General features: G+C 38.9%; 1 protein-coding gene across 1 annotated transcript; it reads right to left on the bottom strand.

The window, feature by feature from the left end:
* Positions 1–14233: 14233 nt before the first annotated feature.
* On the bottom strand, positions 14234–65134 carry LOC111052583. The gene is made up of 5 exons (XM_039435715.1): positions 64977–65134; positions 64304–64351; positions 27702–27794; positions 16235–16378; positions 14234–14731 (listed from the first exon to the last, which is right to left on the bottom strand). Exons 1-5 carry the CDS (start codon positions 65007–65009, stop codon positions 14660–14662), a joined length of 390 nt encoding a protein of 129 aa, XP_039291649.1. The 5' UTR covers positions 65010–65134; the 3' UTR covers positions 14234–14659.
* Positions 65135–71368: the final 6234 nt, after the last annotated feature.

Below are 71368 nucleotides of genomic sequence, written 5' to 3'. Positions count from 1 at the left end.
AGATAATTCTTGGATTATATCAAATTTATGGTATTATTGCCAATTGTCCATTGTTGCCAGCTGTGTGAAGTAATTCAGATCTCTTTCTATAATCTTGTTCTTGATAGATATATCGATTTTTCTATATTTTCAGAATATGCCTACTTCCGGTCATTAATACTCAATAACTCAAAAACTACTCGTCGAATTTCAATTTAAAGGGTATTGTTGGAAGAGAAAAGCATTTCAAAACAGATTATTGTAATTTCATTCGTTGTTAGATATTTTGTAGTTTTTTTATTTGTGCTTGAACATAGAAAAATGCTATTCTTCAAATCCAAAGTCAAATTTCAAACCGTTCTTCTCGATTTCTCTCCTGGTGATTGGAGTAGTTTCAATATTTCAAAAAGTTCTCAATTTCATAAGCTTTCGAATGAGTATGAATTCGAGGAGGTCAGTTCCATGATAAAGTGTTCAAAACTGCTAATATCTGGGATGAACACCTTTAAAATGGGGAAATTCACAAACAGCATGATCCTAAGGGTGAGATCACCTGATTATAGCATTATTTTCTGTAGCATATAGTCTTAATCTCCCATACCTATGAAATTCCTATCTCACTGACTCACTGACTCACTCACGCACTCACTGATAACGATTTCTGGAAAACTATTGGATGGATTGCAACAAAACGTGCTCACTAAGAAATCTTTTGGCGATATTATTTCAACTCCAAGGATGGTTTTTAAGGGCTTAAGTTCGTCTTTTAGCATGTATATTCTTCTCCTCCCAATCTCTTAATCGTATTGAAATGTCCATATCATATGTTACTATAGAACCTTAATCTAGAGAGAGTACCTCTACGAAACAGTTGATAACTGGCGACCAATTAATAATTTTGTCAGGTTGGCATTAAGTTGAGATGATTTCATTAGGTTGGCACCAAGTTGAAGAATCTATCAAAATGCATTCATCGAGAACAAATTGATTGGGCACTGCTGCTTCAATCAGAGCTATTCCTGAGAGTATAGATAATTTTTATTTTTCATAAAACAAACTCTCATGACGGAAGTTGCTTCTTTCAATTGATCCTATTCTAACAACACTAATTTTGTTTGTATATCCGACTGATCGCGAAAACTGCTTGAAGGGGTATTTTAAAAACTTCAGAAGTTGTGGAATCTGTTTGTAAAGAATGAGGAAATTCGGCCAAAATTTGACTTGGGCGAAAGAAAGGGGTTATTTATTAAAACGGCCAAATAGCTGTTGTTGCTTTTTCTGATGTGAAAATATCTAGCATAGAAGTAAGGCGCTTCTCCCATGAATCAATTATTCCCAAACATTGATTGTTTTACCAAAGAAAATATAAGGTGGCTTTCGATAGAAATATTGGAGAATATGCATAACAGTTCGTTGACTGTCAGTATTCCCCATTAATAGCATCAATGCTCCCCTTTCAAACAATGCTGACACATTGACGTGAATCTTACTATAATCTGGTTACTTTAGATCAGATGAAGAAAATAATGTTGATGATCGCTACTGTTTCAATTTCAATCATGTTTGACATTTTTGCTTTTGATGCCAGCTGTTATTATTATGTGAAATAATAAGCTCTCATTGAATGAAATCATAATCATTGAAGTCAATAAAATTATACTAAGAGAGCAATTTGTTCGAATATGTGTGTTTGTGGATATATATGTATCTATGTCGGACAGATCTCGGAAACGGCTCTAACAATTTTGATTAAATCAGGAATATAGTGTGCTTGCAACAAAAAAAATTATTTTGGAACAGGTCTCAACTCTGGACAATTCGTTGAGCTTCCTTGAGAAAGCATTATTGGTTCCTCAAGTAGCAGCTGATCAGAAAAAGTTTTCCATAGTCTGTTGAAAACGTAAGAGAGTGTGAGCAAATGGAAAAGATCATAATAGCTGTAGTTGAGTTACCAAATTTGGCGACCTTACTTTAAAACATTGCAGTATTCATGGAACATCTGGAGAATAGATTCAGAAAGTGACCGGATGATAGCAAAAGAATTTGAAATCGATCTCTCCAAACAATATGGTAGTTGGATTTAATGTTCATTGTGATGTGGTTCCCCTGTTGTTCTATGTTTGTACGCAGCCATTGCCTTGAGAGAGACAGTTGCACTGTCTGTTAATTCAAAATCCGGACTAAATACCACGAGAACTGATCAGAGAAGCCTTCTATTGGAAAAACCCCTGCTCTGATTAATTCTCATGAAATTTAATCCTGATTGAAATTGAACATGCTTCAGTGCTACTGGCCTGATATTTTCATGATTCAAAATTAGCTAAAAACTTAAACGAAAAAAACATGATATTCAATCAGCTGCTCCTATTTCCTTTCATGATGTTATTACAAAACAAGACAAACCCATTGATATTCATAGATCACAAGTGAATTCTAAAGTTGTCGATTTAGATAGAAATGAATGAGTTACATGTTAGTTTACATCCAAATTTTCATCCCTAAGCTTTGGTTACAAGCTAAGATCAAAGAAAGGAATCATATAATGATAGTCAATGATCGAAGCGATTGGATAAACTCTATTCGGATTTATGCAAATTCACATTAAAATGATCCCACTTTGATATTCATGATTGTGGAGTTTAGGACATGTGAAATTAGCCACAATAAATTTCATACTATTATGACTGGACTCTTTTGTATGGATGGACTTCCATGGAAGAAAGAATCAGTAGATTGGCTGCTTTCACACTTTTGGATAAGTGGAACGGAAAGTAAGTGACAGGCCATCCCAAAAATTCCAGAATAAGCAAGAGATCCATGGATACCAGAGTCATCAAATTCCGAATCAGCTTAATTTGGAATTTAATCTTCAATTGCCAATGCAAAAATAACATGATCGTTGCTTATTTGACAACTGTCAACGGGAAATATCAATTGCCAATGGGCCCGTTCTGTGTACATGGAATGTGGTAAATTGTCCGATTCACAATTTACCAAGTAAAAAGTTCCGCGTTCCATGGGATGAATTTTGACCGATTCTGTTCCAGAAACCTGTTCCAGTTCCAAAATCCTGCCCCACAGTCGAAGTGTGGTAAATTGTCCGACCTGGTACAGTTCCAACTATCTGAGCTCTCATTGGTCTATTATTGTAGTGTGCTTGCTTCTCTGCGCATGCGCTGATAGTTTGTTCACCATAGCATAGAATTCATAACCAACAATATGATGTTTGATAACCATTCATTAAATGAATTTTTTTCGATAGGAAATTTGAGAGTAATGTAATAGAGAGATTTACACTTTTCTAGACAGTAGTTTGTGAAACAGCCTTTCTTTATTCACGCAGCTAGTAAACAACACATTTTAGTGTAAATCAACTTTATATGTGCGCGCCAAAAGCTTGTACCAACGATTCTGAAATGGCGTTCCATGGGAACATTTTGCACTAGTCACGTGATGGAACAATTAACGATTGGAACTGGAACAATTTACTGTACACAGAACGTACACAATGAATAAAGTCGAGGGTGACTCTTAAGCCCCGCCCCATATCCTACAAAATTCGCTGCAATTAGACTACTCTTCTACAGAGCACTTCCAACACATCAATCAATTATTTGAATGATTTGACTTATAATTTTCATGCCAAGTTGTGGCCCAATATCAATAACAATTATAACAATTTTGGTAGGATTTAGATTATAAATTTTCCACAAATATAATTTGGTTTGGCCAGAGCATTCGAACTGTAGCGCCAAAATGCCAGACTGGTTCTGTGAATAGCAAGCTTGTGTTTGCGCACGCGCAAACCATCCTGCCCGCTTGGCATTCTGGATGTTTTTAGTGAGTCGTCCTAGTTCAGTCGTTCAGTCGTTCTTGTTTGTTTGTCTTGTCTCGTTGTCTTGTGGTGAAGACCGAGTTTGTATTTTGTAATGTAATTTCAATCGGAAATTTCTTGTAGATAATTGTTTGAGTATAGTGTGTGTGAATTGAATATAACAGCGTAAATAGTGTTAAATTGAATTAAATTGAATCGGATTTGAATTTATAAAGAGTCCAGTTTGAGCTTTGTTCAAATACAATACAGAGCCTGCAAGTTGAACACGGAAAAACAGCCTGGAAGCGAAAACCTATCTTTTTCCCAGATTTCTTCCCACCTCGAATCTGACCAAAACACCTAATAAAGGCTTCGAAGGGCAAGTAGACAAAATTGGATTAATCTGGTGAGTTTTTGCTCTTTTTATTGTTCATTAATGCAGGTTCAACTGTACCAATAACCTGGCTCGAATTGAAGATTAATTTTGCTCCTTGTTTGTATTTGATAATTTGAATAGTAAATTACAGTCCACTAGTAGCTCTAGCCTGAGCTTTGTACAGAACATTTTTGATCCTCCAAACCGTGATGAATTTAAATTAGTAATTTATTGATTAATTCACACACATTGGATTTAAGCAGTTTCGTATTTGTCCAATGTTGGCATGTTCAGAATGGTCTGATCTATGCTCAACTTTAGTTTGTGGAAGCCTTGTTCTAAGAGCAAGGTTTCTTGTCAATTTGTATTTGTCTGAAATTGAATTTATTCCAGTTAAAATTGTAATTTTCCTGAAACTAGGCTCATTGTGCTCTTTTTCGGGAATTTATTTGTTTGTTGGAATTTGTATTGTCCATTTTGTTATACATGTTAGTGAAGGTTAATCACAGCATGATTTGTTTGTTCAATTCAACAAGTTATTGTTTGTTTGTGAGTTGTTGGAAGAACATTATCTAATCATATAGTTTTTTCTTCAGCAGTAACTTGTCTGTGAATTGATAATCAAAGTTTAACTTTGATAACTTACTAGTCGTGATTCTTCCTTCCATTTAGTTTTGAACTCATTCTTGTTTTATTGTCTGTTGTTTTGTATTGTCGGGGCTGAATCGTTTTGTGTATGAGTTCAAGATGGAGGAAAAATTACAGAAACAAATCAGGGTGCATTGCGCTAAACTGGAACAATTGTTTGCCAGATTGCAAAAAATTTATGACCTGTCTGAAAATGTCTCTGATCCAAAGTTGCTGAGATTTTTAGTGTTGTATCCTCGGGTGTCTCAGATCATCTCGGATTATGGAAAGACAGAATTAGTGGTTAATGAGTTGAAACTTCCGGAATTTGATGGGAACCAGACTCAATGGTCGGTGTTTTATGAACTATTAAAGGCATTGGTACATGACAACAAGAGTTTGAACGATCAGCAGAAGGTCCAATATCTTGTAAGTAGACTACTGGACAAGCAGCAAATATTTGTCGTCATTTGCCACCATTGGCTAATAATTATCAAAAAATTTGGCAGGCATTATTGACCTGCTATAACGATCCAAGGGGCGCAAGTCGATGCCTATTTCAAAAAATTTTTGAATTTTGTCTAATAAAATCAGAAACAAAGGCAGGTTGTATTGCGATTTTGGATGGGTTTTGCGGTTAAATCAATGCAGTGAAGAGATTGCGACTCACTGTTTTGTCAGACTCAATATTCCTCTATCATGGCTTGAGATTGCTGGATCCAAGTTCTCGTAGAAATTTTGAATCAGCCGTCCGTGACAAGGCTATGCCAACTCATACCGATTATGTCAAATTCATTGAAAAGCAAATTAAGACTCTTCCTTCTGATGAGAAACAGACTGAATCGTTTAATATGAGGCACAAAAAGGATAATAAATCAAAGGTGTTGTGGTTCAATCCATGATTCATCTAACGATGCATCTAGTAGAAATCCCATTGTCTGAAGTGCTCAAAACCGGGTTATCGGTTAGTAGATTGTGCTAGTTTCTTGAAAATGACTCCTTGGATCGTTATTGTTTGATTAAAGGAAAGTTTTGTTTTTTTCGTTGTCTTGATGTGGATCATTTGAGTGAAAATTGTTGTAGTAAAACTCAGTGTGCTCAATGTCCAGAACCTCATCATTCTTTATTGCACTTTTCCAGATCAAGTTCCAATGAAGGTGTTGCGTCCTCGTCGAACTCCAAGGCAGGTGGCACATCACCTCTTAGTTGTTGTTCTACATCCAACGATGTAGAAAATTCGACCGTTGTGTTGTCGACCATCACTGCACATATTCGAGATTGTAATGATCAGCTTTGTGATGTTCGTTTCTTGATTGACACCGGAAGTCAGTGTCATTTTTTCAGCCAAATTGTGTCGGCGTTTGAGACTACCATTCCAGCCCATGAAAACCGTTGTTCGTGGATTCGGTGGTGGTACTAGTGAAGTTCGAGGTCGTACTTGTGTGTCGATTCAGGCGAAGTTGGATCCTACCGTCAAGTTTTCGATGGATGCCACAGTGGTAGATAAAGTCATCGACAAGTTGCCTTCTTGTGAAATCGACAGATCCAAACTTCATCATCTTGAAAATCTCACACTGGCTGACGACAAATTCTACCTTCCTAGTAGAGTAGATGGCATCACTGGTGCGGAGTTAGTTCCTCACTCGCTACGTGGGAGTCCTAGTACAGGTGAATTGCACGAATTGATGACTGTTAATAGTGTCTTTGGTCACATTCTGATGGGGAGAGCGCCGATTCTCACTTCAACAACGAATGTGTCGAATTGTTTTACAGCCATCTGTAGTCCATTCGTTAGTAGTCCATCGTTGGATAGTTTTGTGGAACGTTTTTGGGAGTTCGAATCGTGCCCTGCACCAAGCTGTCAACTGAAACCAGAAGAGTTGGAGTGTGATGTAAATTTTCGGAAGTCTGTACATCGTGTGATTCTGGTCGTTTTGTTGTTGCCTTGTCATTTGCGGAGCCGCCCAGCAGCTTGGGAGATTCGTATGCTGTCGCCGAACGCAGACTGCTGACTTTGGAGAGACGACTAGAGCATGACATCAATACTCGTATTTCATATGATGAAATATTGATCGATTACCTACGTCAGGGTCACATGTCGTTTGTAGCAGATCAGACAGACCAAGGTGGTTACTACATACCGCATCACGCCATCGTGGAAGCAAGCAGCACTACCACGCCCATCCAAATTGTATTTGATGCTGGTTCCAGAACATCATTGGGTTTGTCATTGAACCAGGTTCTTCATGCTGGTCGCAAATTGCAGACTGACATTTTTGTTTTGTTAGTTAATTTTCGTTTGTTGCCAATTGCACTAACTGCCGACATTAAACAAATGTATCGACAGATATTAGTGGAGGATTCCTGCCGTCGTTATCAGCGTGTATTGTGGAGATTTCAGCCGGAGGATCCGATCAAAATTATCAGCTCAATTGTGTTGTTTTTGGTGTTTCAAGCTCTCCATATTTGGCACTTCGCACCGTCCACCAGCTTGTAGAGGAGGATGGAAATCGTTTTCCAGCAGCCAAGGCGAGAATACCAAGAGACATGTTCATGGACGACTTAGTCACATCTGTCGCCACAGAGTCAGAGGCCGCGGAGCTCTATCGTCAGTCCAAGCAGCTGTTTGAGGGATGAGGTTTCTCCCTCACAAAGTGGACTTCAAATTCACCATCAATGTTGGAGAAATTCTCGGAGGAAGAGAAATCGTTTTTGTACAAGGATTTCAAAGCAGACAACTCCTTGGCTATCTTGGGATTGAATTGGCAACCTAGTACTGATCTGTTTCAGTTTTCAGTCAAGAGTGGTGAGGTCGTTGCTACTAAGCGTTCTATTCTGTCAGTGATGGCTCGTATCTATGATCCACTTGGTCTCTTGTCACCATTTACATTATTTCTCAAGTGTCTTTTCCAGAAACTGTGGAGATTAGGAGTGGATTGGGACGAGAAGCCGCCTGAGTCTATCTGCACTCTTTGGGAGAATTGTCAAAAAGAGTTGCCTCTACTGTTGAAATTTGCTGTTCCACGTCACGTTGGTTTGTTTCAGGACTCTCGCATCAGTTTGATTGGTTTTTGTGACGCATCATTGTCTGGTTATGGTGCAGTTATCTATGTGAAGTTGCAGAAGGAGAGCGAGGAACCAAGAGTTGTATTATTGTATTCAAAGTCCAAGGTAGCACCCTCTAAAGTTGTTTCAATACCTCGTTTGGAGTTGTGTGCGGCACTCTGGTTGGCAGAACTCATGAATTCGTAGTCACTATTATTAGTGAACGTTGTCATGTGTCTCGTATTGTCGCACTCTCTGATTCGACAGTCGCCTTGTGTTGGATTAATGCTCCATCCGCGAAATGGCAAACTTTTGTTGGTAATCGCGTCGCAAAAATACAGGATTCTTGTATACAGGAGTGGATGCATGTTGCCGGAATTGAAAATCCCGCTGATTGCTTGTCTAGAGGTTTATCACCAGTTGAGCTTGTGAACTTTCCGTTGTTGCTCTCAGGTCCATCATGGATAGCAAGGACGAATGCGATTGGCCCGTCCGAACTCAAATGGAAGAGATAGTGGATCCACCGGAGGCGAAAAAACCGTCAGTGTTGACAGTCACAAAATGTCCTGATTGTAACAGCAATGCAGTATATTCATTGATTGGTCGTTGTTCGGATTATGGTCGTCTTTTGAGAATTGTAATTCTTGTTCTCAATTCTTACGAATCTTACCCCAATCAGAAGAATCAGAATTTCGATGTTGCTGAGAGATATCTATATAAAGTGGTACAGAAGATACATTTTTCATCTGAATTCGTGCGATTGGAGAAGGGAGAAGATTGTTCTATGCGCCTATGTCGCCTGTCTCCATTCATTGATAAAGGTGTGATTCGCGTCGGCGGTCGTTTGTCTCATGCTGGACTGGAATTTGAGACTTGTCATCAGATGATCTTACCAAAATCCGACGCTTTCATATCGATGTTGATTGATTATCATCACAAGAAGAACTGTCATGCTGGACCTTCGTTATTGTTGTCCTTGATCAGACAGAAATTCTGGATACTGTCTGCTTGCTCTATTATTCGTATTTGTGTTTTTAAGTGTAATTGTTGTTTCCGTGTTCGACCTAGTAATAATGAAATTATATCCACTCCCAACTCAATAGTTGTGGTGATTGTTGCATTTTTTCTTTTGTGTTGTTTTTTGGTGTTGGTGTTTTGTTCTTTTTGTCATGTCTGGATTCTTCCCTTCCTTGTTTTCAGTTTTTGTAACTTGGCTGAAAAATAGTTTTTCAGAGGGCGGGGTATGGTTTGGCCAGAGCATTCGAACTGTAGCGCCAAAATGCCAGACTGGTTCTGTGAATAGCAGGCTTGTGTTTGCGCACGCGCAAACCGTCCTGCCTGCTTGGCATTCTGGATGTTTTTAGTGGGTCGTCCTAGTTCAGTCGTTCAGTCGTTCTTGTTTGTTTGTCTTGTCTCGTTGTCTTGTGGTGAAGACCGATTTGTATTTTGTAATGTAATTTCAATCGGAAATTTCTTGTAGATAATTGTTTGAGTATAGTGTGTGTGAATTGAATATAACAGCGTAAATAGTGTTAATTGAATTGATTGAATCCGATTTGAATTCATAAAGAATCCAGTTTGAGCTTTGTTCAAATACAATACAGAGCCTGCAAGTTGAACACGGAAAAACAGCCTGGAAGCGAAAACCTATCTTTTTCCCAGATCTCTTCCCACCTCGAATCTGGCCAAAACACCTAATAAAGGCTTCGAAGGGCAAGTAGACAAAATTGGATTAAATCTGGTGAGTTTTTGCTCTTTTATTGTTCATTAATGCAGAGTTTAACTGTACAATAACCTGGCTCAAATGAAGATTAAATTTTGCTCCTTGTTTGTATTTGATAATTGAATAGTAAATTACAGTCCTCTTGTAGCTCTAGCCTGAGCTTTGTTCAGAACATAATTTTATCTTTTATTCCCGTACCGAATCACGAGTGCCCTGCTAGTCCTATATAAAAAATTAATCATACACTTTTACAAGAACCAACAAAATTTATTCATAGAATAGTAATTCAAAGTAGATGAATGACAGGATTGAAAAAACAAATAGCAATCATTCAGATGGTAATCAAGTACATATCATCCTCACCGCTTACAGGAATTCAAAATAGCCTCTATTTCTGTTTATGAAACTTCTGCTGCCGTTCATTAAGCATCGAGTTGCCAGTCTCACTTCTTTGGGCCGTGTCTTCAGTCTTCATTACTTTAAACGTCAATCGAATTCTGAGAATCAGTTCCTCCCTTATCTTTACAGGATCTCTGTAAAGTTTACTTTCCACAACCCCCTAGAAGTAGAAGTCTATTGGAGTAAGATCAGGTGAGCTTGGTGGTCAACTTACGGGTCCAACTCGGCCAATCCACCGCCCAGCATACTTGTTATCAAGCCACCCACTGACGTTTCTAACATAATGAGGGAGGCAGCCATCCAACTGGAGCCATATATTCTGCATCAAATTGAGAGGCACGTTTTTTATCAATTCGTGAAGCTCATTGACCAGAAAGTCCATAAAAACTTCACCATTTAAATGAAAGGTTCATGTATGTATATTGGAAATTTACAGCATCAGTTCTTGTGAACGTACTTTTATCTGTGATCGTTCCATAGAATATCTAAAACACAGTCTTGTGCTAAGACCCAACTGCAAAACTGCATCCTTGAAACAGTATCAGATTCATTCAACTCTTGAACTGGGGTTTCATGGAATAGTCAAAATTTATTCTTCTTCAATATTCTTTGAACCATCATTCTTGAAACATCCAACATTCCAGCTGTCCGCCGATGCTGGATCGAGGATTCTTCTAGAATACTTTAGAATAATATTCTCAAAAGTTTCAGAAATTGAGACGGGCCTCTCGTACCTTGGAACTGGTCCTAGACCTTTACTATTTTGACATCTGTCAATCTTGAAAACGTTTTATGAGATGAGTGTTTTCGGTCAGGAGAACGTCTCCTGTATACTCTCTCTGCCGCTGTTGGATTGCATCCACACTCTCCATACACCAATAACATGTACTCAATCAAGGTAAATTTCATGATAATGAACGAGAACACTTCTCTACTAGCAAACGTTGATACATATCATGCCAATAAACTGGAAAGCACACTGAAAACTATACTGAAAATAGGCTGAAACATACACTTCTTGCTATTTTACTCAGGAATTATGGTACAGGAAATAACGCAAATTATTGAAAAAGTCATATCATTGTAGAATGATAAATGTTGATCACCACTTGATGCATGCTTTTTGTGAATTCCCTCATTTTGAAGGTGTTCATTCCAGATATTAGCAGTTTTGAACACTTTATCATGGAACTCACCTTTTCGAATTTATAGGTCTACTCATTCAAAAGCTTATGAAATTGAGAACCTTTCGGAATATTGATACCACTATAATTATTACCCGGAGAAAAATCGAGAAAAACGGTTTGAAATTTGAAGAATAGCATTTTTCTAAGTTCAAGCACAAATAAAAAACTACAGAATATGTACAACAAATGAAATTACAATAATCTTGTTTGAAATGTTTTTCTCCTTTCCAACAATACCCTTGAAATTGAAATTCGACTGGTAATTTTCGAATTATTGAGTATTTAATGACCGGAAGTAGGCATATTCTGAAAATATAGAAAAATCGATATATCTCGAAAACTAAGGTCGATAGGAAAACGTTCACTGAACATTTTTTGTCAGAAATGTCGAGTAGAATCCATGGTCAAAGGCTGTTACAACCTTGGTGGGATACTCTGTATATTAGAGAAAGGAAGAATATTTTTGTGGAATGTCATAAATAGAACTCATATAAGGATTGTACTGCTTGCTAGCTATGAAATATATTATTTTCAACAATTTTTAAATGCATACGATAGATATGCTAGTAGCAGCAAGTTGCCACGCTTGTATTAAAATTATATAATATAACAAGGAATAATATTATTCCCTAATCTCAGGGCAGTGAGCTTCGACTTGCAGTGGAAATAATGATTGAGCTTAATAAAATAAATATTTCCTTACATCTAAAATAGGCCTCTTAATAATATTAATCAAATGTTATAAAAAATTCAATGTTTTTAACGTGAATTTCCCCTCACTTAATTCGAATGTAGAAAATTTGATTATATCGAGCTTGATTTTCAAGTTGGAAAGTTGGAAGAGCTAGCTTGAATATTAATCGCAAATTTGTAGTATGGGGGCCCTCCTTATGTCTAAAACTCACTTGCGAAGATAATTTTTATTTTCCTTGCCTTATTACCATAGGTAGGGAAAGTATTGCTTTTCGTAAAAAATTAAGTTACCCCAATTTCCAAATTTCTATACGTTTCAAGGTCCCCTGAGTCCAAGAAAGTGGTTTTTGGGTATTGGTCTGTATATGTGTGTGTGTGTATGTATGAGTGTATGTGCGTCTGTGTACACGATATCTCATCTCCCAATTAACGGAATGAATTGAAATTTGGAACTTAAGGTCCTTACAATAAAAGGATCTGACACGAACAATTTCGATCTAATGCAATTCAATATCGCGGATAAAATGATAAAAAGGTTGTCAAAAACAGGGCTTTTCGCGATCCTCTCAAAAACGACTCCAACGATTTTGATCAAATTCATACCAAGAATAGTCATAGATAAACTCTATCAATTGCTTTAAGTCCCATATTTGTAAAAATTCCAGGATCTCCGCCCCATCTAAGCAAAGTTTGATTCTAGATTCCCAATTTCGTTTTTATTGTTCTACCTTGTTATCTCATGGGTATGGAAAAACGCACCAGAAATCATGCAGGGTTTTCCTTGGAGGGCGCTGGAGAACTCATTTCTTGACGTACAGCGCATGAAGATATATCATTCCAAAGTTAAAAACACGCTCTAAATGTCATAGATTTTGAATCTCTCTGTATCTCTAGCACAAAAAAAAGTTATAATAGAATGAATTTTGAACAAATAAGGAAAAAAGATTTTTTTGGGCTTTTGAAGGTTACAACTGGAAAATATGCGTTTTAAAGGAAAATTTTATGAAACATAAATTGTAGATGAAGATTTTTAAAATATTTTCGTCTAAAAACGGTTGAATATCTTGAACGGTTATTGAAATACAAGCGATATAGCAAATCCCTGAAAATTTTGGCGGCCATCTTGTTTCTGAGGTGTTTGCCTGTGATTTCGACTTATCATCATCACGATCCTCATTATGCTAGACCTATCGAAGAAATTTAAACATCTTCCACGTTTGTTACTCAAAAATGACCACGGAGTGCCCTATTCACGACATTTGCGCCCGGACTAAAAGAGTTTGAGACCATTTGCAAATCTTCCACGTCCCGTTTCGGAAAGCCAATTTTCTGACTCCAGCTGTTTGAAGTCTAGAACTCAGCTTAATCCCGAGCTCGATAACCGGCCCTAAATACTGCAGATTGATAGATTTTGAGAGTAATTGCCAGAACTGTACGGCCAACTATGGAAATTCTGAAGAGAGCTGTAGCAGGAAAGCAGTATCCAGCTATACTGGATATAAGAGCACAAAGGGCTGAACTTCCAGATAGGGTACAACATTGATGAATATTTTTTTCTGGGTTTATTGAAATGATCCTGACCAAACCCAAATGACGGTCTACAATATAATCAATCCTAGCCTGTTCGATTTAAATTCTTCATTTAGTTTCAATTGATTTACAATTGTGGTACCTATTGATTTAAAATGAATGATCTATTGATTCACAGAAAATTATAATAAGAGAATCAAACATAAATTAATAGTCTTATCATCATTGAAAAACATTCATTATAATATGTGTCTTGAAATGCTGTTCTCAGATTGTTTATATTGTTAATTGTTTTTGAAGGGACGGATTCAAAGATCCAAAGGATCAAAGAACCCCACACGTCAACCGAAGCTTATTGTGTTCCCAAGTAGTATGTTAGGGAAACCTGTACCTGTGTTCTTTACAAGAATCAGGAGTTTTTCCCTATACTAACATCCCATTCATCACCTGGTTGCTTGTTGCAATCCAGTGTGATATGCTTGGCAGCCTCTTCAGACTGTTTAGTCCTTGTGACGTACGTGAGTTCCACTCCTGGCCTTCTTTGAGAGTCCTACCGCTGAGGAAGGGGTGGCCAATTTGCCTCTAGGGTGCCCGGCCACCCTTGACTCAGCCTCTTGACCCACATTTGTGCCTGGAGTTCCACCCATCTCTGGTCTCTTGGGTTTTTCTTTTCGCCCCTCCAAAACTGCCCTGATGGAACTTGTGGGTTTGAAGGCAGGGCAACTCTAGCAAGGCAACTTCTAGAGTTGCCTTGGAGTCCCTTTTGATCGCCTCCTACAACAAGCAGGATACTGTGGGTGAATTCTGTTTTTCAACACATCCTTGAGTATGGTGTTCGACTCGAAGCTCCCCTAACCCACAGGGGGCTGTTCTCAGAAATATATTTGAAAAGTATGAAATTCTCTTAATTAGCCGAGGATAGTTCTAGGCATACTACAAACGCTTCAAGATTCCACTCGGTCAAGTTTTCATTTTGTCAAGTTTTAAAACCCCGCAGAGCACGGGTTACCCGCTAGTATTATGATATGATAGAAACCATTATAGCACGATAGAAACCAGCAGTTTCTGTAGCTCCAGCAATAGAATATAAAAGCTATTATTGCAATAAATGAAAATAATTTATAGATGATTAACACAATAGGTGAAAGATAGCTCTACTCTATATTCATGGAAGAAAGATTCCAGAAGAAATATAGAGCATCACAAACAAACAAACAATTTCCACATTGGATATTTGAATAATAATATTTTGTTTCCAATGAAACATTGTAGCCCGTTTCACACGTTTACAAGGATTTGAATGCCGCATCAACGTCTACCATAGATATGCCCGTAGACGAGTGTGCAATGACTTTTACCTGTGAAAGATAAATGCAGAACAGTTGCTTTATCAATACTCTGCAATAAGCAATGGTTACAAGAAAAATGCAAATCACAAAAGAAGTGATGAGGAATATTGACAATTTATTATTTTCGTCAAGACGTCGTATTTCCACTTGTACTTGCCCAGCCAGCTTCAGTCGATTCATAGCAATTGAAATTCGGGGAATTAATTTTTCCTACAGTTACGTGGAAAAGTGGCCATTGCTGCACTGATTACAGAACGCAAAGAATCACTTTTCCGCTCTAGTGTGGGAAAAATTTTTCTGCACTCCAGATTTGCAACATGGCAACGCAAAATACTTAGTAGGTTATATGGAGCAACAGTGCAGCAAAATCAAAATGAAGTTGGTAACAGTGACTGCTGTGGCTGCTATAGTGAGCAGAGGTGCAACGAAGCACAACGCGCTAATTATTACTATTATATATTATAACCAGGACAGCAACAGCACAGTGCCACCCACACACACAGCACACAGCCGCCTCGCCATTCAAACACTACTACATTATTCAGGCAATTTTACCCATAATTACCCACTTTTCATATTCAATGGTAACTGTAGGAAAAACATAATGTGAAATACGTGCGCAAAGTTCCTCTGCTGCACTCAAGAAACCATTCCGCCCTCGCCGTAACGTTTCTTTCGGTGCAGCAAACTGTCACTTTGCGCACTAGTTGCACAAATAACTATATTCGCCCCCGATGAAATAATAATAGCACAATATTCGTACCCGCTCACTATGGAGCCTACACAAATTCCTCTCCAATATGCTGCAACCTGCTGCGGCAGTGTCAGTTCATAAACCTTACCTTGGAACTGACCACTCCAATGGTTATAGATGCTGGAGAGATAGGAAAATAATAAGGGTTTACAATATGATATGAGACCAATACCAGTTCCAAACTGACTCGTTATCATCTGACAAAATGGGTCAGTATTGCAAGATCATATCCAGCGGGGTCGTAACAGATTTTTGAAACTCCTTATAATTTCTATGAATCTAGGCGGCTGCTTCCAATATAATACTATGACCCTGTATTCATTTCCTCTTTGATAGCTGTTGCAAATTGAAATATCCTGAAGGATTTTGGGAAATAACAATTTCCCAAGATATTTTAATCAATATTATATATTGCTGATTCAAAGACATTATTCGGTTGAGAATATGATTGAATAAATAATTTACTACAAACAAGGTCAATAATAAAATATTTTGCCAGCACAAGATTGGTCATACATGGAAATAGGTTTATGGATGAAATACAAGATGACTCAACAAGAAAGCATGTAATATAATGAGCAATCAATAAGATAAAAAAATTAAAATATTATACAGAGTGTCCCACCAAGGTTGTAACAGCCTTTGACCATGGACTTTACTCGACATTTCTGACAAAAAAAGCGACGATTACAAGCGTCGGTGGCTGAATTTTCACATACCATAATGAATTCATGGCGACTATTCAATAGGCTACTCACCTGTTGACCATTTTTGAAGAAAAAAAAGGCAGGTGTTGCCGGGTTCTTGAAATGATTATCGAAAGAAGTATGTGGCTGATTGCTTTTGCTCGCACCTTGAATTCCATAGTAGCATTTGACAGATGGGTAGTTTTCGCAAACTGGCTATATATGGGAAAAAGCAGAGTTTAGGAAATTGTCTTGCAAGTCAAGTTTTAGAATATAAATTGCCAGGAATAAATTATATAAATTATATAAATTATAGTAATAAATTGCCTGCATAAATTGTCAGGAGCCACTCAACACTCAACAAACCTTATTTCATACACCACATCGCTGCAACCCTAAGTCACCCTATGAGTGTATGTGTGTCTGTGTACACGATGATTGTGTTCATGGGAGGTTGCGGTGCATGTACGTCTTCGGCGAAGTGAGCAGTAACCAGAAATCACGTGACTGCTGCACCACTACTTGCTCCCACCGAACGAGAATCGTTCACCGTTTTTGGCGCGTACTTTTGAAATTAATCGTTTACAGATCGGTGTTGACTAAATAATAAAGGTGTTATCAATGTGAACATTTCAGCTATAATTTATTATTATTGAATCAATAATAATTATTAATTTATAATTTGAATATATATATATATATATAATATATATATATATATATATATATATATGTATATGTATATATATATATATATATATATATATATATGTTGTAATCATGTTTTTTTAATAATTAATGATGGTTGTGCTATCATCAATGAAAATTTGACTACTTTTCTATGCAATTAGTGTTAATGAATAAAACGTTTTATGGAATATTAGCAAAATGTTAATAATTAAAGTTTCTTGATTTATGTCTACTATCCAGACATTTATCTAGATAGATCCTGGCTTAGGAATGAATAAACAAAATATAGAATTCCAACTAAAAGATAACATAAACAAATCTTAGTTTAGTAGAATAGTCAATAAAGCTCAAAAATAATAAACTTTCCAGCCAATAATGAATGAATTTCTTGTTTTTCGACTATTCTGTAATTAATTCCATCAATGGAATAAAATACTTCATACGCCTCATCCTTTTTTTAGTATATAGACTCTGAATGTGGAGACATAACCTAACAAAACAGCGGACAACCAACACTTTAACTCTCGACCAATAAGAAGCATTGATCCTGGTACTGGTTTTGTGGAACATACTTTTCGAGCGGTGCAAGTGAGCATGTACATGGTGCAAGTGAGCATGCACCACTCCACTCTGTTCCAAGATGGCGACCGGTACCTGAACTGTCAAAAGCTCCCACCGAACACATATCATTGATTGTGTTCATGGGAGGTTGCGGTACATGTACGATTTCGACCAAGGACACGAAAATGCGTTCGGTGGGAGCTTTTGACAGTTCAGGTACCGGTCGCCATCTTGGAACAGAGTGGAGTGGTGCATGCTCACTTGCACCGCGTACATGCTCACTTGCACCGCTTGAAAAGTATGTTCCACAAAACCGGTACCGGGATCAACGCTTCTTATTGGTCGAGAGTTAAAGCGTTGGTTGTCTGCTGTTTTGTTAGGTTATGTCTTCACATTCAGAGTCTATAAACAAAAATAGGATGAGGCGTACGAAGTATTTTATTCCATTGATGGAATTAATTACAGAATAGTCGAAAAGCAAGAAATTCATTCATTATTGGCTGGAAAGTTTATTATTTTTCAGCTTTATTGACTATTCTACTAAACTAAAATGTGTTTATGTTATGTATCAGTAGGAATACTATATTTTGTTTATTCATTCCTAGGCCAGGATCTATCCAGATAAATGTCTGGATAGTAGACATAAATCAGAAACTTCAATTATTAACATTTTGTTAATATTCCATGAAACGTTTTATTCATTAAAACTGATTGCATAGAAAAAGTAGTCAAATTTTCATTGATGACAACACAAACCATCATTAATTATTAAAAAAAAAAAAAACTTTATAAGGGAAAACATGATTACAATATATTATATTTTTTTCAAATAATAATCGAATATTATTATTGAATCAATAATAATAAATAATAGCTGAAATGTTCATATATTGATAACACCTTTATTATTTTGTCAACACCGATCTGTAAACGATAAATTTCAAAAGTACGCGCCAAAAACGGCGAACCAGAATTCGATTTTCGTTCGGTGGGAGCAAGTAGTGGTGCACCAGTCACGTGGTTTCTGGTTACTGCTCACTTCGCCGAAGCCGTATATGCACCGCAACCTCCCATGAACACAATCAATATCTCATCTCTCAATCAACGAAATGACTTTTAATTGGGAACTTAAGGTCCTTACAATATTATGATCAAACACAAACAATTTCGATCATATGCAATTGAAGATGGTGGCTAAAATAGCGGAAATGTTGTCAAAAACAGGGTTTTTCACGATTTTCTCGAAAAGGCTCCAATGATTTGATACCTGAAATTGTCATTGATTCTATCAACTGCCAAAAGTCCGATATCTGTAAAATTTTCAGGAGCTCCGCCCCATCTATGTAAAGTTCGATTCTAGATTCCCAATTATCAGGCTTCAGATACATTTTGAACAAAAAATTCCAAGTGGAAAAGATCGAGCATGGAAATCTCTAGAATTAATGTTCAGTAACATTTTCACTTAAGATTGAAAATAAGCTTGAAATTCGAGAAAATGTGATTATTCAATTGCAAACTCTAGTCAACACTTGATTCTATTAAATCATTCACTATGAAGAGATAGCAGACCTCGTGTGTCTTCAGCATTATTGTCCTGTCACTAGCTGGCTTATATCTTTGAATAGTAGACTTGAGAAGCGCGTGAACATCAGCGTCAGATGATCAATTTTCATAATGACAGGAAAAGTTGTGTGAGTTCGTCACACCAGATTTTTTTATAGTTAGTATGGTGATTTGAGTTCTATCCCATGCATTTATCTAGGTGTTGAGTATTCCTGAATCTGGTTAGGTAATAATTATTGTGTTGTTCCTATATTAACAAGCAGACTTATTTTGTTTTCTTATATACAGGCATTTCAACAGACAAGCATGTCGTCTGAATGTTCCTTTTGTCAGGGTAGAAAAACTGCAAGGTATTATAGAATATTGTCAATAAAGGCATTCAATAAGCTGCCTGTTAGTGTGAGAAATATGAATCAAACCTGTTTTAAACATAAGTTAAAAAGCTGCTACGAGAGAACCCATTATGTGGAAGAATATTTTTCAATTTTCCTGTGGATATGATAAATAATTATTTCGAGTGATGATTATGTGACGTGTATGAATTGGTTCATCAAATTTTCAGTTCTTTTTATAGCTAGGACTAGCAGGGCACCCGTGAATTGAAACATAGATCATTTTGCAAGATAATTATAATCCAAATTCAATCAAATCGTCATAATCGTGTCTGATATTCACCATACCATCAAAAATTGCTAGCTGAATAGAACTGGATTGATAAATTAATAATACTTCTAATACATACAAAATAACTTTTGACTTGGGAGGGACATGCGAAGCAGAGAAAGCATACAGCAGGAGGGATACAGAGGCGCAATGTTGCCGTCCTGAACCGGCCAGTGTTCTCCAACTTCAAGTGCTCATGCTACACATGCGAAGTTTCCTGTCTGAAAGCAGTCAGACGACTGACTCCAATTGACAAATTGGCAACTGCCCTTCTACCTATGACTCTATTCATCACTGTAATTGGCTGATCTCCCTCCAGTTCTCTGCGCCACATATTCCTCAAAGTCAGAAGTAATTTTGTATGGACTATAATCAAACTGTAGTTTCAGACACTCATACCTGATCAGCTCATTAGAACCCATTTCAATCATGTGGGCTACCAAAACTTGAATTTAGTTATTTGGTGGAAATAATTTAGAATAATTAAGCCTTATTCCTCGAAGAAAAAGAGAACAATCTATTGATTGAAAGCTTTCAATATTCTGAAAAGCTGTTAGGTTTTTTAGAACATTGTACCTTATCTTTTGTTATAGAACAGGCTCCTTTCATTTTAGTTTGATATTCTCTAGAATAATGTCTTAGGGCCGTTTGCACACTCAAAGCTTAAACTGGATTTAATCAGCTGGTAGCTTAAACTCAAAATGTAACACATAATAACAAACGAGACTTGATACAGATTTAATCCAGTTTAAAATTAAATTTAGTTCAAACTGTCACTGTGCAGACGGCCCTTAATAGTTCAATACGCTTGTTTTGACAATTCAATAAAGTTAATGGGATATTCCTGATTTCCACACTGAGACTATGGTTGAGGAGGGTCGTTCACAATAAAGTAGATATAAAAGGACGACTCTGGCACACTTGTGTGCCAGAGTCGTCCTTTTATATCTACTCAACAACATTCATACTGCCCACAGTAATTGATGAACATTGGATAAATAAAATGGATAATACTGAGGGTGATGCCCACATAAGCTCTCAGTCTTGTGCGTGGGTCATGAGTGAGAGGGATGATGATGATAGATGACGACTACTTTTTATGTAGTTGGGACCATCGGCTTATCCTTATCGTCTCATCCGAAAGACGGGGTGGCCGTATACCATGAGATTGTGCTGTGGTCAAAAACTTTCGGCACCGGTCGAGATTCGAACTCGGGTTCCCTTGATTATCAGACCAGCGCGTTATCACTTACTCCAACGAGCCACCTAATTACATAATAATAATAATTATTGCTACTATAATAAAAAATTGTTTATAATACAGAGTGTTTACGAACTCCCTACCAATGCTAGGTCATTGTTCCTGGGTAAACCATATCTAAATATCATATTTAGCATATTATCCATATCATATCCATATCTCATATTACCATAACTGAGTATAAGTTCGGAACTCGAACGGAAAGGTGTATCAATTTTTCCTCCACCTACTGTCTAAAGTACTTACTTTACTCCCTATAACCTAATACTAAAGTGTCACTTTTTCGCTCTCGGTAGTAAAAAACAGAAAAACTCCCTAGGGAGTAAAAGTGACTCCATTTAAATAACATGGGGAGCATCTCCATTTTGAAACTTAAATTGTAATAGGTTAGAAGGTCTAAGCTCAGATGAGAAAGCATAATAGAGGTATCTGTCATTGAGTCAACTGAATTCAATACCACAACCAGAAATTTGATCAACTCATGAAATATAAGTTTGTATGATATTATATTCTTAATATTAGTAGACGATAAAAATTTATACAATTTTAAAAATATTATATTCTATTCAAAATGCCAGCCAAAAAAATATTTCTGATCTGCAATTCAAATCTGAACCGCGTGATCTGGAGTCAGCCATTTTTGGTAGCTGCTCAGCTGATATAATTGTTACAACTTTTGCCGATAGATAGCGCAATCGGCAGTGCCAATCAGCCAACCGATTTTTAGGTTTTAGATTTTAGGTTATGTTGTTAGGAAACATTGTCACCAATACGTAAGTTATTAGAATGATTTTATTTGCAGTTTCTATAAAAAAAATGTAGATGGAGGAAAAATGTTATGTACATCACGAGCGAAAAATACTTTCTCTCCCTCAGGAAAATTGCTGCCCTCGGCTTCGCCTCGGGCTTCAAACTTTTTCCCACAGGGAGAAAAAGTCGTACTTTTCACTCTAGATATACAAATAACTATTGTGCTCTCTTATCTCCAATGACTAGACTGTAACTACCTGATCAGTCTATGAACTATTCTATTGAATTGAGCATTCTAACCTATTAATTAAGTTAATTCGTGAGCTTTTATGACAGTTTGAAATTATTACTTTGAGTAGTGTTAGTTGTTGTGTATTAATTGAGTTATTCATGACAGTTTGAAATTATTACTTTGAGTTGTGCTTATAAAACTGTCCAAATTTGTAATAGTATGAGTGCCTGTGGAATGTGCAACCAACCGTTAATCAAGCTGGCGTAGCTGATAAACTCTTCTGTAAGGAGTGTAATTTTTATTTTCATATAGCTTGTCTTTATATAAAATCAAGTGATTCATCATTTTTGAAAAACTCATCGTGGTGCTGTCCTGGTTGTCTTAAACAACAGCGTACATCGTGACAACACTCGTTAGATAGCACACCAGTAAAAACTAACGTGACCCTCAAGTCGAACTCTTCGAATATGACCGATCCTACTGTCTCAATGGAGTCTATGGAGCAATTAATTAGAAATAGTCACTCGCAGTTCTCCGCCAGTATAGAGGAGTTAAAAATATAATCAAAACCGGTCAGGATGGGCAAAGTGAACTTAGTAGTTTAATTAGTGAGCAGAGCGAGATAATTATTGATCGTCAGCAGCAGCTCATAGATTCACTTCGGATTTAAATTAAAGAAGTTCGTGAGCGACTGCAGTCTACTGAGGATCGTCTCCATGATCAAGAGCAGTATACCAGAAGGAATACGCTTGGGATCCACGGTGTTCCCGGGAAGGCGGACGAAGATGTGATGGAGACGATTGCTGTGGTGGGACGAGCGGTGGGCTTGAACGTGACGCCGAGCATGGTGGACGCCTGCCATCGATTGCCGATTCGTACGGGAGGACGTCACGCGGCGGATGCAGCTGGCGGCGGTATGCGGCCGGGCCCCCCTGCGGCCATCGTCGTCAGATTTGTGAGACTTCTTGATGCTCATCAGTTCATGGAGCTGAGAAGAAAGATAGGCGTTCTCAGAAGGCAACAGGTCCACGGTCTTGAAGGTCAAGGCCCAATCGACATCAATCGCAGTCTCACTGCTAAGAGAAGAAAACTTCTAGGGATCTAAAGAAGAAAGAAGCAATTGAAGATGCATGGGTTGATCGGACTGGATGTGTTCGTATCCGTAAAAGTGAAAATGATAGGTCACCGACGGTGATAAGAAATGACAATGATTTAAACTTCCCCAAGCTTTAAATTATCTCTCCTCAAATAAGCTTTAATTTCCAATCCATTTGTACTGGAGTCACGGATATATTACCTATTATTTTACAGTTTCAGGTAAACGGCCAGTTTGTTACTTGTGAATATACGAACTTTTTATTCGGTTTTTAATCCTTCGTATCTTATCACAGTATTTGCTGTTATTCTTAATGTAGTGATTGCTTATTCATTTCCTGGCTGATGCAATGTATGAAGATACAAGGTGCAAAGTATTTTATTTCATTTATGATTGTTGTCTGATAATTTTCGTTCTGAATACTTTATTAAAAAACTACTAATAAGATAATACTTGATACTTCATCACATAATAAATTTTTATCATCCTCAGTTTAAAATTTTGCTGCAATCACCTATCATATTTCATTCTTCTCCCATTTACATTTCAAACTTCTATTCTATTTCTTTAAGTTCAGTTATTTTTATTTTTTGCTAATCATACTGGATTTCAATATCTTATACCAAAATGTTAGAGGTCAGCGTTCCAAAGTTCCAAGTTTTTTCCGGAAGGTTTTAGAATGTGATGCTGATGCAATTGTCCTCACTGAAACATGGTTGTACAATGGAATTCATAATGAGGAATTGTTCGATGAGCGGTACACTGTCTTCCGCAGGGAAATGTCTGGTGATCATGGGTTGAGGGGTGGTGGAGTACTTGTTGCTGTTCGCAGTTCTCTTAAGGCCGTATTATTATCAGAATTTTCATCACCGGTTTTTGAATCTATCTGGATTGAGATTTTATTGAATAATAAAGATCTGTACTACATCAACGCTGTTCATTTTAAGTCATCGACTTCCTATGAGACTTATCATCGATATTTTTAACTGATCGAATCTTTCAATGAAATTTCAAATAACAATGTAATAGTCATTGGTGACTGGAATATTCCCAAAATAGGTGGCTCTAGCTTTGACTTCAGTAGAGGGTCTCGTCTGGCAGCTGCATTGGGACTTTTCATGGGGGTGATGGGCTTAGAGTCTTATAATGGAATTGTCAATTGTAATAATCGGACTTTGGATTTGGTTCTTAGCTCGTTCCATGTTAATGTTTCAAGATGCGATGACTGTTTGGTTCCCAAGGATAACCATCATCCTACACTTTCCATTTCTTTTCCATTGCTTCACATGAGGGCAGATCACGGAGATGAACCAAATGACAAATTTCAATATGTTTTTAAGAGAGCTGATTTTCTTCGCTTGTATGAATCTCTGAGAGACGCTGATTGGACCGCTGTCTATTCATGTTCAGAAGTCAATGAGGCAACTGAAGTTTTCTATAACATAATTTACTCATGTTTTGATCGGTGTGTTCCTAAAAGAGCCGCTGGTGATCGGATTGGCAGTTACCCTCGGTGGTATACTAGGGATATAATTCAAGAGATCAAACGGAAGGAGAAATGTGCCCGACAGAGGAGAGTCTCTGCTCATCACGACGAGGAATTTAGAAGATTGAGATCTGCTTTGAAACATGGAATTTCTCAAGCTTATCAGGCTTATATGAACTCAGTTAAGTCAAGTATTGGTGGTGACATGAGGAACTTCTGGTCATATATGAATAATGATCTGAAGGATGAGCGGTCAGAGAATTCTATGAGATGGAGTAATAGTTTTGTCACAGGTAGTGAGATTTCAGAGTCGTTTGCAGATTATTTCTCATCTGTTTTCAACAGAAGCGACAATCATGTTGGATTTTTCGATGACACAATTGGTCACTCCCCTTTCCACTTGAATTCTATCTCAATGACAAATATAGTTAATTCTTGGAGCTTGAAAGGTAATGGATCTGTTGGTCCAGACTTGGTTCCACCGTATGTCATCAAGGGCTGCTCTGATTTGTTTATTGAATCGCTTGAGTTCATTTTCAATCTAGCACTGAAAATATCCACGTTTCCTGATCTGTGGAAGCAAGCCAAAGTAATTCCCATTTTTTAAGCTGGGAGCAGACAATCTGTTGGAAACTACCGTCCAATTTCTATAATTAATTGTTCTGCAAAGATTTTCAAAAAATTTATTCATAAAAAAATATTTAATCATATAGAACCGTGGACTGCTGATGGCCAGCATGGATTTTTGCCAGGCAGGTCTACAGTGACTAATTTATTGCATTTCCGGAGTGAGGTATCAGCTTGTCTTGATTCAGGTACTCGTGTTGACACTGTGTATACTGATTTATCAAAAGCTTTTGATACTTTAAACCACAAAATTTTGTTCCGAAAATTGGCATCCTTTGGGTTTTCACTGTCAAGTGCTAGATTTATTCTTTCCTATCTGTCTGATCGGAATCAATTTGTTTCTGTTGGTGGTCTTCATTCCAGATCTTTCAGTAGCCCATCAGGCGTTCTACAGGGTTCAAATTTGGGGACTTTGCTCTTCATAATATTCATAAACGATTTGCCGGCTGTCATAAAGCATTCGTCTTGTCTGCTGTACGCAGATGATGAAAAGATCTTCAGGGTGATTAGATCTGAAACTGATTGTCAGCTGTTTCAAAGTGATGTAGACAGTTAGTTTGGTTGGTGCTTGAGAAATCAGCTCAGAGTTAATATTGGTGAATGTGCTAAGCTGTCTTTCAGTGGATCATTTCAAAGACCTTGGTGTAATTTTTGATCCTGAGCTCAATTCCAATCATCATGTGAGAAGTTTATGTTCCAGAGCATGTCAACAGATTGGATTCATTCGGAGAACCTGCTCTCAATTTGATAATCACGATATTCCTATTTTATTATATAAGACACTTATCAGAAGTTCATTAAACTACTGCTCTGGAGTATGGCATCCATATCTCGCCTCTCATAAGCTGTAATTGGAAAGAATTCAAAGTAAATTTCTAAGGTTTGTATATTTCAAGGGTTTTAAAATGTTCTGTCCTTTCAATTTACCCACAGCTAACCTAAGAGCCATATCCGATATTCAATCCCTGGAAGCATCCAGGAGCTGTAAATTGCTTTTGTTCTTATATGATATATTGAACAACCGTGTCCAATCAACCTACCTCCTTTCATTGCTGAATATATATGTGTCTTCAGTTTCACGGCATTCCGGCTACAGATTTCTCCCTCACCAATGCAACTCCAATAGTCACTTCAATTCTTCAATCAACCTCATGATGAACCTTATAATTACCATAGTTTTCACCTAGACCTTTCTCATATGAATCCCAGTCAGTTCAAGAAGGCATGTAAGCAGCTTCACCCAATGTGACACCTATTTTTCCCACGCTAGCCCTCATCAACTTACATAGAGTACCATATTTAGTAGATGACTTCCTTTCATTCTCAGCTCTGTTATCATCCACCTCATTCTTATTTTATTCTCAGCATATAATTCACATCATTCTTGGAATGTTATTTCTAATTTATTGATTCCTCTCTTATCATTTTCTCATATTGTAAATGGTTTCTAGTATATTGTATAGTCTCTAGTATTTAGTATATTTAGTTTTCAGTATATTTGGTTTCTCATAACATTTTTCTCTTCTTCACTTATATGAAATGGTTTTTTCCCTCGATTTTCAATTACTTTGTAGAGTGATTAATGTAATTTTTTTGATTAGGGAGCAATTTTTGGGGTTTTCCCGTATGCTCCCATATTTTTGTAAATAAATAAATAAATCATATTTGAATTGTCCGGAAGTCTTCAGTTACTCACACGAAATTGAAACTTTGCACAATCATTTATAACAACTAGACGAAGCTACAAAAAGTATGATAATTTTTCAATTTCATAAAACAAAACGACGGCCATTTAAAATTTTGTTTCTTGAATAACTCAGAAACCGTTGGTTTTACAAAAATTACAAGAATAATTTTTAGTAAATTCAATTACCTATCGATTGGCACCAGATTTTTCAAGATTTAATCAATATTAACTGAGATATGGCAGCCTTAGTGATAGGTGACCACTGAAAGTTTGTTGCAGTGCAAACCAATGCATGATAATAGAGTCGCCTCAATGATGCAACAATCTCTATTTGCATTTCATGTTTATAGTAAGCGATTTTAGGTAATTTCAAACAATGAAATAGCGTTACATAACTCTCTAAAGGTGGGTCACCAACCACTGGAGCTGCCATATCTCAGATAATAATGGTCAAATCTGGTACTATGGTTAAAATTGGTCAAACGGTTTCTGAGTTATTCAAGAAACACATTTTGAATGGTCGCCACTTTGTTCTATGAAATTGAAAAATTATCATATTTTTTGTAGCTTTGTCTATAAATGATTGTGTAGAGTTTTAATTCCGTATGTTCTACCATTATTTGAAGAAAACAATAAGTGAAAAACAGCAAGATGGCCGCTGTGTGAGTAATTGAAGACTTCCGGACAATTTAAATATGATATTTAGATATTTTTCCCACGCAGGAACAATGGCCTGAAGTATTGGTAGGGAGATCGTAAACACACTGTATAACAATGATAATTATTGTTACTATATTATAAGAATAGTGAATAATAGCCTATAGTGGTAACAATATGTGGACTGCAGATTGTGCACATTATTCATACAGATTGTGATCAACAGACTCATACAAAATGTGTTACCTTTGTCCTGGAGTACTCACCTCAATAGCTTTCAAGTTTTCGTCCATGTTGTAATTATAAACTACAATTAAGCAATATGTGCCACCACCTTTCATCATGGCTTCAAATTCGTTCTGTAACAGGTGTGAAGATAACTTTTGTGGGGTTCTTGAACAAGGTGCAGAGAAGTATAATAATCAATGCAACTTTTACTAGTAGTTCTGCGAACAGTAGACCTCGCTCATGAATAGAAATCAATGAGGAGGGCCGTTATGGAAGTACAGTATATTGTGAAGATTTAGCCACGTCATTTACTTTTTTTTCATTGAATGTGGTAGTGACATTGTTTCCAAGGACACCGAACTTATAAATGTCTCTCGAGAAGGTATCTTCATATCGTCCCATATTTAGAATATCTACAATATTCACAATATTTACTTTATTAACATATATTACAACTTTGAAATTTCACTTAATTTTTATAAGACGTCTTATTCTTATCAGGAATACGCTCAATGGCCAATAGTGGTGAGAGAGATTCCCTCATCCACATGCAAACCCGATAGCTTCATCTGCTTGATTCGAGTCAGGCGGTCAAAATTAAATCAGGTTGAATGACAATATCAGCCAGCTTCTTAGCCCTGAACAGAGCGGCATAAGAACATCCAGGTGCCAGCTCTTTATTTCCAATGTCCAACACAACTTTTGGTAAAGTCAGTCCATGTGACTTGTGGATCGTTACAGCCCAAGCCAAGATCAGCGGGAACTGGGTCCTGGAGCAATATACATTTCTGGACTACCAGGAGCGAGTAACAGGGGTAACAGGAACACAGTTTGTTCAATAGCGGTTCATTATAGCTGTCAAATTTGACACATACAACAAGCGGTAAGTCGCATGGAGGTGCTTTGCCTGGTTGGTAAACAATGTCAGTAACTGTAACCAATGCACCGTTCACCAAACATTTCTTCACCCGAAGGTTGGTCTTAAGAATTACATGACTTTGAATACTCGTATAATACCTTTTCCAATCCCTGAGCTGTGTCATAGTCCGCTTAGTGCATATTGGCGAGCTCGATGTGAAGAGCTCCTAGACGTAGTGCAGCAGTTAGGGCCTCCGACAGTGTTTTCCACTCTGAGTGCTGCTGATCTACATTGGCCTGAATTGTATCGGTTGTGGATCCCAACACTGACTACAATAATCTAGATATTAATGAATCCTGGAAGCGGAGATTATCATTAATGAATGATAATCAAATGGTAATAGATTGGTTTTTTCATGAAAGAGTTGATTTTTTTATTGAAAAAGTATTAATCCCTCATTTTAATGTCACTGACTTCTAGTATCGCACAGAATTTCAACACCGTGGGTTTCCTCATATCCATGGTGTCTTTTTGCTCCTGGTGTCATCAATTTGAATGCTGCTGATAAGGATACTCTACAAAATATTGCAACTTACCTTGGAACATCGTTTCCACTACAATCCGCAAATAAATGCTCCAATGCCATTGTTCATCCCTGTCAGTATCATTATTCTGATGCTACAAACCATGGAGAGGATTTTTGCAATCTAATCATTGTTGTCAAGACATACCAAGCATGGACTGCAGTGTTTCCGTTAAAAGAGGAGCTCTGGCATTGAAGAGTGTAGATTCAAGTTTCCATTTCAACTGCAAGAAACGACAAGGTTGACAGAAGAAAGTGGCCAATGGGAACTTATTACTGAAAGAAATGATCCTTTGGTTAATCGTCACAACAGATTCATTACATAGCACTGGAGAGCTAACACTGACATTCAATGTATCATCAGCATGGATGCAGTACTTAATTACATCGCTAAGACTTAGCATACTGCATACTTTGTATGCAAGTAAGGCTGAACCAAGCTTTAAAGCCATGGAGGACCTTCTATCAGAAGCTCTAGCCAAAGACACTGATTCAGCTAAGACTGCAATTCAAAATTTTTTCATTATTCAGCCCAAGAGACACATTTGAATGGGTTGGCCCCTTTACCACAGCTCACGGGCATTTGTCAAGGTCAACGTTGAACCACAGCAATGGATTCCAGTAGGATACACATCTGAATCATTCCCTGCTAAATCAGCCTTTGATAGTTATGCTCAACACCCTCAGGACGTTGATACCATGGCTTTAAAAGAGTTCACTCAAAATAATAATAAGAGAGGTAAATCCTGGGTCAAGCAACGAAATCCTGCTGTGGTTAGAGTCTTTTCTAAATGGAAACTGAATATTGGTGATGCCTACTACCGACAGCAAGTTGTCTTAAGTATTGTGCCGGGCACTCTCTTTAATTCAGGCCTTTTCCCAAGTTATAATAGTAAATTTAATACGCAATAGACTAGAGCCATTATTGTAAGCGAGTTAGCGAAATAAATAATTTTCTCTCTCTATTATGAACGGCCATGACTTCGAGTTTCCCATGATAGATATTTAAAAATTGTGGCTCCGAGTCGTCGAGGAATGTAGATTATGGAATTATCTCTAAAACTTAGCCTTCTTGTCGCGACATAAAGTGCGATAAGTTGGAAAACAGCAAGCATTGAACTTATAACAAACTACCGATTTTGCAGTTACTATTTGGTCCAAAGGCTCTAGAAGCCACGCGACGATTGGTCAAATTGATTCCTTTCGCCCAATAGGAGACCTGTTTCTAAATACAGTAGTGGGGGGATTCCCTAACCGCGAGACCAGATCACGTTTCGGAGGACACTTTGCTAGGAGCACTACAAGATAAAGATGTAGTCATTATGTTTCGCCCTTTTTGGGCAGGTTTACCAGTTTATTTCATTAGTTAATGTAGGAGCTAGTTTTATTTTTATTAAAGTTTAATTTTCTAGTAGTGCCATGTCCTGAAAAGTTTAATTGTGTTTCTTCTTCATGTACGAATAATTGTTTCTTCAAATAACCGCTAAGGTTGCTCAAACTAAGGTTAAAATATAATTTAGGGAAATTAATTAAGTGAAACTTCAATCAAAAGATTTTATCAACAAAGCCTGTTATTTTTCAAGTTAATAATTTGATTGAGAATAATCCTTTTGATTTTATTAGTGATGGAAGATACTTATAAATTTTTTCTAATGAAGTATAGAAAGTTTTCAGTTACGTTACATTTGAGTTATTGTTTCTGGAGATATATTATTGTAGAGTATTGCTGAAAGTCAGGAAGATAGCCTTTAAATTGGAATGAAATTTTAAGATTATGTTCATATTGAGTTTATGACATTTTATAATTTTATATTTTTTCAGACTCTGTTTTCTTATGTCATTAAGGCTTTCGAATAATTTAATAAATTTTTATGATAGAAATCTTAATAGACAAAGAAGAAAGTTTCTCTTTTCCATGAAATTAATATTAATAAATGTTGGCTAGCGCACAAGTTTCCAACAATACTAGTCGAGCTACTATATGAAAAATTATATTGATTTTGCAAACAGAACTTTTGAATTATTTGTGAAGAAAGATCCATTATTCTGATACAAAGAATCAGTAGTTAAAGATAAAAATCTATATAAAATGAGGATTCAAATAGAATGAGAGATTTAATTAATTGTAATCAATAGATAACTCCTGTTTTAGCTTTTGATGAATTGTAGGAAGAGTTAGAAATTAATGCTGTAATACATTTATTTACAGCGGTTCATGTGTGTCCCCAAACCAACTTCTTGTACTACCACCCCTTTGGTTTTGCAACTTTATGTAACACCGCTTCAAGACACCCGTTCAGACGACAGGTCTAGGGACGTAGAGGACGTCGCCGTCAAGCCAAATTCAACCGGTAAAAGCTCACCGCCAAAAACAAGGTACTGTAACCCCGACGATAAAGCAACGTACAGACCAACGAAAGTGCAGTGTAGTGAAACAAAGGTTCATTCGAGAATGTCAATAAAAAGTGGGGATTCAAAATTATTATGAGATGGGTTAAATGGGTTACTATCGACGAAACTTGGGTTCAACGGCTTTTCTTTCTTGAGTAATTTTATGTTGAAGTAATTATTTGTTATTTGATGACTGATATTGTTTGGTTTTGTGACGTATTGCTATCTAACGGGGATAGTAATGCGCCCCCAAATCAGATGAAGCATGTCAACAAAGTAACATGAAATTGTTGTTTCTGTTGTTCGATTTTAGTTGCCAATGTTTATTGAAGCTGTTTGTATTTTTCAATTATTTCAAATTGTAGTGTTTTTCTATAGTATAAACCTATTAAATCAGGCATGGCAAGATTAATTGAAGTTTTCTTGACTCTAGCCCGTTCACCTGCATGAATTAGGTATAGACTCAGGTATTTTCTAGATGTGTCGGCCTATTTCTAAATTCTAAATTTTATTCAAATTTATCTTATCTATTATCTTTTAAAAAGTGCAGGCACACAACTGCGCCACTCTGCTGTCTAGAGATATTTGAATCTCTGGAATTCAAATTTCCTAAAAAAAATTAAATTTTTCATAACTTACTCTAATCATACTAGATCAATTTTTCTGAGTCTATTCAATAATTCATTCTGTGAACGTGTTAACTGTCAATATTTTGGGTTTGGAGTTGAATGAATAATTTATAGATGCTACTCCCATTTTTCTGATGTTTAAATAATTGTAGATGAAATAGGGAAGTTATTAAGTCAGTAAATCCATTAAAATGAAAATCTTTTGAAGTGCTTAAAGACAAAGTTAGGTATCATTGATGCTTAAGTTGAAAGTATTCTATATTGAAATTGATTTTTGAGAAATTGAGGGTTTAACGGTAGAGTAAAAATTGGTAGAAGAAACTAGCATAGGTGAAAAACAACTGATTCTAAGTGCTAAATAAATTTTTGTATTCTGTAATTCCGTGAATGATGATAGAAATATTGTAATGTCAACGTACGTATTCTGGTCTCACGTCTGGTAGTTGAATATCATTATAGTAGTAGTGAAAGGGAATATTGAGATTTTAAAGGTCAACCCAAGTAAATTAGGAAAATTCGGAAATTATTATGGGAGAATGTTTGAGGAAAATAGGAAATTTTTTTGATAAGTTTAGGTAGATCGAAGGTAATCAGAGAATAATAGGAAACTGTTTATTAGTTATGTTTATATGTAGTTTTGAAAAGTTGATGAGTAGTTTTGGCCTTGAGATGTTTAAACTAAATATTGGGTATTGTAGATTAAAGTTGAAACGATAATCAAATCCTGGGAATTTGTATGAAAATAAGTTGATTCAGATGAGGTTGTTAAGTCCCTTTATCAGTAATGTTTATTCTCGAAAAGGTGAATCAGTTTTATTATTGGAGATATTTTTTTAGGTGTGATTTTTGCGGTAGGCATGCGTAGTGATAGTGTAAAGATCCGTTGTGTTGGTAACGTTTCCTGTAGGCTGTGGGAATTTTTTTTGTTTAGTTGAGACTCAAGATTTAGAGGAGGACAAGGGGATGTCCTGCCTGTGTGTTGTTGTTGAATTTAGGTAATCGGCGCGAGTGTAGGTCCGTGTCCAGAGAGAACGGAGCACTGCCCGAAAGTTGTCCATGTAACAAATCAAGGAATTTAGCTGTGACTAACTTTGCAAATTTGTACGGTGGAATTGTATAATTTTAGCGAAAGGCACCGAAGATGGTGTAAGCTAAGATTTTTTTGTATCTAGTAAACGGTCTGGTTCATTCGAGAGTTATGGGGCTCGTCAGTAGAATAACGTAAACCGAAATCTAGAATATTTAGTGAGTCTTCGTAGTGATTGTAAGGAAAACAATCAGCGTAATGCAGTTTAGGAAGCCCAGTCAAAAGGTTCGTTAATGTTGGTAGGAAAGTCAGCCGCAAAAACACAAGTAATAATTGGTAAAAAAAGGAGTATTATTGAGTTTAAAGTTGCTTAAAATTTGGTATGGTAACGAAAATTAAAAGTTTTAGACAATGAATATTTAAAGTGATTAGTTAAGGTATACAAATAAAATAACAGAGAAACCTTTTCGAGTACCTAGGTAATGTTAAAATGGTTATCAGTGAAAGTAGAAATAAATATTGGAACAGTACTGACGGGTTAAATCAAAATAAAATTAACAGTGAAATTCTTCTAGTTGAATTTGAAATGAAAAGGGAAATCTCTTGAGTTAAGCATGAGTTCAAATTATTCTGTAGTTGAGAGTTGAAAGGTTGATTAAAAATTTAAATGGGGATATAAGGTAGAAATATGTAGGAAAATTCGTGTCAAAAAGGAAATAGAATTTTTGTTGGGAAAATTAAATTGAGGTAATTAACAGTAGTAGGACCCTTTAGAGATAAGTAGTCAAAAAGAATTAATAAATAAAAAAAATAGGAGAATCTTTAATGAAATGATAAATTTTTTAATGATGAATAGTAAAATTGCAATCAAGTTTTCCATGTGAATAAGTTGAGATATTTTAAGATCTAGTAGAGTAATTGAGTCTAGTTAAATATGAAGTTTACAGTTGAGGGATAATTATGTGAGGCTCCAGTAAGGTTAGAAATGTCAGTGAACTTGGGAATCAGTAATAGTGTAATAGTAGTCTATTAATGTGTTAATGTATTGGTAAATTTCATAATGTTGGTAATCAGAAGGCAAGCAGCAGCAGTTCAACAATGCTAAGTTAGAGCTGAACTTTCATATTATTAAATCATGCGATGAAAAGTATGCTTCCAGTGTTAGAGAAAATGTCACGTACTCTAGTGAGAAGCGAAATACAGAGTTATTATTGTCGATTAAAGCCTGGCACTTGATCATAGTTCTGTTTTGACTAGCGTTCTGTCGTGAAGGTTTCCTACTGGAATATTATAATGCAAAATCACGCTTGAGTCATGTTGAAAAATATCCGAAACAGATCAGAAAAAAATATTAACAGATCAGTCTATTGAAGACAAGATTTTTTGTCGTGAGTTATAATTGGATAAGTTTTTGTGAGTATGGCGCCACTCTGTAGCCTTGTCCCTATACACTCAACGAGATGATTCCTAATGAATGAGAAGGAGAAAGGAGAAAAAAATTATGATAAAGATATTTACCGTATTTGTTATAAGGATTCATTACGGGTTCATGAAGGTTTATTAGTCAAAGATTTTGTTACGTGACAATATAATGTATATAGAAGAAATTCCGGAATGTAAATAACTTGCGCAACTAGATTAGTCATTAAATTATGTTATTAACTTCGTAATATTAAATATATTTAGGTAGGTGAATTAGGTTTAATTTTATTTCATTGATCGGCTGCATACTTGTGGTAAATGATTGTACAGTTTTCCACGGTAGTAGATAATTGATTGTTTGGTAAATCGGGTGATGATCAATTTTTGAAGTCATCAACAGTCATAATACAATGTATGTAAATGATGTCTCTAATAATAATAATATAATAATAATAAGTTATTTAGCATAAGACGATTTATCATAATATTCTATACTATACCCATTTTCAATAGCTTAATACTCATCCATTCATAGTTAAGAATTATACATTTACATAGTTAGGAGTTAGTACATATAGATAAAATATATTCTCATTCATAAAATAATAAGAATAATGTCTAAGGCTTCATATTTTATATTCTCTTCGCTTTATATTTCATATTATTTTTGTTGATATCCCTATTCTCTATTAGTTTACCTTCCATGATTAATACAATTATAATCTTATCATAGGTGTATTCAGTTAACTGCTTCCGTTTTAGTTCACTTAATATAATTCAGTGATAGAGATTTCCTGCTGGAATACAATAATGGATAGAAATTTTCATAGCTACGGAATGTACACCAAGCATGTGTCATTGCTCTCCAATAGCTCGCTAGCGTTGCAGTTTCAACCATTATTATCTCTCGACTCTATTCTCAATCGTAGTCGATGTAGAATAGTATTGCCTATTGAATTGCTTTATATTGTTAAAAATATATGCACTCTCAACTCTATAGTAATGATAGTTAGATTTCAATACATTCAGCTGAGTGAAAAAGTTTCATCCTTTACTATTATGATCAACGTACTTCATATTTTACAACAGCAGAGTAACATAGAACCAATTAAAACTATGATGTCTTTTAAACGTTTTCCCTTGTTGGATCTTGCCAAGAAAATAACCAGGGACTCAATAAAGTGATTGAAGTATTCAAGATTATTATACTCGGTCCGTCTTTAGTACCTACTTAAAAGGTGGACACGTCCATATTGTTTTGTCCTGACTCTTGCCACAGTTTTAAAGACTCTTGCCACAAATCTCTATTAGTTATACATTTTGCTGAATTTCGGAATGATTAAAGAGATTTCTTTTGGAGAGGGCCCGCTTCAAATTGGATCCTACTATCAATCCAGAAATTTGACTCTCCAAATCATACAGAATGCCTCTATGGTAACATATCCTGATTAGATTTCTTTTTGCGTGTTTCACACCGTAAGGAGGGGGAGTGTGCCGGGCACTCTCTTTAATTCAGGCCTTTTCCAAGTTATAATAGTAAATTTAATACGCAATAGACTAGAGCCATTATTGTAAGCGAGTTAGCGAAATAAATTATTTTCTCTCTCTATTATGAACGGCCATGACTTCGAGTTTCCCATGATAGATATTTAAAAATTGTGGCTCCGAGTCGTCGAGGAATGTAGATTATGGAATTATCTCTAAAACTTAGCCTTCTTGTCGCAACATAAAGTGCGATAAGTTGGAAAACAGCAAGCATTGAACTTATAACAAACTACCGATTTTGCAGTTACTATTTGGTCCAAAGGCTCTAGAAGCCACGCGACGATTGGTCAAATTGATTCCTTTCGCCCAATAGGAGACCTGTTTCTAAATACAGTAGTGGGGGATTCCCCAACCGCGCGACCAGATTACGTTTCGGAGGACACTTTGCTAGGAGCACTACGAGAGTAAAGATGTAGTCATTATGTTTTGCCCTTTTTGGGCAGGTTCACCAGTTTATTTCATTAGTTAATGTAGGAGCTAGTTTTATTTTTATTAAAGTTTAATTTTCTAGTAGTGCCATGTCCTGAAATGTTTAATTGTGTTTCTTCTTCATGTACGAATAATTGTTTCTTCAAATAACCACTAAGGTACGTAAACTAAGGTTAAAATATAATTTAGGGAAATTAATTAAGTGAAACTTCAATCAAAAGATTTTATCAACAAAGCCTGTTATTTTTCAAGTTAATAATATTGATTGAGAATAATCCTTTTGATTTTATTAGTGATGGAAGATACTTATAAATTTTTTCTAATGAAGTATAGAAAGTTTTCAGTTACGTTACATTTGAGTTATTGTTTCTGGAGATATATTATCGTAGAGTATTGCTGAAAGTCAGGAAGATAGCCTTTAAATTGGAATGAAACTTTTAAGATTATGTTCATATTGAGTTTATGACATTTTATAATTTTATATTTTTCAGACTCTGTTTTCTTATGTCATTAAGGCTTTCGAATAATTTAGTAAATTTTTATGATAGAAATCTTAATAGACAAAGAAGAAAGTTTTTCTTTTCCATGAAATTAATATTAATAAATGTTGGCTAGCGCACAAGTTTCCAACAATACTAGTCGAGCTACTATATGAAAAATTATATTTGATTTTGCAAACAGAACTTTTGAATTATTTGTGAAGAAAGATCCATTAATTCTGATACAAAGAATCAGTAGTTTAAAGATAAAAATCTATATAAAATGAGGATTCAAAAAGAATGAGAGAATTTAATTAATTGTAATCAATAGATAACTCCTGTTTTAGCTTTTGATGAATTGTAGGAAGAGTTAGGAATTAATGCTGTAATACATTTATTTACTGCGGTTCATGTGTGTCCCCAAACCAACTTCTTGTACTACCACCCCTTTGGTTCCGCAACTTTATGTAACACCGCTTCAAGACACCCGTTCAGACGACAGGTCTAGGACGTAAGAGGACGTCGCTGTCAAGCCAAATTCAACCGGTAGAAGCTCACCGCCAAAAACAAGGTACTGTAACCCCGACGATAAAGCAACGTACAGACCAACGAAAGTGCAGTGTAGTGAAACAAAGGTTCATTTGAGAATGTCAATAAAAGTGGGGATTCAAAATTATTATGAGATGGGTTATATGGGTTACTATCGACGAAACTTGGGTTCAACGGGCTTTTCTTTCTTGAGTAATTTTATGTTGAAGTTAATTATTTGTTATTTGATGACTGATATTGTTTGGTTTTGTGACGTATTGCTATCTAAACGGGGATAGTAATGCGCCCCCGAATCAGATGAAGCATGTCAACAAAGTAACATGAAATTGTTGTTTCTGTTGTTCGATTTTAGTTGCCAATGTTTATTGAAGCTGTTTGTATTTTTCAATTATTTCAAATTGTAGTGTTTTTCTATAGTATAAACCTATTAAATCAGGCATGGCAAGATTAATTGAAGTTTTCTTGACTCTAGCCCGTTCACCTGCATGAATTAGGTATAGACTCAGGTATTTTCTAGATGTGTCGGCCTATTTCTAAATTCTAAATTTTATTCAAAATTATCTTATCTATTATCTTTCAAAAAGTGCAGGCACAGTATACCTTGGCGAGACTTGGCAGAATTTGACAGTTCCTCTTGGAAGGAGCATTATGACAGTTCAAATCAATGTCAAGTGCCTCTTGAGCTACCTACTGCTGAGGGAGAATATGAGGATGACCCCCAAGAAATGAAGAGAGACATTGAAAACTGGATGATCATTGCTGGTATTGGTCAAAATGGAGAACTAGAACCTACTGTTGAGATTGGTGAGAGGAATGTTGATTAAGGCTATGATTGGAACCAAAGCTACCATCTCTCCAATAATCCTCCATCTCTTCCATAATTTGTGCTGAATCACAAGAATGCAGAGAATCATGAACTCTTATCATATAGCTTCAAATTTTGAGTTTTCCGAAGAGCAGCAAGTCATATTAGATTGCATTAAAGCTCTAGTCAATGTTCTAGAGAATGAAGATAGTTATGATAATCATAAGAAAATCATAATAATTCAGGGAGAGGCTGGAAGTGGGAAGAGTACCATCATCAAGGCTATTTGTGTGCTTTTCTCCCCAAATAACTTGGCACTGAGAGCTTTCGATTGATGGCACCAACAGGAGCTGCTGCAGTCAATATTAATGGCTCAATATATCACTCTGCTTTCTCTCTAGGTATTAGAGAGGGCTACATGAAACTTGGAGGAGAGCAGGCCTAACAATTTCAAAAGTTCATGAAGGAATGTGATTTCATCAGAATAGATGAAATGAGTATGGTTGGTTGCTCTCTGTTTAAAAAGATTGATCCCCCGTGTCGGGCAGCCAAGCCCAATAGAGCAGACATGTCACTAATGCATCTTTATCTTCTAGGAGACATGAAGCAACTACCTCCAGTTCTAGATCGTCCTTTTTATGACACTGGATTTGAAAGCCATTTACATGACCAAGGACAGATCCTATAAAAAAGTCTGAGTCATTGTATAATTTTGCCAATGTCTTTTTGGCAAGATGGTTCAGACCAAATCATGTTCAGGGGCTTACTTGACCGACTGAGTGTGGGTGAAAATACTGTGGAGGATTGGCGCCTACTCATGTCGAGAGAAAAAAGCCGGATCTCCACTGCTGATTTTGAAACATTCTCTGATTATATACACGCCTCTTTCCTAAAAATAAGTCAGTGTTTTCCTATAACCTTGGAAAGCTTGGGTCTCTTAATAGACCAATTGCAAAAATTCCTGCATCGAACAACAATGCATAAGCTGAAAAAGTGGATTATGACCCTGTTACTTGCTCCTGGAAGTCCAGCAATCTATCTTGCTCCAGGACCCAGTTCCCTCTGATCTTGGCTTGAGATGTTACAATCCACAAGTCAGAAGGACTAACTTCACCAAAAATTGTGGTGGACATTGGAAATAGAGAGCTGGCAACTGGATGTTCTTATGTCACTCTGTTCAGGGCTAAGAAGCTGGCTGATATTGTCATTCAGCCCGATTTCAATTTTGACCGCCTGACTCGAATCAAGCAGATGAAGCTATCGGGTTTGCATGTGGATGAGGAAATCTCTCTCACCACTCTTGGCCATTGAGCGGTTATTCCTAATAAGAATAAGATGGAGGACGGAGCTCCTGGAATTTTTACAGATATGGGACTTGTGGCAGTTGATAGAAGACACACACACACACACACACACACACACACACACCACACACACACACACACACACACACACACACACACACATACACACAAATTACTTTTTTGGACTCAGGGGACCTTGAGACATATAGAAATTTAGAAACTGGGGTACCTTAATTTTTTTCTGAAAGCAATACTTTCCTTACCTATGGTAATAGGGCAAGGAAATTGAAAAGTGTACTAAGATTTCCATTTTTCTTTATATTCATAATTGTTATCTCCTAAATCGTGCTCTAATTTCACGTATATGTCGTGTATTGTTGCCCTTCCTGCTCTATCCCAGCTACTCTTGAATCATACATTCCCGGAGCTTCTCCAATTCCACTGCCCGATCGAGAAGACTTATAGGACATACACTCACCTCACATTGGTATCTGTTCTTAAGAATCCCCCATTCCTTGAACCAACCCATGTTTCTTACAATCATTATTTCCGCCAGAAAACATGTCAGTCGTAATGTTGGCAGCCCTAATACTTTTAGAATATAGTGCATCCTGAATGTGCAAAATAATAGCAGATCCTTGCCTGTCTCCAAATACAGAATACCTCAAAATACCTGCATCTATGAATGCTCTACCTCGATAATTCTGAACTAGTGCAATGTCCCCTTTCTTATGTATAGGAAAATGATAGCTTCTCCAAAACAGGCCGGCAGATGCCCGAGCTCAAGAGCGCAGTTAAAAATTTCAAGCAATACATCTACAAAACATTGTGGGGCGTATTTGAAAAGTTCTCCTGGTATACCGTCCACTCCTGTCGCTTTCGCATCTTCCAATTATTTCAATACTGCCACTATTTCGGAACAACTTATCTCAGCGTCATAAATATGATCCTGCCAACAAGGTTCAGCATACTAGATAGCATTCACCCTCCCCTCTGAAGCCAACAGCCCCTGGAAATGAATCACCCACTCCTCCGCTGTTATATCAACATTCGAGGGCAACTCTAGCGAATGGAGCCTCCTCATCATCGACGGTCTCCTCATCCACATGAGCAAGCAGAAACCGCTTCGAGGATCCTCCTACATTGACTTGTCGGCCAATTTGCAGTAAGAAAAGCCACCATAAACCCCAAGAATTATGATCAACAATGTTTTAAGTGGGCCATCCTCACCAAACACGTGCAAGGAGCACATCCTGAACTTGTTAACAATAGGTATAATCAGTTTGTTGAAAAATATAATTTCAATGGAATATCCTCCCCCACAAACATCAATCAAATTGATCATTTTGAGAGGGATAATCCGAGTGTAACAGTTATTATGATATTGATTCCAAGTGTATAACTTATCCAAGACGTTTTGTAAAAGAAATGAAGGGGGATCATTTTGATCTACTACTCCTCCATGACAATGATGGTAGTGAAGCCACCACCACTCAGGACAGCAGTAAAGCTACCACCACTCAGGACATCTGTGAAGCCACCACCACCACCACCACCACTCATGGAGAAGAAGAAGAAGAGGGAGATCTCAACAGCCATTACTGTTTTATAAAAAACTTTGAAAAACTTGTAAGATCTCAGCTCACTAAAGATGGACACTGCATCATCATTTGTCGCCGATGTTTCACACACTATATCATCAACAATAATGGGGAACAGCGGATGAAAGATCACAAGGAGTTCACAAGTAGGCGCCAACAACCAGACTGCTAGAATCATCATGCCTCAACTCAAGAAGGATGGCAGCTCACCAAGAATGAAATTCGAGAAGCACTTGAACAAATTCAGACGACCATTGGTAGCCTATACAGATTTTGAATGTTTGCTGGAGAAGCCTGAAGAAGACAAACAATTTGAAATGGAAATCGTTTTCTCAATTATAAAATAAAATAATAATATTATGTGAATTCGAGGTTAGGTTCTTTGTAAACAATGCTTGTCGGCAATATCAATAACGGTCAAGCTGAACATCTGCAATTCAATCAGATACTCTCTAGCAAAATAATTGCATGTAGGTAGCATTTGTTGAGACGAGGACAAAAGGGTTTTGAAACTTATAGCATGCAAAATGAAGGATATGAATGTTTAAAAAGCAAATATAAATATTTATTGTATATATGTGAGCAAATAAAAGTCACAAAATACATAATAAAAATAGAAGGGAAGTAGGATCTAATTTTTGTAGGCGCATAATTACATTTGTATAATCGCTCAGAATCTGATTGTTTACCAATCAGAGTACAGTATTTGTTAGGCGCTAAAAAATATTTTATTCAAAAGTCTCCACATGGTCCTTTTAAAAATTATAAAAATTTGTAATTATTGTAGAGTACACAAAAACTGTAATTAGAATAAAATAAAAGTCAAGTGTGAAAATATTTGTGTTTAACATAGTAATATGCTGAATCTAGTAATATAGTATTTTGAATCTTGAAAATACACTTTATAAGTGATGAACCTAACTCAGTGAAGTCGCTCTATGACATGAGTTAATAATTCAAATATCCCCATTGGAGAGGACGACAGCAGCCCACCAGAAAGGCATAGGACACACGAGGCAAATCCGTGCCACATCTTTAAAATTTGTGAAAAATCTACGCACGTGAGTTACAGAATATGATTTCTCAAGAGAGCCCCAAGTGCAACAAATTAATTGAAATTTCATAAAGCTAGCTCGTCAAAGGTTTTACTTAAAAATCAAGCTTGATTTAAACATTATTGCGCAAGTAGTTATAAATAAGGGAAAAGCACTATTAAGATACAGATGAGAATTAAATGTTAAATTATATATCACTATTTAAATTATTAAATATGCTCAGTTAATGTATTTAAATATCAGTATTATTAGTATAATAAGAATTATGGAAGCTCGAAGTTCATAAGATAAATTATTTATCTACATTCCACTGATGGCCGAACTCATACCATGAGAATTAATATTGAACTATTTCATATTGTTGGAATACTGAATTATGGAATTTTAATTCAATAAGCAGAAGCGAGTCAAAGGATTGAGCTATAGAAATCTATAAAATGTATGCTGATATAAAAATCACGTAAATTATAAGTTGATGCTATTCTGAGTAGATTTTTGCCCACACCTTCCTCTACCAGAGTTCCCAGTGTCGCTCTGGGCCGGCTAAACTCAGTCTGCGACTGGGGTGGGCCGCAGCAGGGGACGGGAGTCTTGGTGGGGCGTCCGTCACCACCCTCGTTCGAGTCGGGGGTTGAAACAGGGTCTTGAGTGTTTTGGAGAAATGTTTCCCTCTTTTAGGAAAGAGGGGCCGTGCTTTCGCACTGCCAAACAGGGTTGGTCGCGGAATGAAGGGAATAGGAACGTTGCAGTGTCAGCCATGAGAAAGAACTTCGTTTCAGGACTAAGTCTTAGTCCTCGGGCACCGGGTGTCTTCCCGGGGTCCGGATTGATCGCGGAGCTCTAGTAAAGGCCTTCCCTAGCCTTTCTAGAGGACCTCTCTCGATTCCGCACTGAATTAGTGCGCTGCGGCGGCTCGCGCTCTGGACTTTCCTAAGTCCTAGTTGTCAGGCACCAGCTGTCCTCCTGGGGTCCGGGTTGGTCGCGGAGCTCTAGTAAAGGCCTTCCCTAGCCTTTCTAGAGGTCCTCTCTCGATTCCGCACTGAATTAGTGCGCTGCGGCAGCTCGCGCTCTGGACTTTCCTAAGTCCTAGTTGTCGGGCACCAGCTGTCCTCCTGGGGTCCGGGTTGGTCGCGGAGCTCTAGTAAAGGCCTTCCCTAGCCTTTTTAGAGGTCCTCTCTCGATTCCGCACTGAATTAGTGCGCTGCGACGGCTCGCGCTCTGGACTTTCCCAAGTCCTACTTGTCGGGCACCAGCTGTCCTCCTGGGGTCCGGATCGATCGCAGAGCTCTGGTAAAGGCCTTCTCTAGCCTTTCCAGAGGTCCTCTCTTGATTCCGCACTGGATTAGTGCGCTGCAGCGGCTAGCGCTCTGGACTTTCCTAAGTCCTAGTTGTCGGGCACCAGCTGTCCTCCTGGGGTCCGGGTTGGTCGCAGAGCTCTAGTAAAGGCCTTCCCTAGCCTTTCTAGAGGTCCTCTCTTGATTCCGCACTGAATTAGTGCGCTGCGGCGGCTCGCGCTCTGGACTTTCCTAAGTCCTACTTGTCGGGCACCAGATGTCCTCCTGGAGTCCGGATCGGTCGCGGAGTCCCCGCAAAGGCCTTCACTGGCATTAGTTGAGGTCCTCTTTCGATCCCGCACTGGATTAGTGCGCTGCGGCGGCTTGCGCTTCGGAAGTCCTGATCCTCGGGCACCAGGTGTCCTCCTAGGGTCCGGATCAGTTGCGGAGTTCTAGCAAAGGCTTTCCCTAGCCTTTCTAGAGGTCCTCCTTCTCTTGCAGCCACGGAGTCTAAGTCCTTGAGCACCGGTCCTCTCCTGGGGTCCGGATCGGTCGCAGAGTCGCGGGAGAGGTTTTTCCACACCTTCTTGAGGTCCTCTTGCGCCTCGATATTCCACTGGTGGTCTACCAATGGGGAGTCAGGTTTCGACCAAAACCTGACATGTCGCCGTTGGTCGAAACTGGTAGCCCGTCGTCTAAACGGGTTAAATGTCGATCAGCACTCGCTCAAACGGATGTTGAGCAATAGGAGTTCACCGTGTTTGAGACTAATCATCATTAGTCTCAAACACAACTTCCGGTCGCTGAAGAATTCGGAGTTCACTTTAGTACAAGACGTACTGTGATGTTGCTAGCTGCACGCTGCTTCCTTCTCACCTCACTCGACCGCTTGTCCTGGCTCTCCGAACTCGACTACCTCCTGCTAGCCTTTCTCGAGCCTCCCTCAGTGACCGAGAGGGAGGGGAGGGAGGATGCGCAGCACCGCTGAGCGGTAGGCCAGTGGCTGGCTTGAACGTTGACCCCTTTGATTCTATCAAAGATAGCCGAGCGTCAAATAATGAGCCCTAAACTCAATTCCTTTCTCCAGTTATGATATACATCATGACACACTGTTCCTACTAAGGGAAGGGGGGAAAAGAGAGGGGGGAGAGGGGGGGTTAGGATGGAAGGGGTAAACGGCAGACAGAATGCAAGGAAACGCCATGCTGTTCCACTGCAAAAAGGACGCCGTGCTTTCGCACTGCAGAATCGCCGTGTTTCCACACTGCCAAGGACGCCGTGCATCCGCACTGCAGATGAGAGTCGCAGTGCTTTCGCACTGCCAGGGAACGCAGTGCTTTCGCACTGCAAAAAAAAAACGCTGTGCTTTCGCACTGCAAAGAAGCGCCGTGCTTTCGCACTGCAAAAAAAAGACGGGGTGTTTTCACACTGCAATGAGACGCCGTGCTGTCGCACTGCAAAAAAAAAAGACGCAGTGCTTCCGCACTGCAAGGAAACGCCGTGCTTTCGCACTGCAAAAAGGACGCCGTGCTTTCGCACTGCAGAATCGCCGTTTTTCCACACTGCCGAGGACTGCTTCCGCACTGCAGATGAGAGTCGCAGTGCTTTCGCACTGCCAGGGAACGCTGTGCTTTCACACTGCAGATGAGAATCGCGGTGCTCTCGCACTGCCAGGAGGGGCGGGTAACACAAAATACAAAAGGAAAATGAGGTGAACAACACCTCAGACCGGTTCTGAGAACCTGAGTAGCATTGCAAGGGAACGCCGTGCTTCCGCACTGCAATGAGACGCCGTGCTGTCGCACTGCAAGAATAAGGATGCGGTGCTTCCGCACTGCCAAGAGGATGCCGTGCTTCCGCACTGCCCGGGGCGCCGTGCTTCCGCACTGCCAGGAAACGCCATGCTTTCGCATCGCAAAGAGGACGCCGTGCTCCCGCACTGCAGAGTTGCCGTGTTTCCACACTGCCTAGGACGCCGTGCTTCCGCACTGCAGATGAGAGTCGCGGTGCTCTTGCACTGCCAGGAGGGGAGGGTAACACAAAATACAAAAAGAAAACGAGGTGAACCACACCTCAGACCGGTTCTGAGAACCTGAGTAGCATTGCAAGGGAACACCGTGCTTCTGCACTGCAATGAGACGCTGTGCTGTCGCACTGCAAAAATAAGGACGCGGTGCTTTCGCACTGCAAAAAGGATGCCGTGCTTTCGCACTACCCCGGGGCGCCGTGCTTCCGCACTGCCAGGAAACGCCATGCTTTCGCATCGCAAAGAGGACGCCGTGCTCCCGCACTGCAGAGTTGCCGTGTTTCCACACTGCCTAGGACGCCGTGCTTCCGCACTGCAGATGAGAGTCGCGGTGCTCTTGCACTGCCAGGAGGGGAGGGTAACACAAAATACAAAAAGAAAACGAGGTGAACCACACCTCAGACCGGTTCTGAGAACCTGAGTAGCATTGCAAGGGAACACCGTGCTTCTGCACTGCAATGAGACGCTGTGCTGTCGCACTGCAAAAATAAGGACGCGGTGCTTTCGCACTGCAAAAAGGATGCCGTGCTTTCGCACTACCCCGGGGCGCCGTGCTTCCGCACTGCCAGGAAATGCCATGCTTTCGCATCACAAAAAGGACGCCGTGCTCCCGCACTGCAGAGTTGCCGTGTTTCCACACTGCCGAGGACGCCGTGCTTCCGCACTGCAGATGTGAGTCGCGGTGCTCTCGCACTGCCAGGAGGGGAGGGTAACACAAAATACAAAAAAAAAAGGAGGTGAACCACACCTCAGACCGGTTCTGAGAACCTGAGTAGCATTGCAAGGGAACGCCATGCTTCCGCACTGCAATGAGACGCCGTGCTGTCACACTGCAAAAATAAGGATGCGGTGCTTTCGCACTGCCAAGAGGATGCCGTGCTTCCGCACTGCCCAGGGCGCCGTGCTTCCGCACTGCCAGAAACACCATGCTTTTGCATCGCAAAAGGACGCCGTGCTCCTGCACTGCAGAATTGCCGTGTTTCCACACTGCCGAGTACGCCGTGCTTCCGCACTGCAGATGAGAGTCGCGGTGCTCTCGCACTGCCAGGAGGGGCGGGTAACACAAAATACAAAAAGAAACGATGTGAACGACACCTCAGACCGGTTCTGAGAACCTGAATAGCATTGCAAGGAACGCCGTGCTTCCACACTGCAATGAGACGCCGTGCTGTCGCACTGCAAAAATAAGGACGCTGTGCTTTCGCACTGCAAGAAGGATGCCGTGCTTTCGCACTGCCCGAAGCGCCGTGCTTCCGCACTGCCAGGAAACGCCATGCTTTCACATTGCAAAAAGGACGCCGTGCTCCCGCACTGCAGAGTTGCCGTGTTTCCACACTGCGAGGACGCCGTGCTTCCGCACTGCAGATGAGAGTCGCGGTGCTCTCGCACTGCCAGGAGGGGAGGGTAACACAAAATACAAAAAGAAAACGAGGTGAACCACACCTCAGACCGGTTCTGAAAACCTGAGTAGCATTGCAAGGGAACGCCGTGCTTCCACACTGCAATGAAACGCCGTGCTGTCACACTGCAAAAATAAGGACGCGGTGCTTTCGCACTGCAAAAAGGATGCCGTGCTTCCGCACTGCCCGGGACGCCGTGCTTCCGCACTGCAAGGAAACGCCATGCTTTCGCATTGCAAAAAGGACGCCGTGCTCCGCACTGCAGAATCGCTGTGTTTCCACATTGCCGAGGACGCCATGCTTCCCCACTAAGGTTGAGAGTCGCGGTGCTTTCGCACTGCCAGGAGGGGCGGGTAACACAAAATACAAAAAGAACAATGTGAACAACACCTCAGACCGGTTCTGAGAACCTGAGTAGCATTGCAAGGGAATGCCGTGCTTCCGCACTGCAATGAGACGCCGTCCTGTTGCACTGCAAAAATAAGGACGCGGTGCTTCCGCACTGCCGAGTCGCCGTGCTTCTGCACTGCCCTGGATGCCGTGCTTCCGCACTGCAGGTGAGAGCGCAGTGCTTTTGCACTGCTGGGGAATCGCCGTGTCACACTTGCAGGACACTGCCGGAAGTGTCATGCTTCACACTGTACATAAAGGACGCAGTGCTTTCGCACTGCCAAGTCGCCATGTTTCCACACTGCCCGGGACGCCATGCTTCCGCACTGCAGGTAAGAGTCGCGGTGCTCTCGCACTGCCGGGAGGGACGGGTAACACAGAGCACAGAAAATACACAAAACACAAAAACACAAAAAACATAAAAGGTGAATAGCACCTCCAACTGGCCCTGAGGGCTCAAGTCGTCGCGGAGTGTACACGCCCGCTGACTTGCCGGGAAACAAGCCCCTGCTTTTACACTAGGAACAGAGCTTGCGCTCCGCTGGAGGGCTGTGTTTGCACACAGCGAGGCACAAGGATTTTCGCCCTGTCCGGACAAGCCGTGCTCGCGCACTGCAGGAAAAAGGGTACACAGTACACAGAAAACATATCACCGGGCTTTTGCCCTGCAGGCCGTACTTGCGCACTGCGTGCCGTGCTTGCGCACTGTGTGCCGTGTTTTCACACTTCCGTGGTGTTCCCACACCACAAAGGTGTGCGTCCCCGTAATGACAATCCAGACACTCACTGACCGATGTGTCATGCTTGTGCACGACGTTCGGACAAGCTCGCAATCTGGCTGCAGTGTTCCCACACTGCTTTGGTCAAGCTCGCGCACTACCTCTGCTGGGCTTTCGCCCTGCGGGCTGGGCTTTCGCCCTGCGGGCTGGGCTTTCGCCCTGCATGCAATGCTTGCGCACTGCGTGCTGTGCTTGCGCACTGCGTGCCGTGCTTGCGCACTGCGTGCCGTGCTTCCGCACTGCATGTGCCGGGCTTGCGCCCTGCATGGCCGTGCTCTCGCACTGCCTCACTTCGCCATGCTTGTGCACTGCATGTGCCAGGCTTGCGCCCTGCATGGCCGTGCTCTCGCACTGCCTCACTTCGCCGTGCTTGCACACTGCATGTGCCGGGCTTGCGCCCTGCATGGCCGTGCTCTCGCACTGCCTCACTTCGCCGTGCTTGCGCACTGCATGTGCCGGGCTTTCGCCCTGCATGGCCGTGCTCTCGCACTGCCTCACTTCGCCGTGTTAGCGCACTGCATGTGCCGGGCTTGCGCCCTGCGCGGCCGTGCTCTCGCACTGCCTAACTTCGCCGTGCCTTCGCACTGCATGTGCCGGGCTTGCGCCCTGCGCGGCTGTGCTAACGCACTGCCTTTCCTTCCAGCATCAGACAGCTAGGATGAATCTCCAACACGACCAGGAACTCGTCGTGGTCTCAGCAATAGTCAGCTGAGATACAGCTCCAATAATTCCAGGAGCTCGTCGAGGAGGTAGACTCAAATTGCAGTCCCCATCCTCAAGAAGAAATGTGATACACAACAATGTAACACTTCACAGGAGGCAGAAGTTGATAGAGGTGAATTGGAGTCCAGGGAAATTACCAAGTGTCAGAGTGATTGATACCCTCTGTTAGTTCAGTGTATCAGCAACTTATTGTTCACAATAAAATATGAGAGATTATAATATGATGAGGAATACTGAATTATTTGTTGACATGAAGCCACTAGTTGTGATGTTACACCTCATATTTCGATTTTATATCACAATTAAATGTGGTCGAAATAATGATTCATTTTCGATCCGTTATGAGGATCACAGCCTTCTCATTATATCACAATAATCAAATCGGAACTATAAATTTCAACTCAATATTCCACTTCTCACTGTTCATTTCAATAATGAAATCAATCACATGATTTACTTATGCAAATTAACCATCCATTGGATATAAATGACAGTGTGTTTATAATGACAGATAACATCTGCTAATTTATTCACAATCAGTGAACATTTATTGCTCAATCACTCTTCTCACTTCAAGACTTATTTCACCCCGAAATAGATCTTAATTTACTTTTTCAAAGTAATTATTCACACAAGGTGTGTAATGACACAACAGCTGTTAATAAATCACACTAAGTGAATATAGATTTTCCGAAAAATAATCACAACAATTAGCACAAATAGTAATAACTGAATGAATTAATGCACCGTCAATAATAACTCAAGATGGTAGGCTGGGTAAAATTGGATTCACTCTCGAGACGTGGTCTAATTCCAAAACTAACTATAGCACGATCAAACCCAGACTGACTCAATAACAGTAGAATATCTGGAAAAGCTAGAATTCTCATAAATTCAATTTTATAAATTGTTATTGAAAAGGAGAAGTAATTCTCTTCTACAGACTAGAAGCTTGGCGATAGCAGTTAGCCAGTTGAGATAACGTTTATCTTATCTTCACAGCACAGCACAAACACTTTTTCGATCCAACATAGAATTAATTCCAATTGAAATGATAATATTTATTCCAATTTATAGTAAGTCCTCCGACTTTATTTTCAAGTGAAATATTAGAAAATGTTAATCATAATCTGAAGCTAAAAACCCCCGATTGTAGTACATCTCGACTCACAATCAAACGCAATTTATTCATTCCACATGAATAATTAATTGCAACGTAATTCACTTTTATCCCACAGTATAATAACGTCTGTTAATTAACTGCATCGTAACACTTTACACGGATTAAAGCAATTACCACCAGCTTCATTAAATGATTTCAATTATTATAACCATTACCTCATGGTTACAATATTATTCGGATCACACTGATCTATAATATTTTCTCATATCCTCTATCCACCCATTTTGCCATCAACTATTTATGGCAAATAGTAATCAAGCTACTGCAAGTTTTGTTTGTTAACCTGTACCTGGTTACAACAATATCGGTAATATACCGATTAAGAAAATTAAGTCTAGTTGGAATCGACTTTAGCTGTTATTAACTTGTCATAGACTGTAGAAAATTTTCTTGATTACCCTTTCTTGGTCACATCATAATATTGTAAATAAATTCCAAACTGAAATTATTGGAATGCCTTCAGATCAAAAGAAATGCATTAATTTGTCAATAATAATTTTTTCCATCTGATTCAGCCAGTGCTGATTATGATAATTAAACTGTAATGGTTGAGTTGCCATTTAAGTGGAACTCTATTTTATTAGAAAAATTAAACGGAATATGCTGTTTCCTTCTCTTCCCTTCAATATATTATTGACAAATTTCTTTCAACAACAATAAAATTGTCAGTCTTTTAATATTTCATTATTTTCGGAATCGTGCTAATGCTATTAATCTTCAAAATTCGGCTAATAAATTCGTGCTAATAATTCTGAATTAATTTTCTTCAATTTCTATGCTAATTTTGTCTTTGACAACAAAATTTAATTTCCTCATTTTAAATGGGATAATTTATGAATCAAAAATAGCTCTAAAGCTGTGATATGATTGAACTCTTATGATATTCACCCCTTCTCGCCTCTTACCTCCTTATTGGCGGCGCGTGACACCTCTCTGGTATCCCATCCTCCGGATAGGCAGCGACCCTCTACAGACTCGCTCGGCCTCCTGCTGTCCATCCGCTCGAATTCCGTCCACCTTTTCCGCAACTTCTCCATCACCATCCTCTTCCTCATCTTCGGGCAGGTGTGGCTGGAGCTTGGTGCCCTTCTCGTGCACAGTAAACCTCTAACCGGCACTCAACATTTCCTTGACCTCAGAAAATTCCGGCGCTAACTTCGCGGCAAGCTGATTAGCACCCGAGGACAGTGACACTCCTTCCTGTAGACTAGCTGTCCCGAGTTCACCTTCCTTGTCCTCCTATTCCAATTATAATACCGGTTGGCATTATAATTCTTGTCTCCAACATCTGAAACTACTTTGAGTGTAGTTTCCAGCACCGGCAGTCTTCTAGACTGCACTGCTCGACGATTATCTCCAGCTCCTTGCTGAAAATTATCTCCATCTGCTGCCTCCGGTACAGCTTTTCCGGACAGTTGAACCTCCAGTGCCCAGCTTGTTTACAGTGCCAGCAACGAACTTTCCACGGGCTGGAGAAATTTTCTGAGAAAGAAATTCCTCTTTTCTAGTCTTCCACACGGCTCCTACGTGTTTCTGGACTTGAGGGAATTTCTTCTTCTCCTGCTTCTTCACAGGAATAATTCCAGGTGGCTTCCTTGACCTCCCTATGTCAGGCTGGGTTTTAACAGTAGCCAGCCTCGAGTTGACGGCTCCCTTCCCCACATTTGGAGTGGGAATATCGTCTCCAATGTGTGCTTTGACAAGATGAGGATCCCATTCCACTGACCGGGAATAGGGGTCTATTCTCACCCGGTGCTCTCGAAGAAACTCCATACCAAGCAAAATATCTGGAGAAAGCCCATCCATTATCGTGAGTGTTGTTGATAGGGATATTCTGCCAATTTTCAGGTTGGTTATAACCCCACCTCGCAGACGTGCAGCTGCTCCGTTAGCCATTACAGCGCCACGCTGCACAGGCTCTCGTTCCACTGCTTCCAAACTATTAAAATCTTTAGAGCTAATATAGTTGGACTCTGCTCCGGTGTCGAGAAGAGCACTATACTGTCTGTCTCCTATTTCCACTGTAGTGAAAAGACGGTTGTCATCCTGGAGCTCTGGCTCTAGCTGGATTTGAAGCCTTGTTTAACCCCAGCTGTTTTATCAGAAGTCTTCTTCTGCTCTCTCTCACAGGAACAATTTGGTCGTGGCTTCCCGCACTTTGAGCAGAGTGAACCTCCGGACACTCTGCTCTCCAGTGTCCCACCTTCTTGTACTGCCAACACAAGGGTCCTTCTGTAGGCTGTTCACTCCGGCGCTGTGTAGTAGTCGTCTCCTGTCGAGGCTTGGTCTGCTTCCTCACTTCTCCTGCTTCACAGCTCGTTGTCTCTGTTGAGCACTCTTCTCCTCGAATTTAATTCGTTCATATTGCCTCGCTAAGTGTAGCAAGTCGTCGGGGTGTACACTTCAGCCTCCCTGATATAGAGCTTGTAGCGTGGTAAAAGATTTTTGTACAATCTCTGTACTGGCTACTCTCTGAAAACCACCTCTTCTCCTCATCAGCGTTAGCAGCTCCTCAACATAGTCGTCTATGAGCTCGCCTTCTTTCTGCCGCCTGTCGAGAATTTCATTCTCAAGATCCTCCACATAAGTAGGTGGATAGTAACGAGACCGAAAGTCTCTCAGGAAATCGTCCCAGTGTCTCCACTTTCTCTCCTATTCCTCATCCATAAGGAACATTTCCCCGCTAACATTTCAGGTAGCGCTGGAAATAATTGTCTGCCAGACAAGCCATATGCTTGTTGCAGCTCCTCGAGCCGCTCCATAAAACTTGGAGCATCTCCACTCCCATCATATGAGAGCCGTCACCCTCGAACCTTGTCACACACGGCACCCGGGTCCATACAGGATGTAGCAGGCACCGCTGACCTGGTAGGTGACCTCAACACATGCCTAGGCATGTTATAATGCCCCTCCGGCATCTCCGCCTCACCAGCGCAGGCTCTGCCTCCTCGCTAACTGGTGCTGGCCTTCGCGCTCCTCGACGAAGCGCCTCCTCCCCATTATCCAGAACGGGGAGCATCGCAACATCCGCTGTCGTTGCTCCAGTAGAGCCCTCCTCAGGCTCGTACTTGTGCCATCTGTCAGCACTGAGTCGAGTATTAGATCAATCAAGTCCTGATCGTGCACTCTGTACACCCAGGAGTTGCTGGAGTCTCCATCAAACTCTGGAGACGTCTCCTTGGGTATTTCTTCCAGTCTGGAACATGCAGTGGCCTCCGCGACTGGTGGCCACAAAGCTGCAGATCCTTCCTCTTCCTGACCTGTGCCAGCTCCGCCACCGATCCTGTTTAGACCGGCGGCCTCCACCATTGTCCTCCGGTGGTTTTCGACAAGAGCTCTCCTGAGCTCTGCCATTGTACCTGTTGTAGGTAGCCCTGCTGATGCTGCTAGATCCACTGCTTCATTCGGTGGAGTTTGTAAATCCAGGACACTCCTGGATCGCTGTTATCCTCTCGCTCCTGTCTTCTCCAGCGCGATTACATTTCTCTTCTGCACTCATTGCTGCTGTACTCCTCCTGCCTTGGGCCCCACGTTCGTGTGCCAATCTTCTGAGTAGATTTTTGCCCACACCTTCCTCTACCAGAGTTCCCAGTGTCGCTCTGGGCCAGCTAAACTCAGTCGGCGACTGGGGTGGACCGCAGCAGGGGACGGGAGTCTTGGTGGGACGTCCGTCAACCACCCTCGTTCGAGTCGGGGGTTGAAACAGAGTCTTAAGTGTTTTGGAGAAATGTTTCCCTCTTTTAGGAAAGAGGGGCCGTGCTTTCGCACTGCCAAACAGGGTTGGTCGCGGAATGAAGGGAATAGGAACGTTGCGGTGTCAGCCGTGAGAAAGAACTTCGTGTTCAGGACTAAGTCTTAGTCCTCGGGCACCTGGTGTCTTCCCGGGGTCCGATTGATCGCAGATCTAGTAAAGGCCTTCCCTAGCCTTTCTAGAGGTCCTCTCTCGATTCCACACTGAATTAGTGCGCTGCGGCGGCTCGCGCTCTGGACTTTCCTAAGTCCTAGTTGTCGGGCACCAGCTGTCCTCCTGGGGTCCGGGTTGGTCGCGGAGTTTTAGTAAAGGCCTTCTCTAGCCTTTCTAGAGGTCTTCTCTTGATTCCGCACTGAATTAGTGCGCTGCGGCGGCTCGAGCTCTGGACTTTCCTAAGTCCTAGTTGTCGGGCACCAGCTGTCCTCCTGGGGTCCGTTGGTCGCGGAGCTCTAGTAAAGGCTTCCCTAGCCTTTCTGGAGGTCCTCTCTCGATTCCGCACTAAATTAGTGCGCTGCGGCGGCTCGCGCTCTGGACTTTCCCAAGTCTCACTTGTCGGCACCTGCTGTCCTCCTGGGGTCCGGATCGGTCGCGGAGATTCAAGATTCAAGATTCAAGATTTTTTTTTGCCAGAAAAACTTTACATTGTATGAGCACGTCAAAAAATAATAACATAATATAACACTTGTGAAATAAAAAATAAATTGTGATATAAATTAAGCATATGATAAAAGAAATCGTATAATATATGAAGATATACAATAACAATTTGTCTTATTATTTTGTCTTAGTCTTAGGAACAAACTACAATTCATATTAATAAGTTATTCAGTTTTACCAAAAATAAAAGGTAAATGTTGCATCATGAGCATTCATAATATTGTAGACTGAAAATACTCATCTACCGAATAGTATGCACTCTCTGTCAATTTATTTTTTAAAATTTTTTTGAATTCATAGATTGGCAGCTCTCTAATTTCTAAAGAAAGATTGTTATACATTTTGGCTTGTTGAAAAATATGGCTATTTCTTGTCTTGGAGAGTCTTATTTGAGGCAGTGATAGATCATTGCCACGTCGGGTGGAGTAAGAATGATTGGCTCCCAGACGCGGAAAAGATTCTATATTCATTTTAACATATAGCAAGTTATGAAGAATAAAGAGAGAAGGGAACGTTAGAATTTTCAGACTTCGAAAACTCTCTTTACAAGACTCTCTGTTCTTCAAGTTATTCAATACTCTCACTGACTTTTTTTGCCAAATAAAAACCTTGTTGCATGACAACAAAGCCGCTGCGGCGGCTCGCGCTCTGGACTTTCCTAAGTCCTAGTTGTCGGGCACCAGCTGTCCTCCTGGGGTCCGGGTGGTCGCGGAGCTCTGGTAAAGGCCTTCCCTAGCCTTTTCAGAGGTCCTCTCTCGATTCCGCACTGGATTAGTGCGCTGCGGCGGCTCGCGCTCTGGACTTTCCTAAGTCCTACTTGTCGGGCACCAGCTGTCCTCCTGGGGTCCGGATCGGTCGCGGAGCTCTGGTAAAGGCCTTCCCTAGCCTTTCCAGAGGTCCTCTCTCGATTCCGCACTGGATTAGTGCGCTGTGGCAGCTCGCGCCTCGGACTTTTCTAAGTCCTGATCCTCGGGAACCAGGTGTCCTCCTGGGGTCCGGATCAGTTGCGGAGTTCTAGCAAAGGCTTTCCCTAGCCTTTCTAGAGGTCCTCCTTCGATTCCGTGTGAATCAGTACGTTGCGGGGCCCGTTCACCGACTTCTCTCGCAGCCGCGGAGTCTAAGTCCTCGAGCACCGGGTCCTCTCCTGGGGTCCGGATCGGTCGCGGAGTCGCGGGAAAGGTTTTCCCACACCTTCCTTGAGGTCCCCTTGCGCCTCGATGTTCCACTGGTGGTCTACCAATGGGGAGTCAGGTTTCGACCAAAACCTGACGTGTCGCCGTTGGTCGAAACTGGTAGCCCGTCGTCTAAACGGGTTAAATGTCGATCAGCACTCGCCCAAACGGATGTTGAGCAATGGAGTTCACCGTGTTTGAGGCTAATCGTCTTTAGCCTCAAACACAACTCCCGGTCGCTGAAGAATTTGGAGTTCACTTTAGTACAAGACGTACTGTGATGTTGCTAGCTGCACGCTGCTTCCTTCTCACCTCACTCGACCTCTCGTCCTGGCTCTCCGAACTCGACTACCTCCTGCTAGCCTTTCTTGAGCCTCCCTCAGTGACCGAGAGGGAGGGGAGAGAGGATGCGCAGCACCGCTGAGCGGTAGGCCAGTGGCTGGCTTGAACGTTGACCCCTTTGATTCTATCAAAGATAGCCGAGCATCAAATAAATGAGCCTAAACTCAATTCCTTTCTCTAGTTACAATATACATCGGGACACTATTAAGCAGAATAAGAGTTTTAATTGAGTCATCTGTGATATTTTTCTTACATATTTTCTCATATTGTTCTTTGTATTTATTGTTACATATTTTATTCTTGCTCATTGATTTCATTGTAATTATATATTTTATTGGTTGAATGGTGTATCTCTCATTTTTAATCCTGTCTCCATGCATGACCAATCTTGTACTAGTATTTTTTATTATTATTATTGACAAATCAATAAAATTATCAACAAACCCTATTCTTCACCGAATGAGTTGGATAAATCAGCAATATACAGTATTGATCATTAAATCTTCAGAAATAATACGTTCTCAAGATTTATTTGAATGGTTCAACCTAATCACTGAAATCAAATTGACTGAAATACAGGGTCATAGAATTGAGTCAAAGCAGTACTAAAAGTCATAGAAAGTATAAGGAATTCCAATTGAAATACTGTCGTTGATCACACTCAGTATTATCTCACACTGCTGACCCCTTTGTCATATGGTAGCAAGTTGGATTGATGTTGGTACCATATTGTCCTGCGCAATATTTGAAATACTTATATTTATCTACTTCTTCAGCATCTATAATTATGGAGTCAGTCAATGCAGCAGTAAAGATTGCTGATTAATAAAGCAGCAGCAGTTTGCAGCAATTGATGGCAGAATTTGGTATAAGCTCCTCGAAGAGCTGGTAAGAATCATTTATGGTATTTTTATTTCAGCAGGCGCCAAAATATCAAAAATATTCAATTTTCACATGCTCTACCAACAGACTGCCAGCTGGGCACATGTAGGTCAAATACGGCTTCACAAGATGTAGATGAGGCGATTAATCATCGACAAATAAAGATGCTTCCACTGACAGCTAGGGAGAAAGCAAGACACAACGCTGCCACCAACTGTGAAGCCTGCGAGAAACCTCTCCGTTCAATGGTGACAAGGTGTATGATCATTGTCAAACTTGGATATTTTTCTAGTAATAATAGCAAACCACACATAATGTAAAAGAACAATTTATTCTGAACAGGATTCCTTAGGAATTCTCGAATCTAGTAGATGGGAGAGGAGGAATACACCCAAAAATAAAAAAATCATTTTCTACAGTCACAATACAAATTCCATTATAATACCTTTTCAAGGCTTTTCTAACAGAAAACTACATATTTCAAATGAAATCATCTCATGAGGGTTATGTTCTTTGAGAATCATCCATTAGATAAATCTAATTCCAGTATTTCCTAGTAGGAAATATGTGTCCTAGTACACATAAGGATACATCAAGGATCAAAATTTAAACTCATAACTTCAAACAAAATGATCAGATCTTCTCCTACTACATCTCATTCTTCTTAGCTCGTCAAGGCGGTTCGAAATCATGTATCATAACTAAAAATGATGAAAAAATAAAAAATTCCTCCTTGAGTGTATTTTAGCCCATATTTACATACACGACAAAATTGCCAATTTCTGTATTCAAAACTGTGTATCTCGGTAATCCGAAATGATAAAAAATTTTACTTGGTCTTGATTTAAGAAACAGAATCTCCTCTTTCATTTGAAGTGGATGATTTTTTTAAAAATATAATCGTGAAGTAAGATACATTTGAGTAGATCCTGTTTGCCGATTTTCGAGTGTTTTTTTACGAGTTTTCCCCCCCTCCCCCCTCACCACGCACCCATCCTACCCACCCCCACTGACCCGCTCCTGCCACACCACTCCTTCCGCCCCTCTCCTGCCCCCTCCACCGCCCCTTAGAAGGAGAAGAAGCTCTCTCTCTCTAGAAGAAGGAGAGGTGGAAGATGATGAAGAAGAAGAAGAAGAAGAAGAGGAAGAAGAAGAAGAAGAAGAAGAAGAAGAGGAAGAAGAAGAGGAAGAAGAAGATGATAACGATGATGCTCTCTCTCTCACGCTCTCTCTCTCTCTCTCTCTCTCTAGAAGAAGGAGAGAAAGAAGAAGGAGAGGAGAAGAAGAAGAAGGAGAAGAAGAAGAGGAAGAAGAAGAAGGAGAAGAAGAAGAAGAAGATGAAGAAAAAGAAGAGAGGAGGAAGAAGAAGAAGATGATAACGATGATTCTCTCTCTCTCTCTCACACACTTTCTTAGGAGGAAGAAGAGAAGAAGAAGAAGAGAAGAAGAAGAAGATGATAACGATGATGCTCTCTCTCTCACGCTCTCTCTCTCTCTCTCTCTCTCTAGAAGAAGAAGAGAAAGAAGAAGGAGAGGTGGAAGAAGGAGAAGAAGAAGAGGAAGAAGAAGAAGAAGAAGAAGAAGAAGGAGAGGTGGAAGATGATGAAGAAGAAGAAGAAGAAGAGGAAGAAGAAGATGATAACGATGATTCTCTCTCTCTCTCTCTCACACTTTCTCTAGGAGGAAGAAGAAGAAGGAGAGGAGGAAGAAGAAGAAGGAGAGGAGGAAGAAGAAGAGGAAGAAGAAGATGATAACAATGATGCTCTCTCACTTTCTCTAGTTATGCTCCATTTAATCTATAGATAGTCACGGTCTATTTCAATTAGTCTATTACTGACAGATTTAAGTGAAATGACCTTGGAAGTAGAAGATGGAGAATGAGAAATTCAATGACTCTAGTGCTGACAGATTAAAGTGAATCTATTTTGGATGTAGAAGAATGGAGAATGAAAAATCCAATGACTCTCCTGCTGACAGATTAAAGTGAATCGAGTTTGGAAGGAGAATGAGAAAAAGGATAGAAAGGTTACTATCAACAAGTGAAACGAAAATCTCATCTTACTGACAGATTTAACTGAAACATCTTACTTCCAATTGTGAGATTTTTACTGTGGAGAAGAAGAATGAGAAATCCAAGACTCTCCTACTGACAGATTTAACTGAAACATCTTACTTCTAACTGTGTGATTTTCAACCAAAGTGAATCGAGTTTGGGAGTAGATCATGCTATCATAGAGAAGTATACAGAGAAGAAATAGTCGCTTTCAAAAAGAGGAAAGGAGAAGTGTGTCTAAGGAAGAAGTATGAGAACAGAGAAGAAGAAGAAGTACTCGCTTTCTTTCAACCAAAGTGAATCGAGTTTGGAAGTAGGAGAAGGAGAGGAATGAAGAATGAGAAATTCAATGACTCTACTGTTGACAGATTAAAGTGAATCGAGTTTGGAAGGAGAGAAAGGAGAGCTTCAACTGAAACATTTTTGTCCAACTGACAGATTTAAGTGAAACGAAAATTTCATCTTACACCCAGATTTAACCGACTCATCTTTGTCTAACTCACAGAATTGAGTAAAACAATAATCACATTCCAAAAATTTATCATGCTATCATAGAGAAGTATAAGAACAGAGAGGAAGAAGTAGTCGCTTTCAAAAAGAGGGAGAAGTAGTGGAAAGGAGAAGTGTGTCCAACTGTCAGATTTAAGTGAAACGATATAATAACAAGCTTCCAAAGAGAGGAAGAATTATGAGAACAGAGAAGAAGAGGAAGAAGAGGGAGAAGTAGAGGAACGGAGAAGAATAGGAAGAAGTAGAAATAAGAAGTGTGTCTAACTGACAGATTTAAGTGAAACAATAATCACATTCCATCATGTACAATAGCTTCCAAAGAGAAGAATGAGAGGAAGAAGAAGAAGAAGTTATGAATGCAGTCTGCTACAACTCGAGCTTGACAATGCTAATTGCTTCTCTATATCACACACACACTATTTTGACTTCACATTCATGAAAAACAAGGAACTTGAAATGAGATTCCTCATTTTCAAACCTCACACTAGCATTTGCTCACAGAAGCTCATTAGAAACTCGAACGTGATAGAGTCAACACCTAAAAAGCTACGTGCTATATCACCGAAAAGCGCGAGAATATTGGAAAAGTTGGGATTTATAGTAGATTGGCGTCATGTACAACACAGCAATTAGTGAAATTCTCGATGTTGAATCTCAACTCGAGTTCTATAATGATATTACTAAATTTCAGTTCCATACTCATACAGTATATTCGGGTCAAGAAATTAAACCCTCAGATGGAGCTCGCATCCATGTGGCTTCTATGGATCAGTACAGTCTTCCATGCAAATCATTTATATTTATTGAGGGGGAGGTGAAGTGTACAAAACCAGCTGCGAAGGCCGGGGATGATCCGATAGAAGCTAAGTATATATTATCCAGTAACCTCATTGGAAATCTCTTTGATGAAATTCGATATGAATTGACTGGACAACAAATTTCTAAATCAAGACTAATTGGATTAACATCAACAATTAAAGCTATACTAGTGAAAAATATGTTTGATAAGAACACATATCACTTGGTTGGGTTTGACAGAGCAGGATATACACTAAAAGATAATAAGTTTACATTCTGTGTACCTCTTAAATTAGTTTTACCATTTTTTAAGACTTTCAAAGAATAATTTTAAACTTGAAACAAGAACTTGTATTACCAAGATCACCAACAGATCTTAATTGCATCGAGTCTACAGAAGCAATAACCGTTAATTTAAAAATAACGAAGCTTCAATGGAGAATTCCTATATTACTTTAGAAGATCATGTGAGGTTGAAATTTTTGAGATTGCTCGATTCTGATACACCGCTGAAGCTGAGCTTTCATCATTGGGAGATTTCAGAATTACCAAATTTACAAAATAGCACTGTTCATTCTTGGGCAGTAAAAACTGCATCCCATCTCGACACACCAAAGTATGTTGTTTTAGCGTTTCAAACAGATTGTAAGAATAAAATAATAAATCAATCTCGGAATTTGATAGTTGTAATCTTCAAAATGCAAAGGTCTACTTGAACTCTGACTATTTTCCTTATGAAAACCTCCTTGGTAAACAAGAATTGATGTACCATATGTTTTTGGTTTTTGTGTCGGCGTACTATAACCATAGTATCAATACTGAGCTTGGAACAGAAATTGATTTTGACACATTTTGTACTAAAACACCCGTGATTGTAATTGACTGTTCACATCAATCTTCTCATTCGAAATCCTCCACAGATATTAGAATAGATATGGAATTTAGGGAAGCTGTACCTCCAAATACTTCCGCTTATTGCATTTTAATCAGTGATCATATCATGGAGTACACTCCTCTTACTTCCATGGTGGAGGAAGTTCAGTAATTTCTCGATAGAGCACAAGCTATATTAGTATTGCATTTTTCAAATTTTACTCATTTGAGGTTTTAGCTTCGATCGGTTAACATCTAGAATGTCTTCTAATTCTGAGAAGAAAACTCACTCTATCGGGATACAGTGTGATCTTGATAAGGAGGAGGAGGAGGAGGAAGAGAGCATCTACTATGACTCAAGATGTAGTACACCTATAACGTCTTCTAATTCTGAGAAGAAAACACAATCTATTGACACACAGTGTGATCTTAATGCCGAACAAGACTTCTTCTACTATCACTCAGGATGTAGTACACCTAAACCACAGGAGGAGAATGAAGGAGGAGGAGGAGGAGAGGAGGAGGAGGAGGAGGAGGAGGAGGAGGAGGAGGAGGACAAAGGAGAACAATGGAGGAGGACAAAACAGCACAAGAGGAGGAAGAAACTCTCTCCTGTAAAAAATTTGCAACAGTCGACATGCATTGGTTCAAGGGAAATTCTAATCAAATTATCGTGAAAGAAATCGGAATCGTAGATCAGGTAAATAGCTTTGTTGTGTTACATTTCAAGTCGCCATTTGCAAAGTCGGAATTGAATGCTAAATTGCGTAAGCAAGCAACATGGGCAGAGAACAATTATCACAAAATACGCTGGGAAGATGGACATTTTATTCATACAGACAATTATTGATATCTTATCTTGAAGGATATGATAAAATCTACACAAAAGGTACAGGGAAAGCTAAGTTCTTAGAAGGTTACACAAAAACGTATGTTGTTTACCGGATGAAATTGAGAAACCAAATTTTAACTACTTTACAAGTTCTTGGTGTTATAATGCCTGTGAAATTCATCATCGCAATCCGCAGGGGCGATGTGCGCTCTTCGCGGCGGTTCATTATAATTCTTTGATAATGAAAAATATGGACTCATCTCCAAATTTCATGTGCGAAAACAATAGAATGCTTAGCATGAAAAAATGTCAATTCTATTCAAATACAGAAAAGAAAAACTTTGCAAGATATGGCTTTTTCTATAACGGACAAGAAATTCAATGTGTTTATTGTATGCAAGCATCGAAATATCATACTGCTCGTGTATGTTGCATTGGAGGGAAGGCACAGGAACCATTTAATTTCTCTATATTAGTACCGACATATGTTTCTTCATTCGCTCATCATGGACCCGTGCAAGTGGATGCAAGCTAATAGTGAATTGGAAATGAGGTTAGAACAGTGTATTGATTGTTATGATGCCTGTGAAATTGCAATTAACATTCAACTCATGAAAATCATCATTTGGTGAAACAACTAAAAGACATTCTCTTAATCAAAGTGAATTTGAATGATATAAATGATCATCTATGCTATTACAGACCCCATAAACTGTCTGTTAGTAAACTAATAAAAATTGAAGAGGAAGTGATGAACAATTGTAGTGAATTGTGTGAATAATTTCTAGTGTATAATCGATTGTTTTCATTTTCCATTGTACCTGCAATGTCTAGGTTTAATCGTTTAGTATTGCTTTGTTAGTTGAGCTGTAAAGATCTCACATGTGTTGAAGCTCAATGCTATTTATAGAAGTGTGTAGTATAGTGTGCAGATACAAGTTCATTCAAATAGTTCCTTATCACGTTTTACCTGTACATACACCCAATTGAAAAATATGGTTGATTGTTATAGCTTTTCAAAGTTCAAGAAACTATCTCGTCTCTTGATGACAATTTCATTCAATGAATTTGATCTAATTGCAAAGAATATTGAATTTTCAACGGGTGATGAGGTGAGTGATCTTGCATTAACAAAAACAGAAAATCTTCACTTTCCAATTTTATCTGAAATTTTTGAATTACTTGATATACTAGAAACCAGACATTTCCATCATGGTTGTTCAAATAATGATGAATCATTAGCTATTGTTGATAATTCTAATGATCTCTGGAAATGCTTATATGACATTGCCGATAAAAAATTTAAAAGATCATAGATCACTCTCTAGAGAGTTTAAAGAAACATGTCTACTAATGTGTATTTGGATATACAAGTCATTCTATGCATTAGTTATGATTGAGGAAACATTAAAAATATAATGTTCGTTGTGTGTACAACCTACAATTCTGCATGTACTTCACATCGTTGCATTAGTTATGATTGAGGAAACATTAAAAATATAATGTTCGTTGTGTGTACAACCCAGGAGAGGGGCGGCAGGAGCGGGGGTGGTGGAGGGTAGGTAGGATGGGTGAGGGTGGAAGGGGAGGAGGGGGGAAAAGTCGTGAAAAAACGCTCGAAAATCGGCAAATAGGATCTACTCATTTGTTTAGAAAAATTCATAAATTTGCGATATTTTCCTCATTTTAACAGTCTCGACAGTTTTTCGATAATATACAGTTGTGAAAGATGTATTTAAGGCAACACAGCTTATAGAGCATGTAATTCTCTTAAATCTGAGACCAATCGCAAGTTTCTATCAGGTATCGTACTCGTTTTAGAGACTTTTGAATAACATTAAAATCACAGATAAAAATGAGCAAATAAAAATTATCATTTTTTCAAATGGCTGTAACTTTGGAACGGCATTGAAATCAGGAGTATGATTCATGAGAGCGAAAAGAGGAGAAAATCCTCTACAAACTTCACTACTTTTTGGATTTTTTGTCTTAAGTGTTTCACAAGATATGCAACTTTTTCCTTACGAGAAATTTGTAATATTTTCCTCATTTCCACAGTCTCGCATATTCAAAGTAGCATATCATGTGGAACACTTCAGATAAAAAATCCAAAAAAGTAGTCAAGTTTGTAGAGAATTTTCTCTCTTTTCCGTTCCCATGTATCATACTTCTGATGAAAAACGCTATATGTTTAAAAAACTATTTTTTAACAGTTTTTTTAACTGTTCAACTAGATTCAATCTATTTGTGCTTCAACAGACCCTTGTGGAGCACAGATAACACCTGCTGGTATTCAATATTATGAAAGTCAACTCACCCATGATTTAGATTCCGGTATTGCTCCTGATGCAATGCTATGGAGAAACTGCAAAAATAAATTGTTACCATTCAGTGTACAGAATTGGGAAAAAATTAATCAACTCTTTCCAAATCCTTAGAAGTGGTGACTTGACCTGATGTTCAAAAAATGTGACTATTTATCAGAAAAAAAATTTTGGGTTGAGCCTCCTGCTCTCTTCCTATCATAATTTATTATTATACAGTATTATGATTTGTTATTTTATTGATAAATGAACTTAGTCAATTTATTCATTGATCAACAATCATTTCTGGTTACAAAATTTGGGATGAAAAAATTTTTATTTCGATGAGTATACATTTGAAAAGGGACAGCTTTGGGCATAAGCCTGTTGTGCCTCCTCATTTAACTGTGAAAATAATTGTACGGCTGAAAAAATAAATGAATGGATATGAACTATGAATCAAATCTTTCATCACTAATTATCTATGCTTCTGCACTTCAGAGTGAAGGTCGGTCCCCTGATATTGGCTTCAACATGGAACTGCAGTCCTGTGTGGAAGTATAATGAATGTGGATCTGACAAACATAAAACTGAGTTTTTTCAATTGGAATTTTTCCTGAATTAGTTTTCGAAAAGAACTGAGGAAACTGAAGGAGAAAATCTTAAAAATGTATGCTGAGTACTTACAATAGTCAGTAGGCAAATAGTGGAGATATGCATATTGCACTTGCTCTGAAGTCTAGAAGATGAAGTTTAAGTAAAGTCCAGAGGATGGAGACTAGTCTGAAGGATAAAGACTTGAAGAATGAAACGTTGTTGTTGAAACGTGGATAACGACTCTGACAGTAGGAGAATGAAGACCTCTTTTATGTGAAATCTTGACAATACAACTGATTGCTTGAACCAGTAAGAAAACAAATAGTTGTTAGAGCTCTACTTTATTCAATGCTTATTTTGATAGATATTGTTTATGATTGGATGTATTGTTTGCAGAGTAGAGAAGTCTTTTTTTCAACTTCAACAAAACAATTTTTCGCCAACACGACAACATCCAACATGAAATGTTCTCTGATGGATTGATTGGGTTGGGTTCAGCCAGACCTGATAACTGCGTTTGAAATTGTCACACTAAGATTCCGGATGATACACCCAGGACAGAAAGCTCTGTGTATATTGTAATGCTATTTTTAAGGAACACATAGAATATATGCCCCACATTGATTGTGACATGTTTATGTGAAGCCGTATTTGATCTTCATGTGCCCAGATGGCAGTCTCTCGGTAGAGCATGTGAAATTTGAATATTTTTGATATTTTGGCCCCTGCTGAAATAAAAATACCATATGGTTTCTACCAGCTCTTCGAGGAGCTCATACCAAATTCTGCTATCAATTGCTGCAAACTGCTGCTGCTTTATCAATCGGCAATCTTTACTGCTGCATTGACTTGCTACGCAGATATAGATGTTGAAGAGGTAGATAAATATAAGGAGTTCAAATATTGCACAAGACAATAAGGTACTGACATCAATCCAACCCCCTACCATCTGGCAAAGGGGTCAGCAGTGTTAGATACTACCGAGTGTGATCAACGACAGTATTTCAATTGAAACTCTTTATACTTTCTATGACTTTTAGTACTGCTTTGACTCAATTCTATATGACTCTGTATTACAGTCAATTTATTTCAGTGATTAGGTTGAACCATTTAAATAAATCTTGAGAACGTATTATTTCTGAAGATTCAATGATCAATACTGTATATCGCTGATTTATCCGGTGAAGAAGACAGTTGGTTAATGATTTTATTAATTGGTCAATGATGATAATAAAAAATACTAGTACAAAATTGGTCATGCATGAAGACAGGATTAAAAATGAGAGATACACCATTCAATCAATGAATTATATAATCACAATGAAATCAATGAGCAAGAATAAAATATGTAACAATAAATACAAAGGACAATATGAGAAAATATGAAATAAAAATATCACAGATGGCACAATTAAAACTCTTATTCGGCTTAATAGTATTGACTGATAATTTTCATAACTTTTCCATCATCATATTATAGATTTCTATAGCTCAATCATTCGACTTGCTTTCACTTATTGCTTAAGAATTTTATAATTTTGTATTCCAACAATTTCAAATATCAATGCTCGTGATATGAGTTTGGCTGTCAGTGGAATTCAAATAAAATAATTCATCTTGGGAACTTTGAGCTTCTTGTAATTTTTATTAAAAAATACTGATATTTAAATACCTTAAATGAGCATATCTAATACTTTAAATAGTGATATATAATTAAATATTTAATTCTCAACAGTGTTTTGATACGACTTTACCCTTATTTATGACTGACTACCTGTGCTACTAAGTTTGAATCAAGCTTGATTTTCAAATAATTAGTAATTTGTGTTTGAAATCTTCTCAATCATCATCTTCTTCTTCTTCTTCTTCTTCTTCTTCTTCTTCTTCTTCTTCTTCTTTTTCTTCTTCTCCTCCTCCTCCTCCTCCTCCTCCTCCTCCTCGTCCTCCAGCACCTTTTTCTCTTATTCTTCCTCTCTCTTTTCTATTTTTTCTTCTCTTCATTATTTTTCTTCCTCTTATTTTCCTTCTTGCTCTTCTTTTACCTCTTCCTCTTATTTTTTCATGTACCCTTCTATTCTCTATCATTCATATATTGAATTCCCTCAGCGCATGACTTACTCATCCATTTTTGGTTTTGAAGCTTCTTAATTTGAAAATCTACATTGTGAAAATAATAAAGAACTGAAAATTTTGAGAAGTTAACAACTACAAGACTCAACCTATTTCGGACTATGTGTAACCTCACCTTAATTTGGGAGAAGAAAATCACAAGGTCACCTTATTTTTCCTCTGCCTATCATTTCTGATGATGTATTTATTGAGCGAATCAATATAGTTATTTGTGCAACTAGTGCGCAAAGTGACAGTTTGCTGCACCGAAAGAAACGTTTACGCCCGAGCCGTAGGCGAGGGCGGAATGGTTTCTTGAGTGCTGCAGAGGAACTTTGCGCACGTATTTCACATTTAGTTTTTCCTACAGTTACCATTGAATATGAAAAGTGGGTAATTATGGGTAAAATTGCCTGAAATGCATCAAATGTTTTTCTGTGTAATTTTATTATTGATAAAAACCTTAATCCTAAAATCCTAAAGTCCTCGTTGTCCTTGGTTATGATATATAATGAATAATAATTAGCGCGTTGTGCTTGGTTGCACCTCTGCTCACTATAGCAGCCACAGCAGTCACTGTTACCAACTTCATTTTGATTTTGCTGCACTGTTGCTCCATATAACCTACTAAGTATTTTGCGTTGCCATGTTGCAAATCTGGAGTGCAGAAAAATTTTTCCCGCACTAGAGCGGAAAAGTGATTCTTTGCGTTCTGTAATCAGTGCAGCAATGGCCACTTTTCAACGTAACTGTAGGAAAAATATATAATGAATAATATCTCTTTGATCAAAACCAGGTTTCGTGTGCATTAAATTTAACCGGGATTAGCCATCTCCCTGTATAGCATAGGTGATTGGGGTAACATATCTATTGGGGTGGGTCTGAGTCCCATAAACCCTAATTATTGGAAATTATCTAACATAAATAGAATGCTTCATTCCTGGACACAATTATTGAATTGTACTTTGAAGGTGCGTACATACTCACCCTCTGTTCCGCAAAACGAACGTTACACGAACAGATCGCAAGATGATCGCAGGTCGAGCGAGAGCGGAACGCGAACAGAGCGCATAGAAGAGGCAAGTTCCTAGGGGCGAACTAACAAATAGCTGCGCATACGCAGTTGACGTTTTTGTTGGATCAGTTACGATCTATGTGTTAGCATATGGAATTTACAAAATTAATAATTGACTATCTAATCAGAAATTGAATAATATAAAATTATAAAGACATTTTTAATGATATGTACAAGTATATTAGAATTAAGAAGAAAGAAGCCGCCAACCAAGCCTTTCACCTTTCAAAACATTGACAGACAACCTTTCTTTGTATTAACAAAATATGTATCATCAATTTATCATATTAAAATAATTAATGAACATAATAGAAAAGTATATGATGACATGTGGATTCAAAACAAAACTTTACCTAAACTATTAATTTTATCACAGCTCGTCACATATCCTGGCATTCCTGTTTGCCCTTCTGTATGAATACCATGAACCTCAACCTCAGAATTTCTCTCCGCAATCTCAGAAATCCCCCCACCAACCACGAGCCACAATAATCAAGAAATCAGCAAACCTCAAACCACAAAGCATTGTGTTTCCAGAACATGAAACTGTCAGTGTGTGTTGAAGGGGAAGTATTTGGTGTATCCTCCGAGGAATTCTGACAGATCAAAGTGAATCCAACTTCAGCTTTTTCATCCATTCACCCATCAATCCTTCCTCTTTGTCATCCACTCACTTTGTCGTTTGTACAATGACGTGGCTCCTATTCTGACTGAATACTGCATGGATTTGTGACAGTGGAGGAGTTTGTTGATGTGCAGGGGGAAGACTTAGAGGGAGAGGAAGAGGAGGAGAAATTAAAGAAGAAATATTTATTGTTTTTGTAGAGACAAGTGTTTGTCATTCTGGTAAGTTTCATCCTCGTCATGTAGCTATGGTGAACGTGATATTTTCGAGATCGAAATTTAAGTGGTTTTATTCTTAAGGCTAGTTTCACATTCATTCGGTTCGTTTCGTTTTCGGCGAATTCCGATAAGTGTGAAACGGTAATTCGGTTTGAATTCGGTACCGAATAGAAACCGCAAAGAACCGAACGCCCACTTGACACTAATAAATTCCATCAGGTTTCAATTCGTTGCTGGCGAGGCGCTACTTTCACACACTTTCGGTTCGTTTCGTTTTCGATTCGTTTTCGGCAAATTCCGATAAGTGTGAAACGATGATTCGGTTTGGATTCGGTACCGAATAGCAACCGCATAGCACCGAACGCCCCCTCGACACGAATAGGTTTCATCATATTGGAATTCGTTGCTAGGGAAACGGGAAAAAACAAAGTCTTTTACACACGTTTGCCTCTTTTGTTTTTATTTTAAACTGATATCGTGATTATCTGTTTCAAAATTTTCCAAGTCAAAATCATATGGTCAATTCATTTCTGTTAGTTCACAGGAACATTTCTTTCTCAATGAATAGTTTGCTAAAAAATATGAAAGATATAAATTTAAAACTCAGGGAGAATTTTTATTCTTTCATTATTTTTTTTATTTTTCCACGAATATTACATGATTTCATCAATGGTGAGAAGAGATGAAGTTTATATACCATGTGTCAAAACAAGAACAAATTTTCAATTCAAAAAAATCTCTCTGAACATCAAAAATTAACAAAATTGAAAAGAAACTATTCAAATAATTCACAATTTTTAATTAATTTTGAAAATTTTGTTGTTCAAGAAATAACATATCACAATTTAACACAAGCTGTTATATTTGAATATACAAGCATGAACTGTGAAAATCTAGACACAGCTGTGTTTGAGAAGAAAATACCTAATTGGAACCGTACGAATTGAAACCTGACATGTATGAAAGCCTCATTCGTTTTCGGTAACGAACCGAACCGAACCGAAAACGTACCGAACCGATGAAACCGAAAGCGTGTGAAGCTAGCCTAATTCTATGAATTTAAAGCTTGTTCCATGGTTTTACAAAAGTTTTATTATCAATCTATCTTTATTTGAAATCAATTGTTTATTTAAATTTCTATTTTTGGTAGAGATTTGGTTTAGGAATTGGGATTGACATAACCTATTTGGACAATATAAAATAAATTAGGAAATTGAAGAAGTTTTGGGCAATAGCCTGTTTTTTATTTCCCAATCATTGTATTGTTTGTGCTAATCTGATAAATAAATCACTGTCATTTGAGGGATATCCACATCAAACGTAGATTTCACACTAATGGGTTCTTCCAGATCATGATGTAGTGTAGGAGGTGGAGGAGGAGAAGAGTAATTGAGAGGAGTTGGAGGATGAGGAGGAGTAGGAGGAGGAATGGAGAACATGGATGAAAACTAGAATGGCTGGGAAAGGAAAGAGTAAGAAGTAAAAGGTTGGGGGAAAGGAGGAAAAGACGGGTAAGGAGAAGAAGAACAATAATGAGGAGGAGATGATGGATCAGAAGGAGTAGGAGGAGGAATGGAGAACATGGATGAAAACTGAAAGGACTGGAAGAGGGAAAAATAGAGAGTACAAAGAAGGGGGAAGTAGGAAAGTCAAATGAGGAGAAGATGAAAGAAAAAAGGAGGAACAGAAAGAATGAAATTTGGTGGATGAAGGAAGTGATCGGAAGGAGAAACAGCAATAGGAAGAAAGAGAAATATACGAGGAGGAAGAAGGAGGAATATATGAGGAGAAAGATTGGAGGAGAGTGATGATAACTAGGAAGTGATACAATGAGAGCAAGAGAGGAGTGTCTTTTATGATAGAGAGGAGTAAGAACTGATGAGGGAGGGGAGATTTCATTGACAAGTAACAGAAAAAGAAAGCAAAAGAAAATTGATGAATCATGATGGGGAAAAATGAGCTGGAAGGAAGGAAATGAAGAAGAAGAAATAGAAGGAGAAGGACAAGAAGAAGGAGGAGAAGAGGAAGAAGAAAAAAGAAAAAGGAGAAATATGTACAAGAGGAGGTAAGAGAAAAAAGGAGCAAAGAATAGAGTGGAAAGAAAACAGAGCGTTTTCCGGCGGAAATCGGGGTGACTACACTTTCTGTCTTCTTCCTACCGGGTTGTTCCTTCCTACTTTTCCATCTCCTTTCATCACTACCCTCATCTCATTCTCCACAATACTCTCCTTTTCCTTCTTCTTCTTATTCTTCTTCTTCGACTTATTTTCCCTTTCTCTCCTACTGCTCACTATCTTCCGGTTTGCCACAATTAATTCTGGTCATTGTCAGAGCATTGCACCCCATGTGTGATTTCTTCCTCCTTTCCAATCGATTTCCTTCTTGCTCTTTCCTTGGTGGACAGTGCCCACTGCACACTGCACACTGCACACCCTCAGCCTGAGCACATCCTCAA

Source organism: Nilaparvata lugens, chromosome 9 (genome assembly GCF_014356525.2).
Source record: "Nilaparvata lugens isolate BPH chromosome 9, ASM1435652v1, whole genome shotgun sequence".
Classification (NCBI taxonomy): domain Eukaryota; kingdom Metazoa; phylum Arthropoda; class Insecta; order Hemiptera; family Delphacidae; genus Nilaparvata; species Nilaparvata lugens.
This window is presented reverse-complemented; position numbering and strand designations above follow the sequence as displayed.

Coding starts and splice junctions, on each gene's coding strand:
- LOC111052583 (XM_039435715.1), bottom strand. CDS start 65,009: ATGCATATCTCCACTATTTGCCTACTGACTATT. Junction 27,795..64,303: donor TACCGGAATCTAAATCATGG/GTGAGTTGACTT, acceptor CACCTGTTACAG/AACGAATTTGAAGCCATGAT. Junction 16,379..27,701: donor AAAACTTGAAAGCTATTGAG/GTGAGTACTCCA, acceptor TCCCATATATAG/CCAGTTTGCGAAAACTACCC.